Here is a 71,464-nt window from a genome sequence, read left to right on the forward strand (position 1 = left end):
TTCACTTCTATAGTCGGCGATGTGCTCAAAAATTTCTAACAACCAGCTCTTTGGGGGATGAGGAATGCCCTGATTTGTAGCATTTGCCGGTTTTTGTGGTATAAATTTTCCTATTACGACAAATTTCAAGCTACCAGCAAGAAGTTACCAAACATGGAGCTGGGAAGAAATATGTACAATCAGCTGCAATTCAGTACAGCTCCAGCAGGCCACTAGCTGTGGCCCAACATCCTAAAACACTTCAAATGTCCCAGGAGCATTTCCCACCCTTTGCTCTTGATAACGATCACCTGGGGCTGGTAAAACTTAACCAGGCTAAAACCTAGAAAATCCTCTCCGCTGGGCATTCTGATTAAGAGGATCCGGGATGGCAACAGAGAATTTATATTTTTAAACTAATATACTAAGTGCTTCTTGCATCAATGTAGTCCTGTCCACATCCATCTTCCAACTCGGGTTAGTCCCTCCAAACCTGAAGAACAGCCTTGGACTATGGGAGATGGAGAAACCAGCCTATTATCCAAACGAAGGTAGACAGACTCAGGTGGGAAAACCCCGAGATCGTTCAGCACACCTGTTTTTCCCTCTCTTCCCGGAGGACTTGGAGATGGGGGCCCACTGCAGACATGGTTTGAACCTGGCCTCACAATGGTCCCACTTCTCTAATCCAACAAATATAAAATCCCACTGAAACAGCAAGATACATAGAAGGCTATGTTTCAAGAATGATGTTGAAATTTGCCTGGGTTGGGGCACCTGGGTGGCTCAGTCGTTAAGCATCTGCCTTCGGCTCAGGTCATGGTCCCAGGGTCCTGGGATCGAGCCCCGCATCGGGCGCCCAGCTCCGCGGGAAGCCTGCCTCTCCCTCTCCCGCTCCCGCTGCTTGTGTTCCTGCTCTCGCTGTGTCTCTGTCAAATAAATAAATAAAATCTTAAAAAAAAAAAAATAGCCAAGACATGGAGACAACCTAAGTATCTGTCAATAAATGAATGGATAAAGAAAATGTATGTGTGTGTGTGTATATATATATATACACACACACATATATACACGGAATATTTTTCAACCATAAAAAAGAAGGAAATCTTGCCATGGAGAACATGGATGAAACTTGAGGACATCGAGCTAAGTGAAATAAGTCAGAGAAGGACAAATACTATAGAAACTCATTTATATACGGAATCTAAAAAAGCCGAACTCACAGGAACAGTAGAATTGTGGTTGCCAGGGGTTGGGAGATGGAGGAAATAGGGAGATGTAAATCAAAGGGTACAAACTTTCATTTATAAAATGACTAAGTTCTGGTGATCAAATGTACAGGATGGTGACCATAGTTAACAATGTTTTTTATACATGAAAGTTGCTCAGAGAGTAAATCTGAAATATTCTCACCACACACACACACACACACACAAAAGGTAACTATATGAGGTAATGTATGTGTTAACTAACCTTATTGTGGCAATCAGTTCACAATATATATGTATATTGAGTCATCATATTGTAGACCTTAAATTTACACAATGTTATATGTCAGTTACATCTTAACAATGCTTGGAGGGGAAGAAGTCAGAATGTAGTTCCTCTTGGGAGCAAATAGTAGCTAGAAGGAAACTCACAAGAGGGACTTTTGAGGAGCTAGTAATGCTGGTTTCTGATCACGTTCTGCATACACAGATGTGTGGAGTTTGTGAAAGCTCATCATGGCGAACGTTTACAATACATGCACTTTCCTGTCAGTATATTATACTTCCAGAAAAAGTTAAGTTAAAGAATATATAGTGCTCTTTTATCTTTGTAAATTGTAAAATACCTCTCTCACTCTTCTCTATTTCCTGTGCTCTTCTCTTTCATCATTGAATTTTTAACTCATGGTCTTAAGTCTGTATCTCGTGACAGTGGGTCACCAGCCTCATTTAAATTGATGTTCCCATGTCAGCTGATCTGAGTGGCTGGAAATGACCAGCTGTAGTTACTGACTGGGTCGCACACTAATGCCTAGACTGGGCTGGTGATGTCACGTGGCCCTATCATCGCGATCTCTGGCATGTACACCTGACACAGAATGCCAGGTGTAGGTTAATGAAAAACATGGAAAAGAAGGGGAAAGCTTAATACTGTCAAGGCTCTGTTAGTGAGAAAACATAATTATATGCTTTATATTTTCAGCAAAGAATTCATGGGGGTCAGCCTACACATTGTTATGAATAACATTCCTGCCAAATCAGACAATTCATAAAATGTTGACTTAAGATGTTATTTTTATGAATTGTTGTCAGCATTGAACTGGGGAAAGGAAAGCACTGGTTAACAACTGTAAATTTTCCTTATTCACCTGGCACATAATAGAGGCTCAATATAGTTTCCTGAATTATACCGTTAGTCAAAAGTCCTGAGTCTGTCCCCCTGAGTAGCTAATAGTTCATAGATTCATAGCAAAATATAACCAGAAAGGTCATGTGGAAACTATTCTGTTGTATAATGAATGGCACCTTAGAAGCTTGCAAATATCCTTGTGCATCAAAAAGATCTGACTGCATTTACTTGCTGTAGGTGATAGTTTATTAATCTGGAAGCTCCTATAAATAAAGTGACTTGGTTTCAAAAGCCCAGAGCAGTCTCAACATGCCAAAAGAAAATACTGTAGTGCCCAAGCAAGAAAACCATGTCAGTTAATTCATCTGAAGCCAGAAAGGGATTTTAGTAACATGTGATTTCAATCACTCTGCCTGGGAAGCTTGGAAATGGGCTAGGCTTTGCCATTCCCAGCAACATCTAAAATCAACTATTGCCTCAAAGTCACACTGATTTATATAGACAATAGCACCTCTTGTTATGCCGCAACACCAGGAACAATATAACTGTAGCTTACAATACATTTTCTTTCAGAAATTTTTTTATAAAACAACTTATTCAAAGAATTCATAAATAGTCTATAATGTTATTGTACATACGTATCAAGTTACATTTATTCATTTTTAGTGTAAAATATAACCTGGAAGGAAAAAAATCTATTATCAGGAACTCACTTGGTAAATTTAAAGTGTTCAAAAAGTTACATAACTTTAAAATATATATATATTTCTGGGCTTAATAATCTTAAGACTCAAAAGAATCATCTTAATATTGAATCTGCTACTTAAATTTCTCCCTCCTTATTACCAATGAGGAGACCTTTAGATTTTTCCAAGCAAATTAAAATAAAAGAACTAGGGGCGCCTGGGTGGCTCAGTCGGTTGAGCATCTGATTCTTGGTTTTGGCTCAGGTCATGATCTTGGGGACATGGGTTCAAACCCTGTGTCAGGCTCCAAGCTCAGCAGGGAGTTTGCTTCAGATTCTTTCTCTCCCTCTCCCTCTGCCCCCACCTGTCTCTCTCTCTTTTTCTCCTCTCTCTTTCAAATAATTAAATAAATCTTTAAAAATTTTTAAAAAATAAAAGAACTGACTTTCTTAAAAATTAGATCCAGTGGTTTCTCAAAGTCTAGTCTTGTTTAAGCTTTAGAAGACACTTCAGAAGTAATTTAGTTGAACCTAAAAATATTCAAAACGACAACACAGGCTTCTTAACTATTGGCAAAAGCTCTTAATTAAGCAAACATTTATTGAGCACCTATAATTATACAAAGGGGAATTCAATTTACAGATGCTGGATGCTCCCCACTGCACTATCTTTCCAGAATCCTATCTGATTGGATTTAAGTTCCTGCTCCATATCTTGTAGGAGATTTCATATGAATAATTTGACCTCTATACTTCCTCATCTGCAAAATGAAAGTAATAATTTACCTCATAAAATTGCTTCAAATGAATTAAATTAGATAATGTATGCAAAAAACAGGTGTAAATGTGACTTTTAAAATAATAATAATAATAGTTTATAAGACATTATTATTAAACTTTGCATGGTGTTGCATTCAGGAAGTTCCCTTGTTGGGATGCCTTGGTGGTGCAATCGGTTAAGCATCTGATTCTTGGTTTCAGCTCAGGTCGTGATCTCAGGGCCCTGATCTCAGGGTCTCGAAATGGAGCCCCAAACTGGGCTCCGTGCTCAGTGCAGAGTCTGCTTCAGACTCTCTCTCCCTCTGCCTCTCCCCGCTGCTTTCTCTGTCTCTTTCTCTCTCTCTCTCAAATAAATACACCTTTAAAGAAGAAGGAGGAGGAGGAGGAGAAGAGGAGGAGGAAGTTCCATTATTGCAAGTTTACAAAGATTTCCTAAGAGAAGTGACCAGAGCTTGAATTTTGGTCTATCACCTTAGGCCACATGCTGCTTTGCAACTGTGAGGAGAATTAGGAAATTCTTTCTCTCAATATTTTCAACTACTGAACACTCTTCTACACTCCCTAAGATTCAAGTTGAATTTAAATTCGCCTCTCATGTAGGAAGTGGCAACTATGTTTGACTGATTGACATAACTCCAATGGGGAGGAATTCTGTCAATAACAGTAATAAATATATGTGAACAGGCGAACAGAAGATCTAGTGATGAAACCATAGCTGTTGGCTCGCCTCTCTGCTCATAGTCACCTCTTGTGAACCAGGAAGCATTCAAGTCACATGTTCTCCTCAAGGAGAAATGCCTCATAAACAGGTATTAGAGGAGGAAAGCATTTCACCAAAGCCAGGTAGTCTTTACATAAAAGCAATACCAGGAAACTCTAAGCAGCTTTTTAATCTGTGGACAAGATAATTACTGAGACTGAGATGGTAATCATTATTCCCATTAAGAGAGTGATAAGCACAAAAATCAACTCAAAATGCTTTATTTTTTTTATTTTTTATTTTTTTTAAAGATTTTATTTATTTATTTGACAGAGAGAGAGAGAGCGAGAGCAGGAACACAAGCAGGAGGTGTGGGAGAGGGAGAAGCAGGCCCCCCGCCGAGCAGGGAGCCCGATGCAGGACCCGATCCCAGGACCCTGGGATCATGACCTGAGCCGAAGGCAGATGCTTAACGACTGAGCCACCCAGGCGCCCCTCAAAATGCTTTAAAGACTTAAAACATAAGACCACAAACTATAAACCACTTAGAAGAAAACATAGGTTCCAACAACCTACAACATTCTATCTTTTATCATTGGAAAAAATTCCATTAGTAAGTATATTTAGAAAGAAAAATGATCTTTAATGATATTTGTTTTCTGTAATTGGATTATTTATTTTAGAGCGAGAGAGAGCATGAGTTGTGGGGGGAGAGGGAGAAGGAGGCTCCCTGCAGAGCAAGGAGCCCAACACGGGGCTGGATCCCAAGACCCCAGGATTATGACCTGATCCGAAGGCAGATGCCCAACCGACTGAGCCACCCAGGTGCCCCTGTAATTGGATTTTTATACATAGTTTATTTGTGGAAGAAAAATATTGACTAAAACTTACCCTGGTACTCTCTATCATACCTAATACTTACAGGGAAATTCATGTGGAGTATACACAGAGATATCCTCCAAATAAGTGTTAATAGCCTTTCCAGTAGTCAAGTCATTACACAAGAATCTTTTAATCCTCCATTAACTCTCCCAGTTTCCTTCACCTCATCCTACACAGGGACTTTGACCAAAGAGACACCATTCTGGCAGGGGAATTATGACAAACAATGTTGATACTATGGATGACAGCAATAAGACAGCCTTCTATTATTCTTTTCTTTCTCCTCTTCCTCTCCTCCTGCTTTAAAAAAAAATTTTTTTTTTTCAGAGTAATTTTACCCACATTATAAACCAGGTAATTTTTACAATAATCATTTGAGGCAGGCAGTACAGGTATTAGCTGTCCATATTTTGCAACTGAGAAAACTAAACCAGGCAAAGAGAGATTGTACAAGGAACTGGCCTATAACACAGTTTCTTTGGCTGCAAGCACAAAATTTTCTCCAATTGAGAAGGAAAACTGGGGATACATGTAGACAGGAAAACCAGAGAGCCTCAGAGAGCCTCAGGAGCCACGCTGGAGATTCACTAGGCAAAGTGCCACTGTGAGCAGGAGGGAATATTTAGAGATGAAGTCATCTAGTCCATCACAGCCATTTTACTAAAGAGGAAACCTGCTTGCCCTCAGCAGCTAGAAAGTGTGAAAGAGTCGAGGGTCTACAGGCAGGAGACCTGGGTTCTGGCCTCATTGTGCCACTAACCTTAGCACCAACCTACCAAGCCATCAACCTGCAGACATTTGACTTGGATATCCTACAAGAATTTCAAAACATGTCCAAAATCTTTCTCTCTGCATGCCCTCCCCTGTCAACCCCAACTCCTGTGGTGATCATCTCAATAAATGGCCTGGGACAGGATCTTAGCAATCATCCCTCTCCTCTCCTTCATCTCCCATGTCCTCTCAGTTACCAAATTCTACTACAAATCTTTCAGGTCCATCTCTTCTTCCCCATTTCTTCTGCCACTGTCTCGGTTCAGGCCCTCACTATCCTTGGCCTGGGTTAGGTTACCACAGCTGTCCAACAGGTTTCCTGGCTCCCACTCTTGCCCTGTTTCAATCCAACTGCCACCCCGCCTGCCACCACAGAGAGCTTTCTAAACCAAAAATTGTCACTGCTCTAATTATTATTAATCTGTTTTCCACCAACAATTGGATGAAGCCTAAAGTCCCAAGCAGGATGTCCTAATCTGTTTGTCATTTGGCCTCTGCCCTCTTCTCTCACTTCATCTTTCCCCACTCATAACTTCAGCCAAGCCCAAGTTTTGCAGTTCCTCCAAGGTCACCTTTGGCTTTGCCACTAATGGTTCACTCTTCCTGGAAGCCTCCCCTTCCCCTGCCCATTGCCTGGCTAAAATTAACTCACCCTTCTAGACTCAGCTTAAGTTGGAATTTTTCCTGGCCACCCCTTTTATATGTTCCTTTGATACTCCCGTGGCATCTTGTGCAAACGAAAGAGTCACTATTCATCCTGAACTATGTTTGCTCACACATCTGTGTGCCTTGCTAATAAACTCAGCTGTGGGATGGCAGGGACAGCATCCTTTTCAGTGTTTAGAATTAAATATTCATCCAACAAATATTTGAGAACCTACTTTATGCCAGATATTGTAGATATGAGGGATATGGCAGTGAGCAAAGCAAAGACACTCCTCGCTCTTAAGTGGGAGGCGACATCGCTGATAAATGAACACATAAATAAGCAAGAGAATAGGAGAGTGAAAAGTGCTTTACAGAGAATTAAAATAAGCCACGTGCTAATGAAAGCGACTGGATGGTTCCCTTGGATGGGTATGTCAGTGAGTTCCCTCTGGGGAAGTGACACTTAAGCTGATGAGGGAATGCCAATGAACCGGTATTGAGAAAAACATTCCAGGAGGGAGGACTACCAGTACAAAAGAACCAAAGGTGGCCATGTGGATGTGAAGCGTGGGAAAGTCGTGAAGATGGGGTCAGAGAAGAAGACAGGGACCATACTCTGTGAACTTTGTAGGCCAGAGTGGAGTTTCGATTTTGTGCTAAGTGCGATGGGGAGTGAAATGATCTGATTTATAGCTAGGGCTGGTATGTGGATAGTGGGTCTCCCGGAGTCTTAAACAGATCAGTTTGGAGGAGAGAAACATCTGGATACAGAGGTCGCAGCAGTTTGGGACCCAGTGGACGTATTTGGGATTACGTGCGAGTGACCGGGACCTGCCGGTGGGCAGATGAATTAAGGCGCAGCGCACGCAGAGTTTGGGCCCGGACGCCCGGGTTGGTACTGGAATACAGAGCAGGCGCACGGTGACTCCTAGAAGGAAGAGGGTACGGAAAAAGTTGCTTTGGGCGCCCGTCCCCCACCGCCCCGGACTCTGGGGAGAGCTCGGGTCAGGCAGCTGGACAGAAAAAGAGACACGCCCAGACCCACACTCGTCGACCTGCCAACGCCGGGCCCGAGAGCGCCGAGAAACAGCCCGACCGGCGGCGCGCGCGGACCCGGACTCCACGTGCCGCGCGCGGGGGTTTCCGCGTCCTCTGGGCGGAGCCGGAAGAGGAAGTCGGCGCTGCCGCGGCGGCCCCAACAGCAGCGGCGGCCCGTTCCTACCCCCGCCGTCCGCGCCCGTCCGGCCCGGCCACGGAGGCAGCGACGCGGCGGGAGCCGGAGCCGGAGCCTGTGCCCGCCGAGAAGCGCCGCGCCGCCGGGCGCCCAGCAGTCCGATGGGGCCGCAGCGGCCGCTGCGTACGGCCGCGACCGCCCTGCTCTGGGGCTTCCTGCTCCCGCTGGTAAGGGGGACGGCCGGGAGCTCGGGCCTCCCCGGGGCGGGGCCGGGGCTCCCTGCCCCTTCTCCTCCCCACCCCCGGGCGACTCCTTTGCCCGCGCCTTGACGGCCTGCCCCCTTCCCGTTTCTCCGTTTCCTTCCAGCCTCCCCTTCGCCCCCTTTCCTCCCGTCTTCCCACCCCCCCCATTCCTGTCCTTTGAAGTCCTCGAAGTACCCACCCCCGAGCAAGCTCTTCCGCGGAGCCCTTCTGGCTACTTTGACCTTGAGGATTCTCTATAGTTTTTCACGGTTCCGGGCATTTTAAGTTGACCTGAGTTTTATCGTCTACCCTTTCTTACAGCATCTTGATCTCTTTCACTCTCCAGAAGAAGAAAAAAATTATACGTGTCCCCGGGGTGTTTAGCGGTTCAAAGACTGCGCTTTATTGCTCGAATACAGATTTTTTTTTTTTTTTTTTTTTTGGCTTCCTCCTCGTTCCTGCTTCCCTGTAGGGCTCGTTCGATTTCTTTGTGTGTGTGGTGGGGGAGGGTGTGGGTAATAGTAATAACTTAAGATAATTTTTTAAAAGACACATCAAAGTGTAATATCTTTGTGGTTTTCAGTTCTCCGTCTAGTTTAATGGGGAGGGGAGTCGGTTAAGTAACAAATAATGTGTTCATAGATGTGTTTTCATAATTAGGAAAAATAATAATGTTTTAAAATTCAACGTCAATGGGGCACCTGGGTGGCTCAGTCGGTTGAGTGTCTGCCTTCAGCTCAGTCTTGATCCCAGGGTCCTGGGATGGGCTCCCTGCTCAGCGGGGAGTCTGCTTCTCCCTCCCTCAGCCTCTTCCCTTGCTTGTGCTCCCTCTCGCTCTTTCTCTTGCTCACTCTCAAGTAAATAAAATCTTTTTAAAAAATTCAGCATCAAGCAAACGGAGCTTCAGCGAATGGTCAGGACCTCGGTGTTCGGTGTTTCAGTTTTTATTTCTTGGAAATTTGACTTAGGGAGTTTGAGGTCAGAAACTTTTGTGAGCTCTGTCTACACGGAATTGATATGGTGTATGTATGCCTCTCTGGTTCTTTCCATTAGATGTGTAACTTCTCTGAAAGAGTGTATTTTGCATTCTCTATTTAAAGGTTTACTGTTAATGAGTATATTTAAAAGTGTCTTTAACATTTATTAAGAAATCAAAATCTAAAATGGTTAAGTGCCTTTGGTGTACTCCTAACTTTGTTAGGCAGCATTAGGAGCATGAATGAGATAGTGCATCTAAAAATTGCTTTTGTGGGGTGGAGGGGAAGTACAATATAAAGAGAACAACAAAGGCACAGTGTTAGTCTTATTCTTTGAACTGTAGTTTACCACTACAATATGTCTAAAGGATAACAATTGAGGTGGTATGTAAATACACCTGAAACTATAACCTAGATAGATATATAGATTTATAGATATATGAATATATCCTATATATCACATTCCCACTAATCTTTTGCCAACACAGTAATTAATTTAATAATACATCAACTGCTGATAACTCACGTTGAAATTATAATCAAAAGCTCTGAACTGCCTTGCTAAAAAATGTGAGCAGAGTGGGATTTCAAGGGCTTCACAAATCTAAAGGTCGTCCCTGTTCTAAATTGTAGCTAGCCTACATCTCCCACAGTGTAGATTTTATTCTTTTTATATTGCACGTTTATATTTTGTTGTATCTCACTGTACTGATTTTTGGGAGGATCTTCTCAGGGCTGTTTTGGGACTCAGTAACATTTTTTTCCTCTGCAGATATTTAGTGTGCATCTATTATATGCTACACACTGTGCCAATGAGCGTGAATAAAGTGACAAGATCTTTTTGAGTTGTAAAGATCATTTTCAGTGCCAACCACTATTACTGATTTTCTGTTGTTGATTTCTTGTGGGTTTGTTTTCTTGACCCTTCCTGAAATGATCTCTTTCCTTTTCTGAGGACCTCAAATCTGGTGTACCTTTCCTCTGCAGGAGCACTCTCTCTCCTTTCTGCTTATTGGATACCTACTTCCTTTCCTCCAGCACTGTCTGAAGTCTTTTGGATTTTTTTTGTCTTTTTACCATTTTTCTCCCTGAAGCCCTTGCTTATTCTTCTTCCTTAATCTTACAGCTCTAGGTGGTCTGTATTCATTTGAATGAATGATGGCAGTTTAATCATTTCCTTTCTCCTTCTTGGGCTCTTGAAGCTGGCCCTGCTACCAGCTTTCCCTTTAGTTATGTAAGGACAAGGCCTGTATCCTCATCTAGAAGCAGCAAATAGTCTCCAGAAACCACTACCACATCTTTGTAGAACAGGAAGAGGATTGAGTATTGGAAAGGCCCTTCAGCATCACATAGCTTACCCTCTTCATCTTGTCCCCCTCACATCAGCGTGACCTATTAAACTCAAGCTACAGTACATCTGGCTGTCTTGATGATTTCTAAGCCCATTAAACGTTTAAGTCTAGAAATAAGAGTGTGTGCCAGGTGGTTAGTTCTCTCTTGGCCCTGCCATGATTCCATCTCACAGTCCTCCTTCCCCGGTCCAGCCCCCATCCCTAGCCACGACCGTTAGGCCTTTATTTCATAGTAGTGTTTGGACCCAGTCACAGAGTTATGTTTCAAAGAAAATGAGTAAGTTTAGCCTGGATCGGTTTTCTAAAATTGCTTCAAAGTTCTCTGGAGAATCCTGAATCTTTCCCATAATGTTTTTACCAAAGTTCTGTTCATGTTTTCTTTACTTCAAAGAATTTGACGTGTTACATAGCCACATCTTGAACTTATTACAGTGAAGTGATAATCAGGATCCCCAGCAGAGAAATCTCTTGCTGAAATCTGCATTCCTTTGGTATACTACACCAACTCGAAGAATCTTCTTTAATTCTTTCTCTTTTGCGCTCCTCTCTCATCCTCTTGGGGAAAGAAGGTATGTTTTGCTACCCAAGCTATCGGGGACATGCTGAGCTGCTGTGTTGTAGACTGAATTGTGTCTCCCCAAAATCATATGTTGAAGCCCTGACCCCCAGTGTGATAGTGTTTGGAAAGAGGGCCTCTAGGAGATAAGTAGGTTTAGAGAGATCAGAGGATAGATCACTTGTGATGGATTGGTGCCTTGTAAGAAAAGACACCAAAGAGCTTGTTCTCTCTCCCCTAAGACCCACGCCATGTGATGACACAGTGAGAAAGTGTCCATCTACAAGCCAAAAAGAAAACTCTTACCAGAAACCAACCATGCTGGCACCTTTATCTTGGATTTCTAGTTTCTAGAACTGTGAGAAAATAAATTTCTGTTTAAGCTAACCACTGTTTGGTATTTTGTTGTGGCAGCCCAAGCTGACTAAGGCAGATTTGGGTACTAGGAGTGCGGTGCTGCAATAGCTAATACCTAAACATGTGGTAGCAGCTTTGTAACTGGGTAGAGGCCAGAAGAAGCTTGAGGTGCATGCCAGAAATATGGACATTAAGGACAATTCTGGTGAAGTCTCAGAAATGAGGAACATGTTATTAGAAACTGAAGGAAGGGCAGTCCTAATTATAAAATGGCAAAGAACGTGGCTGGACTGTGATGTAGTGCTTTGTAGCAGGAAGAATTGTGAGCAATGCGTTTAGATATTTAGCTGAGGAGATTTCTAAGCAAAGTGTTGGTGGAGCAGCGTAAATCCTCCTGACTGCTTATACTAAAGTGTAAATGGAGAGAGAAGAATTAAAGATAGAATTGTTAAGGAAAAAAGAACTAGAATTTGAAGATTTGGAAAATTCTTAGCCTCTCCAAATTGCAAAAAATGAGGAAGCTTGTTCTGAAAAGAACATTAAGTGTGTGGCTGGAAAACAATCTGATAAAGAGTTTACAGGATTTTCGAGCAGAAATACTGCCAGTTTGAACTGAAGGGGACAGAGATGTGGCAAAATGAAGAAAGGCTGTTGGACTTCTTGGATTTGACAGGTGGGATGATGGAGCGGTGTGGCTGTGAACATGGATTATGCTTCAAGAAGGAGGAGAAATGACCCCAAAGGCAAATCAGAGATCATCAGGCCACTGCCTCAGTTTCAGCAGGCCTTATGCCTCTGCTGGGAGCCTTGGGGGGCTCAGTGGGCTTGACTTCCAGTGGGCCTAGAAGATGGGACATTGAACCAAAAAGGATTATTCTTGATCCTTAAGACCTGATGGAATTTGTTTTGCTAGGTTTAAGACTTGCTTGGGTCCTGGGGCGCCTGGGTGGCTCAGTTGGTTAAGCGACTGCCTTCGGCTCAGGTCATGATCCTGGGGTCCTGGGATTGAGCCCCGCATCAGGCTCCCTGCTCAGCCGGAAGCCTGCTTCTCCCTCTCCCACTCCCCCTACTTTTGTTCCCCCTCACGCTGTCTCTCTCTCTCAAATAAATAAATAAATAAAATCTTAAAAAAATAGACTTGCTTGGATCCTGTCACCACTTACTTCCTTCTGATTCCACCCCCTTTTTTTAAGGGGGGGGGCGGAGGACAGAAGAGGGGGAGAGAGAGAGAGAGAGAGACAATCTTAAGCCGGCTCCATGCCCAGCACAGAGTCCAACTCGGGGCTTGATCGTCAGTCTCAGGACCCTGAGATCGTGACCTGAGTGGAAATCAAGAGTCGGATGCTTAACCGACTGAGCCACCCAGGCACCTCTCTCTTTTGGAATGCAAATGTATACCCAGTGCTGTCCTATCATTATATTTTGGAAGCATATAGCTTAATCTAGTTCCTCAGGTTCATAGCTGGAGAGGAATTTTGCCTCAGAACGAACTGTATCTTGAGTTTCACCCATATTTGACTTAGATGATATTGGGTGAAACTTGGACTTTAGAATTGATGCTGGGGGGCGCCTGGGTGGCTCAGTCATTAAGCATCTGCCTTTGGCTCAGGTCATGGTCCCAGAGTCCTGAGATCGGGCCCCACATTGGGCTCCCTGCTCGGCGGGAAGCCTGCTTCTCCCTCTCCCACTCCCCCTGCTTGTGTGCCCCCTCTCACTGTCTCTCTCTGTCAAATAAATAAAATCCTAAAAAAAAAAAAAAAAAAGAATTGATGCTGGAATAAGTTAATAAGCCTTTGGGGGCTGTTGGGATGAAATGAGTGTATTTTGTGTGTGAGGAGGAAATGAATTTGGGGGCCCAGGGACAAAATGCTGTGGACTGAATTGTGTGCCCTCAGATTCTTAGGTTGAAGCCCTAACCCCCAGTGTGATGGTATTTGGAGATTGGCTTTTGGGAGATAATTAGATTTAGATGAGGTCACCAGCGTGGGGCTCTTATGATGGGATTGTTGCCTTGTTCTCTTTCCCAACCCTGTGAATACAGTGAGAAAGCAGCCATCTACAAGCTAGGAAAAGATCCCTTACCAGAAATCAGTAAGGACAAGTATGCTGGCACCTTGATCTTGAACTTCTATGTTCCAGACTATGAGAAAAAAATTTCCTGTTGTTTAAGCCACCCAGTCTGTGGTATATTGTTACAACAGCCCGATAATAGACATGCTGGTTTTGTCACATTCCTTCCTTAACTTTTAGATTCTTCACAACCTTCTCTAGCCTACCTCTGAGGATTCTGCATCCATTGTCTGCTTTATCAGTCACTGACGGCTGTGCTTTCTCCTTCCCAAAATGTAACCTACATCTCCTCTCAAAATAATCCTGAGAAGGTTCAGGAAGATTATGACTTGTCCTAGATCATACAGAAAGGCATGAAAAAGGACTAGAACCCAGGGTTTCTAGACATTCCTTGATATTTTTCCACTATGTTGTGCAATAATTTTTCTTGTGAATTGAGAATACGTCAGAAGACTAATTGGATAAATTTGTAAATTTATTTATTCATAAGAAAAGGGTTTAAAGATAGAAGTCATGTATGTTATATATTTGATAACTTTTTGGTTAAAAATCACCTGAAATTGGGTCTGTTTACAACACTCTAGACCATAAAAGTCTCCAGGTATAGATCCTTACTCCAAGATGCTAAAATTTTGTTAAAAATTTCATTGTTTTTAGGTCAGAATTTGCCAAACATCGCTATGCACTGTGATCTTATATCAACTTTTTATGCATTTATATTGCCTGGCCTTGTAGTCATTTGAATTTGTGAATTCTAGTGTAAATCATAAATTCTGTAACAGTTGAGAGATTACTTAGGGAAAACCAAGAAGAAGGATAGATCTAGGTAACTAGTAAAATAGGAGCCCCATGAAGGGGAAACTCTACCAGACTCATTCTCTGCTGTCTCCCCTAGGGTCTCATAGACTGCAGAATACTGAATAAATGAATGTCTCCTCCCCACACCCTAATACCTCTTCGCCTGTACGATACATATCCCCAGATTCTCTAAGCACAAGGATAATGCTGGCTCGACTTTTCCCATGGCCCACAGACTCCTCTGATTCCCTGTAAATACCTGTTTGATGCCTTAGCACCCGCTGGGCCACTAATTAAGTAGTTAAGATTACACTTAATCTTTATGGGTCTGGGTCTAGTCACTTTCAGTGCATCATTTCTATAAACCTGATTCCTGGAGGTAGGAGTAGAAACAATGCAGGTTGTTGATTATATAACTTATTAGGGAGGAAACAGGCGTAGAAAATATATAATAGTGAATGATCAGAAAGTTACTGACGCCTAACTTTGGAATGTCATTCACGACACACAACCTCAACTCTGTCTTTGCTGTAGAGGCCCCTTCCTACTCTTACTGTATTGCTATTAACTGTGTAGTTGTGTAAAGAGAAAGATGTTTATAAAGACAGGGATACCTCCTACATTGCTGTGATGTAAGGGAGCTGGGGTAGGTGGCTATTGCTGCATTGTACTTATCATTCAGGGATTACATTGAAACTTTGTATCTTCCGGTTTAGGAATATAGTGTCTTTTTAATTGCTGGTTTTCATTATGGATAAATTCTGTTTATTAACAGAATTTACCCCTAAGCCCCAGCTCTTGTATTTGGTGTCTAAAAACACAGAAATAATTTAATCTGTAGATTTTATGAAGAAAGATTGCCAGGGTGTTAATTGGAGAGAGAATCACAGTCACATTCATACATTGCCCCTTGAAACTGAAGGATGTTGTATATCTAATGGATAACAACACAAATAACATGAACCTGGTTTAATTAACAGACTGTGGAGGGGGTGGGGGAAGCTGGGACCCAGGGATGCATATACTGAAGAGTTTGAAGGAACTCCTGGGTGAATGGAACTACTGGCCAAAAATATGAATATTGGCTATACCAGCAGACTGCAGGTACAGTGTGACTCACCTCTTGAGAAAATTCCTAGGAGGACCCCGATAATGTCTAGAAGACTTGTGAGTTTCACCACTATTCATAATGAAGTCTATAACCATGTACTCTGTGGACCAGTATCAGAGCATCACCTGGAAGCCTGTTTGAAATGCATGATCATAAGCTCCACCTAAGAGCTGCTGGATCAGAATCTGCATTTTAACAAGAACGTTAAAGTTCAAGAAGCACTGATCTATAATAAGTAAGAAATTGCTGTACAGAGTATTGAGCATAATCTCCAGGAAAAAAGAAGAACCATGCTTGACGAATCTGTTGAGGCTGTTGAAGGGAATTAAATATACACATGGGAAAAGGTTAACATTGCGTTGTTCAGAGTTCTTCTTGATCAGGTGAAGATGGGCCAAGATACAGAGTTCTGGCAGACCCAAAGGGTGGCATGGATACAGGGTAGGGGATAGTATATAGATGCATTTTTAGCTAGAGAATTGTTCTTTTCAAAAGGAATATGTGAAGACTCAAATTTGGAAAAGAGATCTGCTAGAAGATACCATTTGAAGAAGAAAGAAGGGTAGACAAACCAAATCTGTGAACCAGGGTGAAAGAAGAATCCTTGAACTGTGCTATTAGGTTGGACAGAAGTAGAGCAGGCCTGTTCTCACTAGGTTAACATTGGGCTGGTGAGTCAGCATCAGGAGGCTGTTGGAACAGAAGCCCGGAATTCAAATGCCCAGGAAGATGAGCGTGTCCAGCATGGATGGACTCCCAAGAGACAGGGACATGAAGGTCAGTGCAAGGCTGACTCCCTGTAAGTATACTGATAAAGTAAAGCTCCCGTCCATGTCCCTTTGTTTACGGTCTGACTGGTCTGAGAAAATGGGGAGATAGTATGTGTGCAGGGATGGGAGTATAATATACATCATTGCAGTTGTTCCTTTTTTAGACTTTTGGTAATCATTTGACACCTGTCATACCGAAAGCTGTTTAGGAGAAAAGTGAGCAAAGGAATAGGTAACTGTAACATTAAGGTAGACTTACACACCAATATTTTGGGTTTGAAAAGAAGACGATAGGGAATAAGATTGAAGTCAAGTGATCTAGATAAAGTAAATTGGGAACTGTGTGTGAGCAACAGACATCCCGTGAAGTTTTATGGAGGTAAATTTGAGGCAGAAAAGGAAGTGCTACTCCATACCATGGGCTAGTCAACTTGTTTATCTTGTGTGTGAGGATCAAGGATCAAGTAAGATGTGAATATGAAGGCACTGGTGTAAAACTGCTGATTTGATGGTCCTGGAGAAAGCTTGATACCACAGTCAGTACTTGCAGGACCTGGGGTGAAGAGGGAAGATGTGGGGTGAGCAGTAAGGAGAAGTTGTTCTAGGAAAAGAAATTCCATGAAGCTCTAGAGACCTAGAATTGGGGGTATTTAGAAGAGTATAAAGAAATGATGTGGGAGGAACTAAGTGGGTATTAGAGGAATTTGAGTGGTGGTAGGAGACCCACACCAGTATCACAGAAGAGGGAATGAACAGCTAATGCAGAGATGCATGCAACCAGTATAAAACTGGAGGGTGCTGGTTGGGCACTAAGAGTTGCTTGGGGATGAAACTGCAGGAAGGAATTTGAAATGATAGAATTGAAAGATGGCTGGTCTAGGTTTTGGAGAGCTCAGTTTTAATCTTGGCCCCTGAGACCACTTCATTTTGATCATTTTGGACCTGTTAGAGCTATGAAATGAAGGGCCTAGAGTATTATCCCTAAATCCCTTTAAGCCCTTGATACTAAGCTTTTTACTAAGAGAATATTTTCATTACTGACTGAAAATGCAAACATAATTTTTAAGGTTGACTAAAGTCATGGAAGACCAGACCACAGTTAACCAACTGTGAATTCAATTGTTTTGCGTATCTCTAACTTCGAAGACGTGAAGGAAGGTATCCTGCCCTTCCATCATAGGTTCTTTGTCAGATGATCTAACGCTGGCATGTGGGCAGACTACAAGCCTCATCTAATTTGATGTTTGTAATGCTTGAAGGGACACTGAGTTTCAAGCCTTTTTCTTTATGCTTCCCTACTAATTGACCCACAGTAATGCAGTTTCCACTACTCTGTTCTCTTAGAGCCTTGCTACTCAAGGTGTCGTCCATATACCAGCAGCAGCAGCATCACCTGGGAGCTAGTTAGAAATGCAGAATCTCACACTCCATCCAGACCTACTGAGTCAAAATCTGCATTTTAATATGATTGCTACGTGATTTGTATGCACAATAAATCTTGAGAAGCTCTGTTCCTGTCGCTGTGGTTCTCAAACTCTAACAAGTAACACAATCTCCAGAAGGGCTTGTAAAAATAAACTGCCTGGGAGTTTCTGATTCAGTAGATCTGGAATAGGGCCCAAGAATTTGCATTTCTAACTACCAAAGTTTTTATTAGAGACTCCTTGACTTTAATCACATTCTGTTTCTGATTATTTCATCTTCCTAGTAAGACTAATTTCTTGTGTAGTGTTTCTTTGGGGTAGGGCAGGTTTATTGAGATACAATTCACATAGTATGCAGTTTACCTATTTGAAGTGTACAATGCAGTGGCTTTTAGTGTATTCACAGATCTGTGCAACCATTAACACGTCCATTTTAAAACATGTCAGCTCAGAAAGAAGCAAATAGGTGGAACACAGAGGATATTTACAGCAGTGAAACTATCCCTTATTCCACAGGCTACTGTGATGGTGGATACATGTCAAAATGTATAGAATGTATAACACCAAGAGTGAATCCTAAACATAAACTATGGGCTGAGGGTAGTAATGATCAATGTATGTTCACTTATTGTAACAGATGTACCCTTCTGGTGCAGATGTTGATAATGGGGGAGGCTGTGCATGTGTGTGGCAGGGGGTATGTGGGTAAAGAAACCCACATCCTTTAACTATCACCTCATATCCCCATATCCCACCAAACCCTAAGCAACCAATTATCGTCTCATATTTCTTGTGCATGACACAAGTACTTGGCAGGTTGCTAGATGTCTTATTAATAATTAATGATAATAGTTACCATTTACTAAGAGCTCAATACATGCAGGTAATTGCATTACCTAACTTAATCTTCATGACAACTCTGTCAAAGCTGGGGATGTTGAAGCTTAAAACAGGTTAAATGACTTGGAACATGGGCAGTAAATGGTGAAACCGCCATTCTGTCCCAGGTCTCTAACTCCAAAGCTCATGATAGCTATTGTTAATAAACTAAATTTTTGAAGCTATACAATCTCCATAAGAAATTTACTAAGATATTTTAAAATGTAGTGGAAATGCTGAAATTGTTTAGGTATGGTAGTTTGCTCATGAAATTTGTGGCATGTTTCACATTGAATACTAACTATTCTACAATTGTGTATGGTTCTACTTTTTTATACTAATCTTCCATTAAAATTTGTGTTTTGCCTTAGTAATTCCAGTATCAATGAGTTTTGCTTTTATCAGTGCTGAATTTTCTTCAATTGTAGGGAAGATTTTAATCCCTTTATAGCAATAACTCTTCCCTTTTTGAGTATCTTTGTACTTCCTTGAACATTTAAGCTTTTTAAAAATCTCTTAGTTTTTGTAATTTTAAAAGTAACACTGAATATTATATATTGTGTAAAAGAAGGTATTGTATATGTGTCCATATGGAAAATCTAATATGTAAATTTAGAAATGTATAGAAAAGCTACAGAGCAGTATAGTTTGACCTCATGTATAAAACTATACATATTTGAGATATGTATCCATGTATTCATGTGTGTATATATATATATATTCATATATATTAAATATATGTGGATAGTGTCTGGAAAGATATGACAGAAACTCCTAAGTAAGAGTGTGATTGAGAGCCAGGATAAGAGGAGAGGGACTTTATACCTTTCTGTTTTGTTTGAATGTTTTTCCTTTTTAGTTTCTCCAATCTTTTCACACTATCACCTTTGCCTTTGTTTCTCTTTCTTTCTCTTTTTTTTAAAGATTTTATTTATTTATTTGACAGAGAGAGACACAGTGAGAGAGGGAACACAAGCAGGGGGAGTGGGAGAGGGAGAAGCAGGCTTCCCGCGGAGCAGGAGCCCGACGTGGGGCTCGATCCCAGGACCCTGGGACCATGACCTGAGCCGAAGGCAGATGCTTAATGATTGAGCCACCCAGGCTCCCCATCTTTCTCTCTTTTTTAAAATAGCCTGGTGTGTCTCTCTTCACATCTTCAAACTCACATAAATGTACAGATACACATAGGGAACTTTGAGGGGGGGGGGTGGTCACTTTTTTTTTTTAATAAAAATCGGGTTACATTGGGGTGCCTGAGTCAGTGGAGCATGTGACTTTTGGTCTCTGGGTGCTGAGTTCAGGCCCCACATTGGCAATGGAGCTTACCTAAAACAAAAAATAGGGTTACCCTATAAATATCTCTCTGGAACTTGCTTTTCCCACTGTGGACATCTGTTCCTACAGATGGATCTAGTTCTTTCTTTTTAATAGCTATGTACTATGCATATCATAATGTAATGGGCTCCTTATTAGTGAAAGTTGTTGACTTTATTTTTTCTGTAACATGATATTATGACTATCCTTATACATTTTTCTTTGTGCATTTCTTTTTTTAATTGAAGTGTCATTAACATACAATGTTATATTAGTTTCAGGTATATAATATAATTATTCAACATTTCTCTACATTGCTCAGTGCTCATCAAAATAAGTGTACTCTTACTCCCCTTTATTTCACCCATCCCCCTATCCTTGACAACCACCAGTTTTCTGTATTTAGTCTTTTTTTGGGGCGGGGGGGGGGGGGCGCCTGGGTGGCTCAGTCATTAAGCATCTGTCTTTGGCTCAGGTCATGATCGCAGGGTCCTGGGATCGAGTCCCACATTGGGCTCCCTGCTCGGCCGGAAGGCTGCTTCTCCCTCTCTCACTCCCCCTGCTTTGTGTTCCTGCTCTCACTAGCTCTCTCTCTGTCAAATAAATAAAATCTTTAAAAAAAAAAAAAAAGTCTTTGTTTTGTTTTTCTTTTTTTTTTTTAAATTTTGTTCATTTGGGAGTGCCTGGGTGGCTCAGTCGTTAAGCGTCTGCCTTCGGCTCAGGTCATGATCCCAGGGTCCTGGGATCGAGCCCCGCATTGGGCTCCCTGCTCAGCAGGAAGCCTGCTTCTCCCTCTCCCTCTGCCTGCCACTCCCCCTGTTTGTGTTCCCTCTCTCACTGTGTCTCTTTCTGTCAAATAAATAAATAAAATCTTAAAAAAAAAAATGTTCATTTGTTTTGTTTCTTAAATTTTTACATATGAGCGTAATCATATGGTATTTGTCTTTTTCTGATTGACTTATTTTGCTTAGCATAATCCGTCTAGCTCCATCCACATCATTGAAATGGCAAGATTTCATTATTTTTGATGGCTGAGTAATATTCCTGACTATACTGTATATAGTCCTCATCTTCTTTATCCATTCAGCAGTCGATGGACATTAGGGCTCTTTCTGTAATTTGGCTATTGTTGATAATGCTGCTATAGACATTAAATTCTGATTGCTGAGACTAGGACTTAAGGTACAATTTTAAATAACAATGTGAGTGTTATTGTTAAATAACAATGTGAGAGTGGACGAGTTGAGGGATTTCAAGTGCATTTTCTTTTATGCTACATAAACAATGAAGTAATAACTCATAAGAGATTGGGAAGGAAAGTTTCAGGTGTGAAGGGAGTATTAAAGTTATCGCATAGCAACAGTCTTCTGTGGGATATGGCCCTTATAACAAGGGCCACAATTGTGTCCCCATAAGAAAGTGACTTATTTTCCTTAAAAGAATGTGTTCTGGGTGAATGTGTATAGTTTCAATATTTCCTCAAACAAGAAGAAATAAATTCATTGGAAGACCTTCCCTCTTAAGGAGGTGTGGCCAAACCTATTTATAAGTAGCATTATTAAAATCCTTAGTTATTGGCAAACGAAATGATTACCAGTGTGAAAATTATTATTCATGTCCTAGACAGCTGCTCAGGAAGCAATCCTGCACGCGTCTGCAAGTGGCAAACCTCTACCATCTAAGGACTACTGTATGCTATATAACCCTCACTGGACAGCCCTTCCAAATACCCTAGAAAATGCAGTAAGTAAACCACAGTTACTATTTATTTATAAACATAAAATTATTGAAAGGTGAGAATGAGTGATTATTATGTTTTAGTGTGTGAACTAGTTGTAATATATAATGATCAATAAACAATAACTTTTATTGTTTTGGCTTAAGTATTTTTCTCTCTGTGGGAAAAACAAGTTAGGGAATTTTAAAATACTTACCTGAAAGGCTGGTTGTCATAAACCATTTCTAATTTAAAAGAACCTGGTATTAAACCAATATTGATACTTTGTCACTGAGTGCATTTTTGTGAATTACAATGTTTATTATGTTAAAGACATTTTTTCTTTCCAGACCTCCATCAGTTTGATGAATCTGACTACCACACCACTATGCAATCTTTCTGATATTCCACCTGATGGAATAAAGAGCAAAGCAGTTATAGTACAGTGGGGAACCTGCCATATTCTTGAAAAAGCCAGAATTGCACAAACAGGAGGTGCTGAAGCATTGTTGGTTGCCAATAACAGTGTCCTAGTAAGTTTTAAAACTTAGTACTAACTTTTGAGCTCATGATATATATCACGTTTCACAAGTATTGAACTACCTTTTTGGTGTGTAGTTTAGGGGCTGAGCTTTGAATAATCTGATGGTAGGGTTCTTTCAAAATAAACATTCTGGGGGTGCCTGGGTGGCTCAGTCAGTTAAGCATCTGACTCTTGATCTCAGCTCAGGTCTTGATGTCAGCATTGTGAATTCAAGCTGCACGTTGGGCTCCATGCTGGGCGTGGAGCCTACTTAAAAAAATAATAGTAATAAAAACTTAAAAATAAACATTCTCGCTGTGATAAGCATTTAATTGGAAAACTTTGTAATTTCTTTTCTGTTCCTAAAGTGAATAAGACTTTGTTAGGAACGTGTGTGTGTGTGTGTAAGTTTAATTAAACTTCAGTGTAATACGCATACACACACACACACACATATGTATACCTGTATGTAAGTCAGTTTAAGTTTATGCTAAAAGGATTCCAGTTTGAGAACTCTTACCATAATATCAAGAAAGAACATAGGAAACTTTGTTTTATAATTTTAAAAAAGTTATATTTAAAGGAATAATTTGTATTTTATTCTGTAAATATATTAGTAGCTCATAAGTTGTCATAATGTCTTTTTTTTCTTTTAGTTTCCTCCCTCAGGGAACAAATCTGAATTTCATGATGTGAAAATACTGATTGCATTTATAAGCCGCAAAGATTTTATAGATATGAAGCAGGTAAAATAGTAATTATATACTATACAAAGTTTATATGTAGTACAATTCTTTACTTTTAACCACTGATACTTAATTTAAATTATATATGCTCCATTTGCTATAAAGCTCTAAGAAGCTATAAAGTCCTATCAAGTCTTTGTTTGAGAAGAGTTCCCCTCTCAGTGGGGCACAAGGTGTTTCCAAGCCCTGACTTTAGAAAGGATATTTATTTGGGGCGCCTGGGTGGCTCAGTTGGTTAAGCGACTGCCTTCGGCTCAGGTCATGATCCTGAAGTCCCTGGATCGAGTCCCTGGATCGAGTCCCGCATCGGGCTCCCTGCTCGGCAGGGAGCCTGCTTCTGCCTCTGACCCTCCCCCCTCTCATGTGCTCTCTCTCTCATTCTCTCTGTCTCAAATAAATAAATAAATAAAATCTTTAAAAAAAAAAAAAAAGAAAGGATATTTATTTGTTTTGACTTCTTTAACAGTCTCTGTGTTATATCATTTATCTTACCCTTAAATCCCTGAACAGGTTGTGACTATGTGAAACACCGAACTTTTAAGATTTAATAAACCAAAGCATAGCCTCATAATTCTGACAAGAGAATATATCATGTTGCCAACAATGATTCTAGTGTTCTTGCCTCTATAGTTTCCGTTTCAGAGTGAAATTGGAATATTGCTACCATCCACTGGAAGAGAAAGAAAACTAATTCTGGTTTTTGTTATTTTGTCTTTCAGACTCTTGGAGATAACATTACTGTGAAAATGTATTCTCCATCATGGCCTAACTTTGACTATACTATGGTGGTTATTTTTGTAATTGCTGTGTTCACTGTGGCATTAGGAGGATACTGGAGTGGACTAATTGAATTGTAAGTTTAATTAAACTTCAGTGTTTTTGTGATAAATGGCTAAAAATTATTGTTTGATACTCAGTTTAATCATGTAACAACATTTAAAATTTACCTGACCTCAGAATATAGTGCTATTAAGATCAGATTGCAGGGCGCCTGGGTGGCTCAGTTGGTTAAGCGACTGCCTTCGGCTCGGGTCATGATCCTGGAGTCCCTGGATCGAGTCCCACATCGGGCTCCCTGCTCGGCGGGGAGTCTGCTTCTCCCTCTGACCCTCCTCCCTCTCATGCTCTCTGTCTCTCATTCTCTGTCTCTCATATAAATAAATAAAATCTTTAAAAAATAAAAAAAAAAAAAAAAAAAAAAAAGATCAGATTGCAGGTTTGTCCTCCTGTAGGTCATTTAACTTTTCACTGAGAAGGAAGTTACAGCTTCCTCTAACTCTCCTGCTGGTAGGCGAACATTGAAATTACATCAAAGACTTTTTAAATTGTTTAATTATCTCTCCCAGAAAAGATGAAGATACTTGGTGTCCTTGTGGGCCTATTTATTTGGATTGGAAGAAAATAAGCAAGAAAAGGTGGGGCAGGGGATTTCAGCTCCTCCTGAGAGCAGTCATTACAATGTGACCTCATCATTGTGTTTAATGCTTTAGGAATTCTGAGGCTATGAAGCATGTTCATATTTTAATTTAAATATAGGAATTCCAAATTACATAAAATTCAGATTTCCTGTTTAGTAACAACCTAAAGCGGGTCTTCTTACAGTTATGTACCTTTGGCTCTGGATGAAAGCAGGCAACATTGTTTGAAAGGATCAGTTCATATTTATAACTCTGAATTTAAAAATGTGTGCAGAGCATATTTGATGCATAAAGGACAATATATTCATTTTATGAATCGATCTGTAGGTTTCATTAAAAAGGGCTAATTTGCAACTAAATGAAGTTAAGCTAAATTGTAATTTCTTAAAATAAAATTTGATTGACTCATGTCAAGAGAAAAATCTTAGGATTTAACAAGTGTAGGTTTCTAGAGTATTGAGCTTTAAATATTTTCCATAAATGGAAAATATGTATCAACATATATATCTGTCACATATTTTCATGTAAGAATTGTTTTCATTATTAATCTTTATAAAGCATAGCATGTAAGATCTCCAAGGTCATTTTCTAATTATTTGGTGAAACTTTATAAATAATTTCCCCAGAGCTACTGATTCATTGAAAATGTTTTCCCATTTAATATAGATTCTCACTGTACTTCTGCATATATTATAAATTATTTGTGTAAATTGTTTCTTCTCTAGAGTAGTGCTTTTCAAACTGTAATGTGCATACAAAATGTCTTGAGATCTCATTAAAATAAAAATTTAGATTTAGTAGGCTTGGGATGGGGCCAAGATTCCATGTTTTAAAGAAGCTCCCAAGTGCTTTTGCTGGCCCACAGACCACACTTTGAGTGAGCAAGGCAAGCTTTGTATACATGTCAGGGCAAGCTCCTCCTCAAGAAAATTGGAGATGAGAGAGGAGTACGTATAAACTTTCTTATTCATAAAACATGATGATGGACAAAAACAGAGATTTGTTACCTTCATAGCCAGGTTGGGAGAGAGGGAATGTTTTACCTGCAGGATTATGGCATTTAAAAAATTTTTATTTTAGGGGTGCTTGGGTGGCTCAGTTGGTTAAGCGGCTGCCTTCGGCTCAGGTCATGGTCCCAGGTGGTCCTGGGATCGAGCCCCGCATCGGGCTCCTTGCTCCGCGGGAGGCCTGCTTCTCTCTCTCCCACTCCCCCTGTTTGTGTTCCTTCTCTTGCTGTGTCTCTCTCTGTCAAATAAATAAATAAAATCTTAAAAAAAAAAAAAAGTACATTTATCTCAATGAGCACTAAGTAATGCATTGAATTGTATTGTACACCTAAAACCAATATAACACTATATGTTAACTATATGAGAATTAAAATAAAAAAAATTTTTTTTAAGATTTTATTTATTTATTTGACAGAGAGAGACACAGCGAGAGAGGGAACACAAGCAGGGGGAGTGGGAGAGGGAGAAGCAGGCTTCCCGCTAAGCAGGGAGCCCAATGTGGGGCTCCATCCCAGGACCCTGGGACCATGACCTGAGCCGAAGGCAGACACTTAACGACTGAGCCACCCAGGCACCCCAAGATAAATGTACTCTCAGTCACCTTTATTTTGCCCATCCCTGCAGCTTCCTCCCCTCTGGCAACCACCAATTTGCTCTCTATATTTACAAGCCTGTTCTTTTGTTTTTCTTTTTTTTTTTTTTACTTTGTTCATTTGTTTCTTAAAATTTTATGTAGGTGTGAAATTATATGGTATTTGTCTTTCTCTGACTTATTTCATTTAACATTATACTCTCTAGGTCCATCCATATTGTTGCAAATGGCAATATGTCATTCATTTTTAGGGCTAAGTAATATCCTATCCTATTGTATATATATACACCACTTCTTTATCCATTCATCTATGGATGGAAACTGGGGTTGATTGCTTCCATATCTGGCTAGTGTGAATAATGCTGTAATAGACACTTTTTTTTTTTAAAGATTTTATTTATTTATTTGACAGAGACACAGCGAGAGAGGGAACACAAGCAGGGGGAGTGGGGGAGGGAGAAGCAGGCTACCCACTGAGCAGGGAGCTGGATGCGGGGCTCGATCCCAAGACCCTGAGATCATGACCTGAGCCGAAGGCAGAGGTTTAATGACTGAACCACCCAGGCGCTCCTGTAACAGACACTTAAAATAAGTGTTTTCATTTTCTTTGGGTAAATACCCAGTGGTGGAATTTCTGGATCATATGGTAATTCTATTTTTAATTTTCTTTAAAGATTTTATTTATTTATTTGAGAGCGAGCACAAGAGAGGGAGAGCGCGAGCATGAGCAGGGGTGGGGGGTGGGGTAGGTGCCCTGTGTCAATCCCAGGACACTGAGATCATGACTTGAGCCAAAGGCAGATGCTTAACTAACGGAGCCACCCAGGTGCCACTCTATTTTTGAATTTTTTAAGGAACCTCCATATTATTTTCCCAGTGGTTGCAACAATTTGCATTTCCACCAACACTGCGCAAGTGTTCCTTTTTCTCCACATCCTCTCCAAACTTGATATTTCTTGTCTTTTGATCTAATCCTTCTGTTAGATGTCAGGTAACATTTTGAGTTTATTTTTGTGTATGGTGTGAGAAAATGGCCCAGTTTCATTCTTTTGCACGGAGCTGTTCAGTTTTTCTAGAACCATTTGTTGAGGAGACTTTTTCTCATTGCATATTCTTGTCTCCTTTGTCGAAGATTAATTGACCATATAATTGTGGGTTTATTTCTGGGCTCTCTCTGTGTCCTCTTTTGTGCCAGTACCGTAATGTTTTGATTACTACAGTTTTACAGCATTTCTTCAAATCTAGGATTATGATATCTTCGGTTTTGTTCTTCTTTTTCAAGATTGCTTTGTCTATTCAGGGTCTTTTGTGATTCCATACAAATTTTAGGATTGTTTATTCTAGTTCTGTGGAAAACGTTGGTGCTATTTTGATAGGAATTGCACTAAATCTGTAAATTGCTTTGGGTGGTATGGACATTTTAACAATATTTGTCCTTCCAATCCATGAGCATGGAATATCTTTCCATTTGTTTGTGTTGTCCTCAATTTCTTTTATCGGTGTTTTATAAAGTGTTCAGAGTACAGGTCTTTGACCTTTTCGATTAAGTGCATTCCCAGGTATTTTATTGTTTTTGGTATAATTGTAAGTAGAATTATTTTCTTAATTTCTCTTTCTGCTACTTCATTTTTTTTGAAGATTTAATTTATTGATTTGAGAGACAGAAGATTGCATGGGGAGAAACAGAGAGGGAGAGAGAGGGACAAGCAGACTCCACACTGAGCATAAAGCCTGACGGGAGGCCCAATCTCAGGACCCTGAGATCATGCCTGAGCCAAAACCAAGTGTTGGATGCCTTACTGACTGAGCCATCCAGGCGCCCTTCTGCTACTTCATTATTAGTGTATAGAAATGCAACAGATTTCTGTAAATCGATTTTGTATCCTGTGACCTTACTGAATTCATTTATCAGTTCTAGTAGTTTTTGGTCTTTAAGGTTTTTTATATATAGTATCATGTCTTCTGCAAACAGTGAAAGTTTTACTTCTTCCTTACCAATTTGGATACCTTTTACTACTTTTTCTTGTCTGATTGCTGTGGCTAGGACTTCCAGTACTATGTTGAATAAAAATAGTGAGAGTGGACATCCTTGTCTTGTTCCTGGCCTTAGGGGAAAAGCTCTCAGTTTTTCACCATCGAGTATGGTTATGGCCTTTATTATGTTGAGGTATGTTCCCTCTAAACTTACCTTGCTGAGAGTTTTTATCACGAATCGATGTTGTACTTTGTCAAGTGCTTTTTCTGTGTCTATTGAAATGATCATATGGTTCTTATCCTTTCTCTTATTAATGTGATGTATCATGTTGATTGATTTGCAAATATTAAACCACCCTTGTGTCCTGGAAATAAATCCCACTTGACTGTGGTGAATGATTTTTTAAAATTTATTGTTGGATTTGGTTTGCTAATATTTTGTTGAGGATTTTTGCATCTATGTTCATCAGAGATACTGGCCTATAGTTCTCTTTTTATAGTGTCTTTATCTGGTTTTGGTATCAGGGTTATGTTGGCCTCATAGAGTGAATTTGGAAGCTTTCCTTCCTCTTATGTTTTTTGGAATAGTTTGAGAAGAATAGGTAATAACTCCTCTTTAAGTGTTTGGTAGAATTCGGGGCGCCTGGGTGGCTCAGTCATTGGGTGTCTGCCTTCAGCTCAGGTTGTGATCCCAGGGTCCTGGGATCGAGCCCTGTGTTAGGCTCCCTGCTCAGCAGGAAGCCTGCTTCTCCCTCTCCTACTCCCCCTGATTGTGTTCCCTCTCTCCCTGTCTCTCTCTCTCTGTCAAATAAATAAATAAAATCTTAAAAAAAAAAAATGGTAGAATTCACCTGTGAAGCCTTCTGGTCCTGGACTTTTGTTTGTTGAGAGTTTTTTGATTACTGATTCAATTTCATTGCTGGTAATCAGTCTTCAAATTTTCTATTCCTGATTCAGTTTTGGGAGGTTATATGTTTCTAGGAATTTATCCATTTCTTCTCAGTTGTCCAATTTGTTGCCATATAATTTTTTATAATATTCTCTTACAATCCTTTGTATTTCTGTGGTGTTGGTTGTTATTTCTACTCTTTCATTTGTGATTTTGTTTGAGTTCTCTCTCTCTTTTTTTTATGAGTCTGACTAAAGGTTTACCAATTTTGTTGGTCTTTCCAAAGAACCAGCCCCTGGTTTCTTTGATCTGGTCTATTGTTTTTTTAGTTTCTATTTCCTTTCTTTCTGTTCTCATCTTTATTATTTCCTTCCTTCTGCTGGTTTTTGGTTTGTTTCTTTTCCTAGCTTCTTTAGGTGTAAGATTGTTTATTTGACATCTTTCCTGCTTCTTGAGGTAGGCCTGTATTGCTATAAACTGCCCTCATAGAACAACTTTTGATGCATCCCTAAGATTTTGGACCATTTTATTTTCATTTTCATTTGTTTCCATGTAATTTTTTATTTCTTCTTTGATTTCTTAAATGACCCACTCATTGTTTAGTAGCATGTTCTTTAATCTCTATGTTATTTGTGGTATTTCCAGATTTTTTCTTGTGGTTGATTTCCAGTTTCATAGCATTGTGTTCAGAAAAGATGCATGGTATGACTTCGATCTTTTTGAATTTATTGAGACTTGTGGCCTAATATGTGATCTGTTCTGGAGAATGTTCCATGTGCACTTGAAAAGAATGTGTATTCTGCTGTTTTAGGATGGAATGTTCAGAATATATCTGTTAAATCCATCTGGTTCAGTGCATCATTCAAAGCGACCGTTTCCTTGTTGATTTCCTGTTTGGATGATCTGTCCTATGATGTAAGTGGTGTGTTAAAGTCCCCTGCTCTTATTGTATTACTATCACTTATTTATGTTTCTTATTAACTATTTTATGTATTTGGGTGCTTCCATGTTGGGTGCATAAATATGTACAATTGTTACAGCTTATTGTTGGATTATCCCCTTTATTATTATATACTGTCCTTCTTTGTCTCTTGTTACAGTCTTTATTTTAAAGGCTAATTTGTCCAGTATAAGTATTGCTACCCTGGCTTTCTTTTCATACCCCTTTGCATGATAAATGCTTTTTCTTCCCTTCGCTTTCAATTGTATGTGTCTTTAGGTCTGAGATGAGTCTCTTGTTAGGCAGCATATAGATGGATCTTGTTTTTTTAATCCATTCTCTCACCCTATGTCTTTTGATTGGAGCATTTCATCCATTTACATTCAAAGTAATTATCGATGGATATGTACTTAATGTCGTTTTGTTACTTGTTTTATTTTTGTTGTTTTTGTAGTTCTTCTGTGTTTCTTCTCTTGCTCTCTTCCCTCACAATTAGTTGGATTTCTTTAGTGATATACTTGGATTCCTTTTTATATTTTTCATTTGTTTTACTGGTTTTTTTTTTTAAGATTTTATTTATTTATTTGAGAGAGAGAGAATGAGAGATAGAGAGCACGAGAGGGAGGAGGGTCAGAAGGAGAAGCAGACTCCCTGCTGAGCAGGGAGCCTGATGTGGGACTTGATTCCGGGACTCCAGGATCGTGACCTGAGCTGAAGGCAGTTGCTTAACCAACTGAGCCACCCAGATGCCCTGTTTTACTGGTTTTTGACTTGTGGTTACCATTACGTTTGTATATAACATCTGCATATAGCAGTCTATATTGAGTTGATGGTTGCTTAAGTTTGAACTCATTCTTTACTCTCCCCACTTCCCATGTTTTAGGTATGTGGTGTCATACTTTACATCTTTTTATTTTGTGAGTCTCTTGACTGATATTTATATATATACTTATTTTTACTGCTTTTGTGCTTCCTACTTTTCTTACTCCTACTTATGGTCTTTCCTTTCACTCAAAGAGTCCCCTTTAACATTTCTTGTAGAGCAGGTTTAGTGGTGATGAATTCCTTTAACTTTTGCTTGTCTGGGAACTTCTTTCTCTCTCCTTCTATTCTGAATGATGGCCTTGCTGGACAGAATATTCTTGGCTGCAGAGTTTTTCCTCTCAGTACTCTGAATATATCATGCCACCTTTTCTGGCCTGCAAAGTTTCTGTTGAAAAATCAGCTGATAACCTTATGGGGTTTTCCTTGTATATAACTGTTTTCTCTTGCTGTTTTTAAAATTCTCTCTTTCAAGATTATGGATGTTGAAATTGCGGTGGCTGATTCTAAAAGTAGGATAAAGATAGAATGAAGTGTATGTGTGGGGATGGTTGGGGAGGAGTGTATATACAATACAAGAAAGAGAATATGAATCAGTGACAAAAAGGAAAAATTCTCTAAGAAGAAGAATGATTAAGAACATAAGCAGGATTTGCAACAGAATGAATGGACTTTGAAGGCACTGTGCTAAATAAAATAAGTCAGACAGAGAAAGACAAATACTGTATAATGTCACTGATATGTAGAAACAAACAAACAGAAAAGGAACTCAAAGATACAGAGAGTCAGATTGGTAGTTGCGAGAGGCAGGGATTAAGGGTGGGTGAAATGAGTGAAGATTGTCAAAAGGTACAAACTTCTGGTTATAAAACAAGTAACTCGGGGCACCTGGGTGGCTCAGTTTGCTAGGTGTCTGCCTTCGACTCAGGTCGTGGTCCCAGGGTCCTGGGATTGAGCCCCACATTGGGCTCCCTGCTCTGTGGGAAGCCTGCTTCTCCCTCTCCCACCCCCCCTGCTTGTGTTCTCTCTCTGGCTGTCTCTCTCTGTCAAATAAAATCTTAAAAAAAAAAAAAAAGTAACTCTTGGGATATAATGTACAGCATGGTGACTATAGTTGATAAGACTGTGTTGTGTATTTGCAATTTGCTAAGAGAGTAGATCTTTACAGTTCTCATTACAAGAAAAAAAACGTTTAACTGTGGTGATGGATGTTAACTATACTGATTATGACCATTTTGTTATATATACAAATACTGAATCACTATGTTGTATACCTGAAACTAATGTTACATGTCAATTAGATCTTAATTTTAAAAAACAAACATAAGTACTATCATTTAGCAAGTAGAGAGAGTTAAAAGAACGGGGAAAGAGAGGAGAACCTGGGTAGTTCATTTGGTTGAGCATCCAACTCTTGGTTTTGGCTCAGGTCACGATCTCAGGATCCTGAGATCTCTCACTCTCTCTCTCTCTAATAAATAAAACCTTTAAGAAAGAGAAGGGGAAAGAGAATAAGGCTTAGGAAGGGAAAATTTGCCAGAACCAGAACTCATAACTTAGAATTACCCTGCCAGATGAAAGATGTACCTTATGCAAAAGGGAAAGATGCCTTGGTTCCATAGAAAACTTTTTAGTTGAGAGTTAAAGTCTTATTGTAATGAAATCATTGGTCCTCAAGCTTCATAAACTCAAGATAGCATGAAAGAAAGCTCAGCTTTCATTATATGTGGCTCTTGAGCTGATTAGGAGTACAATGTTTTAAAAAGATGAATTGTAGTATTTTATGTGATACAAATCTAATATGTTTCCTTTCCAAAAATTGCCTATGCTTTTCCCTTTGCCAGATTTATCTTTTCCTTTATTTATTTTTTTTTAAGATTTTATTTATTTATACGAGAGAGTGCAAGAGAGTACAAGCAGGGGGAGCAGCAGAGGGAGAGGGAGAAGCAGGCTCCCCACTGAGCAGGGAGCCCAATGCGGGGCTCGATCCCAGGACCCTGGGATCATGACCTGAGCCGAAGGCAGATGCATAACCAGCTGAGCCACCCCAGGCACCCTTATCTCTTCCTTTAAAACATTCTACCTGGAGAACTGGTATACTAAATAAGAATATATAAATCTTTCATTATGACATATGTGAATATATAAATTTTTCACTATAATAAAAATAGCTTTAAATGTGTCTGTTTGCAATGACAGATACCAAAAGTTGGCACCTTTTCCCACTCAGATATTACTTTCATTGACACTTCTGTTTAATACTCTGTCATCCAGCTCTGCAGTTGCTGGAATGTGCTAGTGGACTGTCCCCAAACCCTTTCCGTGCTCTTTTCCCAGGCAGCCTCCCTGGAGTCACAGTTGCTTAATATAGTGACCATCCCAATTAACAATTTTCTAATAAGAAAGTGGTATGTTGAATAAGCAGTCTGGCAAATGTACAATTTGATAGAGATAAACTTTTTTTTAACCTAGAGTTTATATTAAGCCTAGACCTGATGAGAAAGGTGAGGATGTATGCCAAGGGAATGAGAGTTTAATAAGTCAGAGTTGAAGGGACTGAAGGTGGAAGAGTATGTAGTAGGTTCCATATAGCTGGGAAGAGACAATAAGATGACAGAACAGAGACTGCTCAACAAAGGACACGACTGACTCTGTCCTCTTCAACTTTTATCCCTGCCTTTTATTAGCTGTGTGACTTAGCAAGGGTTGTTGAGAGAATTAAAAACAATATTTTGTTATCTTAACTCAAGGTAGGACAAAGCTATGTCTTGAACTTCTTTTGAATCCTTCATAATATACTGATGAGCACAGAACAGGCATCCAGTAAGTACTGAGTTGATTAAAAGAAGAATTTTGTGTTTACATTTAAGAGAAGCTAATTTTAGAAGTACTTTGCTATCTGTAAGTTGGTAATAAGGGTGAAAAGAACCTGATTATCATCTGAAATTTGTTACATCAATGTAGTTTTATAATTAGATAATATAAGCATCCCCAGACATCAGTTTATTTATATGATAAAATACCATTTGCTTCAACAGTTTTGCTTCCAGAAGAATTGCTGTTTCAGAAGTTAGTGGTTAATAACAGATCATCTCTGGAGGGTAGAATTATAGGGACCTTTTACTTTCTAGGTTAAGTTATTTTCTGTTTGGTGTGCTGTTTTTTTAAAGTATATTACTTTGTAATCAGAAACAAATTTAAGTTGGTATTGGAGATAGATTTTAAAAATAACTGTACTTGGCAGAGATTTGCTGAAGTTCCTGTGTATGTTTATACAGGGAGAGCATGAAGGCAGTGACAAACACTGAAGACAGAGAAATGAGGAGAAAGAAGGAAGAATATTTAACTTTTAGTCCTCTAACAGTTGTAATATTTGTGGTCGTGTGCTGTGTTATGATGGTCTTACTTTATTTCTTCTACAAATGGTTGGGTAAGAAGTCATATTTTATATTTGCTTCAGCCTACAAGTTTTTTATTTACTTCACTAGATTTAGGTATTATGCCCAGAAAACTTAAGCAAATAATTAAAAAGTGATGATAACTTTTAAACTGTCAGGAGTGTTGGATCCCCATCACTCTGGGATAAAAAATACTCAGATTAAAAGTATCCTGTGTCTTTGAGATAAGAACAGTTCTTCATGGATGACTTGAAAGAACTGCTGTGGCCCCTAAGTTTCCATCTCTGCAGATAAAGCTGGAGAGCCCAGTATCTAAGCAGCAGACTAAGGACTTCTTGGTGACTATATTTAGTTACACGAAATAGAAGATTATTCACATTACTAATTTATCGCCTCTGCTTACTCCCAAAGTATGCTTTATTGCTCAGATTTTGTTGGACTTGTGTAAACAGTCAAGATCATACTACATCTAAAGACACACAAGTACTTGCCTGTGGTCTAAATAATAACGGGTACTTTTCCTTTAAGGAGGTAGGGGTAGGAACTGTAAGGGCTTGCCCATCCCTTGGGTGTTAGTGGTCTGAAAGAATGGAAATTTGCTATCTCTGGCCAATGCACAGCACAGAGAGGAGGGAAAAGGGAAGTGTGCCTGGTAGGGAACTAGCAAAAACCCTTTGTAAAAACCACCACAGGCTACAGTGCTTCTTTGGAGAACATTAGCATGATTTTCTGGACTAGAAAACTGAGGCACTTGGGTTAGTTTCAGCTTATTGTCCCAATTTCTCTTGTCCTGTGGCAGCATTAAAAACTAGACCTATGACCTGTATTTCCAATTAGAAAAAAGAATTATTTGAATGCCGCTCATTTCAATCTGTTGCTGGGAGAGTAGATACTAGGATAGTTATTTGTATTACATTGTCATTGTGCAGATAATTTTTCTAATTTAATACTTAGCCTTCAGTTGTTCGTGTCTGACCCTCAGTCAATTAATTAGTGATCTTTGATAGAAAAAAGAGATTCCTTTACCTTACCCTAAAGCATATTTTCATTTTTGGTGAGAAATTTCCTTAAACTTACCGGTATTTGAAAAGTTGACCTTGCTTATAAATGTAATTTTTTGTGTAGAAAGAAATCATTAAACCTCACGGTTATCCTGGGACATGGGAGTTAGTTATGACTCTTACAAAATCTATGTGATATTGCAAGATTTAATGTACCTCAAATGGTTCCTAATGGCCAAAGTTGCTGCCATTTTTAATATACGAAATATATCAAATTGCTAAGGTTCCCCCTACCATTTCATGTTAAGTCATGCTCAAGAAAGTAACTAAAGATGGTTATATTAACCAGACGCTTTCTCATGCCTAATTATTTTCCTAGTTTACTATGACATTGAATGAAATACCCAAAACTCTGTTAGGGTCTCAAGAACATGCTTTCTACCTAACTTTTAAAACCTGGGTTGGTGACCTTTGGTGGATGACTTACCAAACATAACTTGGCAGTCTTTATCTTTCTTTTACTGCTCACATTACCATATATAACTAGTAATAACAAATAACAAATAATAACAAGGGACTAAAAAAGTAATTTGTCCAAGTTCACCAGTTAGAAAGCGGTCAACAGTTAAAAACAAGGATATCAGAAAATTTGGGGATGGTATCTGTGTTTCTGAAAAAGGAACAGTTCTGCAGACTCATGAATAAGATCTAAGTTGTCCAGCTGCGGAAATAACAAGATGCCGGATGATTTTTCAGACTTTTCTATGACATTTTAAAGGTGCAATAAAAGCTGTATTGATTTAAAAAAGAAGAAGAAAGAAAATGGCTATCCCTGATTTACTATATCTAGAGTACTCTCTTTAACCTACAGAACAGTTACAATTTTCTGAAATTTAGTAGAATTTGAAGAAGTCAGGTAAAATTTGTATTTCCATTGGGAAATTTTGAGAAAGTTAAAATGAATATTTTATTTTAGAGTACAATAATTTCTCCCCCTTTTTAAGAATAAGGAGATCAGATGTAATTTTAAATAATTTTCAAAATACAGCTAATATAGACAAATATTTGTGAATTTAACTACCTTAGTTTCATATCATAACAGTGGTTTGTTTAAATGGATTTGGTTTTACTACAGTCAAATAATTAGAGATAAATTCCACCAGAGGAAAATACAGATAGCATAGTTAATGTCTAAGGTAGATGTCAGTTCTCATCCCTAAGCTGCATTTTTAAAAGCGTTTCTACTCCTTCCTTAATTTGCCTGTTCCTTACATTTAAGTACTTATAAGTGCCTGCAACTCACTTCATAGACATCTCTAACAGACATGTTAGTTTGAATCATTAAATGATAGAAAATGTAGAGCCAGCTTCAGCCCTTGAGCAATCCTACCAATGTGTAATGGAACTAAAACAACACATAAAATACCCACTTTTCAATAAAACTCAAGATCTAAATATTTTCAGCTTAGTACAATTCAGATCATTATACGGTCACTGCATTGAAAGTATCACGATGCAGTAAGAAAGCTAGATAATATGCTTGTATAAATATTTTCTGATCACATTTCCTTCTGTTCTCATATAATTTAGTGTCTTGTTTTTTTCTAGTTTATGTTATGATAGCAATTTTCTGCATAGCATCAGCAATGAGTCTGTACAACTGTCTTGCTGCACTCATTCATAAGATACCATGTGGACGATGCACGTATGTATCTCTTACAAGTAATCTTGTAACATTGGTATTTGTAATTTAAAACAATACAGGGAAAAGTAGAAGTGGTATTTTAAACCTGTGTAAGCCAGTACACATGTGGCTATTAAAATTTAAATTAGTTAAAATTAAATCAATTTAAAAATTCAGTTCCTCAGTCTCATTAGCTGCATTTCAAATGCTAAATAACCACATGTAGCTAGTGGCTACTGTACTGGGCAGCACAGATACAGAATATTTTCATCATAGACAGTTCTATTGAACTGATAAATATTTCTGGATGTATTATTTGTTTTACTTAAATTAGGACTTTTAAGTTGATATTTTAGTAGCCTTCTTGTGACTGTGGTTGACATTTGTCATGTCCCATGTTTAAGTGAACATTATATTTCACCTACAGAGTAAACTGACCTATTTCAATCTATTTTTTAGGATTATGTTTCGTGGCAAAAGCATTGAAGTGAGGCTTATTTTTCTCTCTGGACTATGCATAGCAGTAGCTGTTGTTTGGGCCGTATTTAGAAATGAAGATAGGTATGAGTACTCAGTGTATTTGCTTTTAGATTAAGAATGCATGGTTTTCTGTCTTACTTGGTAATTACGCATTATGATTATTATGGATTTCTTTTTGCTTTTATTCCAGAACACCATAGTCTGGAAATAAGCTAAATAAGTACTTAAATAAACAGATCTTGTGCTAATGGATTTAAGGGCATATAGACAAGAAAATATGTATTATGATTTAAACATCTAAGCTGAAATAGGCTTCAAAAATATACTTAATTACATCCACATGATGAAGTACAATGTGGCCATAAAGGGTGAAGAAGATCTCTGTGAATTGATATGCAGTGATTTCTAGGATGTATTTTTAAGTGAAAAAAGATTATATAGAGTATGCTACCTTTTACGTAAGAAAGGAAATATAAGGAAATATACAGGTATCTGTCCATTTGCAGGAAGGATAACCAGAAAAAAATGTTTAACTTCTTAATGGTTAATTAATAAAATTATTAAAGGCCAAAACCACTTGTAGCCTAAAATTTGGAAGCAAAGTTTAATACAATTTTAGGCAGCTTCAGTTGATAATTATGCATATCAGTTCCTGGTAGATTATGTTACATAGCTCTCATTTCCTTTAGATTCCAACTATCTGGACATACGTTAACACCAATATTCTTTGTTATGAGCTACCTTTCGAAAAGAAACATGTATAAGTTCAAAGATTAAAGATAAGTATGTACTATATCCGATGTATGTTCTGAGGTAGCCTTTCAACTTTTCCTTAGTATAGTAGTGTTCATTATTCTACTAGGACAGCAAATTAATAAATATGGAGTATATGAGAGGTTTTTTGTCATTATACTTGCTGCTTAATAATCAAATAGTCAAATCATAACAATTGAAGATACTACATTAGTGATCAATTTCTTTTGAGAAGTCCCATCTAAGAATAACTACATAAACCAATAGAGTAACTTCTTTTGATTTTAGGTGGGCTTGGATTTTACAGGATATCTTGGGGATTGCTTTCTGTCTGAATTTAATTAAAACACTGAAGTTACCCAACTTTAAGGTAAAGTATACTGCTTTGCTAACTAAAATAATTTTTTCTTTTTAAAACAACTTTATTTGAGTATAATTTACATGTAGCAAAATGCACCCATCTTAAGTTTATGGTTTATGAAGTTTTACAAATGAATAACTTTGTAGCCACCATCCCAATCAATTATAGATTTCTCATCTCTTCAAAAGCTCTGTCCTGCCCTTTAGCAGTCAGTCCTAATCACCAGCTGTAGCCAACCACTGATTTGCTAGCTAAAATATTTTTAATCATTTATATAATATGCCAAATTCATAAAATCCTTACAGACAAAATATCAACGAAGAACATTTCTTTGAGTTAGTGATTCCTTTTTTTTTTAAAGAATGGGATAAACAAGATAAAATTTCTAATGTGATTTGTAGAATAAAACTACAAATAGTGATAACCGTTAAATGCCTTTGAAAAAATAGTGTTCAAATGTAATTTAGTATATTTATTTGTACTTGCAAAACAGTATAATCTCTTAATTTACATGGAAGTTTGACCTTTGAATTTTTTCTTTTTTCAACAGTCATGTGTGATACTTCTAGGCCTTCTCCTCCTCTATGATGTGTTTTTTGTTTTCATAACACCATTCATCACAAAGGTATGATATTTTTGAAATCTGTGAGAGACATGCTAAAAGAAGAGAATCTTAAGCCTGCTCTTGGATAACTGATTTTGCAGATGTTTACCATTAAGTGGGTACTAATTCTCTTTTGAAAATTGTCATTGAAGTTAGCCTTTTAATAGAGGATTTTTTAAGCCTTTAAGTCATTCTGCTAAATGAAAAATGTCTCCTGGCTGATCATGAGAATATCTATAAATGTTCTTCCTATCCATTTTAAAGTAACTTTTCTTTTTTTTTTTTAAGATTTTATTTATTTATTTGACAGAGAGAGAAAAAGCGAGAGAGAGAACACAAGCAGGGGGAGTGGGAGAGGGAGAAGCAGGCTCCTCACTGAGCAGGGAGCCCAATGTGGGGCTCGATCCCAGGACCCTGGGATCATGACCCGAGCAGAAGACAGACGCTTAACGACTGAGCCACCCAGGCACCCTAACTTTTCTTATTATAAAACAACAAATTTTTGCTGTAGACAATATAAACAGCAAAAAGAATGAAAATGCATCCTTGCTACTTTCATTTCTGTACCCCTAGTTTAAGACTAAGAAAGAGCTCCACACTGAAAGTCTGAAGACCTGAACTGTAGCCCTGTAACCTTCTTATCCTGGCAAGTCACTCAGCACTTTGTGCTTCCGGTTCCTAATCCATTGTGTGAGGGAGTATTGCTAGCATTCCAGCCTCCCTCTTCCATCAGTAGATTTCTTCTGGTTGGAACCGACAGAATGCAGTCTAAACTTTCTATACCACAAAGGTCCCTTCTCTCCAGCCTGTGTATAGAGGCCAAGGTGGAGCTGGCCTCAGAAGAAACTAGATCCAGGGGCACATACTCTTCCTTTCCACTTCTGTCCATTGTATTCGTTGTCCCAGACTAGCTTTTTCTATGAGGTTAGAGTCATAGCAGCTGACAGCTCCTCATTCACCTATCCCCACCCCCACCACTAGCTCTTCCATAAAATAGCGATGCTATTCCCAGAATAAGGGAGAGGTGTTGGGTGAGTTTGGTAGTCCTTCATTATTTACCGTTTTTCTACTTGTCCCTATTTCTGTCTCACGAGTATTTTATTGCTCAGTTCTCCTGCATTCCCCATTTTATGTTGTCTTATTTTGATTCAGTATTTGATACTGTAATTACTGCATTTTTTCCCCATTAGTTCTTTATCTCTTCTTCAGCCCCTACCATGTGTGAAATCACTGTAAAACTGCACTTTTAATATTTGCTATAATGGCATAAACATGTGGCACAAAGATGTGCCCTATTGGGGAGCTAAAGTGCAAGTAGGTAGTTAATGTAGTTAACTGCCCCAAGTAACCAGTCCATTTTACTAGCATCTTTCTGTGCCTCAGTGATGAGCCATTTGAGTCATTGACTTCATTGAGCAAAAGTAACCTTTTTAAAGCATAAAATTAGTATTATGGATTATAGCCAAAAAAAGTCCGTTAACATCTAAAACTAATGATGTAATGTATGGGGATTAACATAAGAATAAAAAAAAAAAAGTCAGTTAATGAAAGCTTTCTATCTAAAGCCATCCCAGTTTGTGTCAATTTATTTGGTTCAAAAAAATATTTCCGTAAGTCCCTGCAAAGTGGTCTCATAGTGAAAGTAAAGTGTTCTCTGTACAAAACCATGCTCTTAAGTCAGCAGATGGTCATAGCATATGGCCCATATATTACACAGGGCACACAGATACGAACTGTAACTAAACCCTTTAACTTTTTTTCCATTCAGTTTTGTTTGTTTGTTGTTTTTTAGAGGGAGAGAGGTCGGGAGAGGGATAGAGGGAGAGGGAGAGCAAGAATCTTTTTTTTTTTTTTTTTTAAGATTTCATGTATTTATTTGTCAGAAAGAGAGAGAGAGCACAAACAGGGGGGAGTGGCAGGCAGAGGGAGAGAGAGAAACAGGCTTCCCGCTGAGCAAGGAGCACGATGTGGGACTCGGTCCCAGGACCCTGGGATCATGACCTGAGCCGAAGGCAAATGCCTGACTGACTAAACCACCCAGGTGTCCCAGAGGGAGAGCAAGAATCTTAAGCAGGCTCCATGCCCAGCGCAAGCTTGAGATCATGACCTGAGCCAAAATCGAGTTAGATGGTTAACAGACTGAACTACCCAGGCGCCCCTCCATTCGGTTTTAACACTAGTATCACTTTATAAATGTTAACTGTGTCTGCCAGCAAACTATTTGCATTCCTTAAACATAAAAAGTTTCAGAATTTTAAAGATACAGGATAATAATAAAGATGTCTTTGAGGCCTCTTTCTTTATTCTCTGCCTAGAGAATTTTTCATCTTCTTTTTTCCATATTTGTTCCCTGTGACTAGGAATGTGATTTCTAGTAATCTGATCTGGTAGAAAAGATTAGAAGTGCTCTTTGGAGTTCACTAGTGTAGATTTATTTTAACACCTTCTCAGTCTGGTTTGTTTGTTTTTATTAAGGCTATAGACCTTACTTGAGAAAGTAACTCAAAATGAAAATCATTGGACATTTTTTTTTTAAAGATTTTATTCATTGGCTAGAGAGAGAGAGAGAGTGAGAGTACAAGCAGGGGGAGTGGCAGGCAGAGGAAGTAGGCTCCCCGCTGAGTAAGGAGCCCGATGCGGGACTCAATCCCAGGACCCTGGGATCTGACCTGAGCCGAAGGCAGACGCTTAACCCACTGAGCCACCCAGGCGTCCCTCATTGGACATTTTAAACGTGTCTTTCAACTCTGGTGTTAGCAGAGTTTTAATGAGTAAGCAGAGGAGGTGGCCACAGGAGTATAGGCAATAAGAACCTGTCTTCAGGGCCGTCGGGATGGTTCAGTCAGTTAAGCCTCCAACTCTTGCTTTCTGGCTTGGGTCATGATCTCAGGGTCGTGAGATCGAACCCGTGTTGGGCTCCACACTGGGCATGGAGCCTGCCTGGGATTCTCTCTCCCTCTCTCTCTCTGCTCCCCCGCCCCCGTCTCCCTCTCTCTACAAAAAAACCCCTGAAAAACCTGTCTTCATTTTTTTTCCATCCACCCTTGTAACTTGGTAGAGTATATTACAAATAGTAGTTACTCAGATGTCTTTGAATGTAGGAGAGGATGTCAGTGATGGCCTTCACTTAAGTGTTTTAAATAACAATTAGAAAACCAAAATGAACTCTGCCTGGAAATTAAATCACATTATGGGAGTTTGCTGTAAGGGATTGTATTTAATATTAGTCTATTTTCCTAAACTCCTGTGATTTAACCCTTCTGTAACCCAAAGTATAACATGAGGGAAAGAGTTCTATAGCTAGAGATTATCTCCTTCTTTCTACTCAGCTCAGATGTCAGTGAAGTCCTCTTAAAAACACTAAAGTGATTTTTCCTATGCTCCCCACCCACATGGAAAATATTATAGTTACTTGATCAAATTCTCCTTAAATTCGGCATTTATTTATCTTCCCACTACCTGTTTGATGATATATTCGTCATAATGTAAAGCATAGATGGCTGCTCATGTAATCTTCATTTGCTACCTTAAAATGTTTCCCCTTCACAACAGACTTGGCTGTCAGGAAAGAAGTATTAAGGGGCTCCTCACACAGCCCACATAAAAAGACCTTAGCCAGACACAATGGATGAAATTCAGCTAAGGTTAATGTTTTGATTGGGACATAAAAAGCTGGCAGGGCTGAAACTGGACAGGAGACAGGCTACAGAAGCTTCTCAAGTTCTTTAGGGCTGGGTCTTTTCAAGTTTGGCTTCATTGTTATGGTGAGTAGCTAGGAGGTCAATTGTATTTTTATTCAAATAAAGTTACCAATATTTATTACAAATCTAAATACAAAAGATTTTAGTATTTGTGTCTCTATTCATTGTTACTGCTAAAAATGACTAAGGACACATAGTACATGACATAATGTAACTACAAGAACTTAAAATTTATCATCTATCAGACGAGATCGGGCGCGTTCAGGGTGGTATGGCCGTAGACAAAATTTATCATCTATCAAAAATGCCAGCTATATTGCACAAACAATGACTCATGGAACACTACATCAAAAACTAATGATGTAATGTGTAGTGACTAACATAACAATGAAAAAGTAAAAAAAAATTATAAGCCATAAAAAAGAAAATGCTAGCTATAGTTGTCAGTATAGATCAGTGCCCAGAGCTTCACTTGAATAATGTGTGTATGGTTTATCTGCTAGTTTGTGATCATTGTTGAGCTCTAATGAATGGAGCAATATGCTTGATGAATTTTGTTTTAGATGGCCCCAACTTTTGCTGGACTTTTTAAGGAAAACTGTCTACAGCCCATTTTTTAACCAGTTTACTGTAGGCCATTACCCAGGGGGTCAAATCATTCTTAAATACTGGTAGATTGTTCTCTTTAAATGATTGGGCAATTTCTTTCATCTTCTTCTTCAATTTTAGAATGGCGAGAGTATCATGGTTGAACTTGCAGCTGGACCTTTTGGAAATAATGAAAAGGTAGGGATGGCAATTAACTAGAGATGGCTACCAGTATATATATGTGTGTCCAGTTAATAATTTTGCCTTCCTGTGTAATTCATTGGTCATGTAGTGCATGTTAAGGTATTGTAAAACTTTATTTCTCACAAAATATAGCCCTTTTCTTAGTTATTCTAAATTATTAAATACCTATTGACTTGGGTTTCATCCTAGAATGATGGAAACTTGGTGGAAGCCACTGCTCAACCCTCAGCTCCCCATGAGAAAGTAAGGATTGTATTTCAGATATGTTCATTGGACTTTAAATCATACCCTCTGAGACAAGACTCTTCTTTGGGGGAAAAAAATCCAGATTTAAAAAAAAATCTCTTTCAAGGCCTAAGTCCTATTTTTGGTAAAAAGGAAAGAAAAAATAAATAAATAAAGGTTAGATGTGGGGATACTGGATTAATACTGTTAACCCTGATGTGTGTTGGGTTTCATTTTTCCGAAACTGTGTATCTATTTCTTTCAAGCTCTCTGTGCATTCAGAGTATATGTGTGTGTAGTTTATGTTCTCTGATTTCAGTTTCTTCTGTCTATTTAAAAATGTTAAAACAATTACTCTAATATCAATCCTTCCCTCTCTAAGAGATACGGGTAAAGATTTCTAAGAGGTTTATTAGTGCCCTTTTTTTTTTTTTTTTTCCATAATTACAGTTACCAGTAGTCATCAGGGTACCAAAGCTGGCCTATTTCTCAGTAATGAGTGTGTGCCTCATGCCAGTTTCAATACTGGGTTTTGGAGACATTATTGTACCAGGTAAGCAATTGTTTTTAACAATTCAGTAAAAATATACTGATGGTTTAAAATTGCCAAATGTTTAGTATCTATTAAAAGTTAACTTATTCTGTGTTAAGTACTTGTGGCTATTGCTAGAGCTGCGATCAGTGACCAAAATAGAAAAAAAGCATTTCGAGGGGTAGAAGATAAAGCCCAAATGGTAACAACCAAAGTATATCTCCCATGGCTCAGAAGGTGTCTTAGAGGAAGCACCTAGGATCAGTTTGACCTACTGCCCCAAGAAAGTATATAACAAAACTCTTTAAAAGTTGAATTTAACAATACCAAATGTATTGCAGTTTCTATGACTTCTATTTTAAAATAATAGTTATGTGTTATGAAAAGTGGTCTAGGAATACCAGGGAAGGTCATGATCAAGAGAAGAAACAGAACACCAGCTTCTGGGGCATTATAATACAAAAAATATAGCATATGGTGTATCTTCTCTGCATTATTCTCACTGGGCCACCTATAGAATAAACTTAATCCCAGCCCAGGAATAATATAACTTAGAAGTAATAACTAGTCTTTCTTAATCAGCTGAGAGTTTGTCCTTCACTTTTCTTACAGTCTGTCTGTACTAACTGCCTGCAGAGGGGTAAAAAGTATAGGCTGTTCTGCAAAAGCCCTTTCATTTACATAGTAAGGCCAGGTAGAGACAGAGAAGCCAACAGCTCTGCCTTGTGAGTTGGCATGGCAAAGTCCAGTGTAGCAACTCTCTTAGTTCATTTTCTAGGAAAGATCACGAGTTAGGCCACAGAGCAAATCTAAGCAAATTTAAGAAGATCGAAATTACATACCAAGTATATTTTTTGACCACAATGGTATGAAACTAGAAATCAATAACAGGAGGAAAACTGGAAAATTCACAAGTACATAGAAATCAAACAAAATAGTTTTGAACAACGAGTACATCAAAGAAAAAATTAAAATAGAAATTTAAAAATACCTTGAGAAGAATGAAAAGAGAAACAACATCCCAAAACTTATGGGATGCAACAAAAGCAGTTCTAAGAGGGACGTTTATAGTGATAACCACATACATCGAGAAAATAGAAAAGCAGATAAGCACCCTAACTTTATATATAGGGAACTGGAAAAAGAAAAACCAACTAAGCCCAAAGTTAGCAGAAAGAGGGAAATAATAGACTACAGCAGAAATAGAGAACAGGAAAACAGTAGAAAAGATGAATAAAACTAAGAGGTGGTTTTTTATTTTATTTTTAGATTTTTTTAAATGTATTTATTAGAGAGAGCGAGAGAGAGAACACGAGAGGGGGAAGAGCAGAGAGAGGGGGAGAAGCAGACTCCCTGCTGAGCAGGGAGCCCGACTCAGAGCTCGATCCTGGGACTCAGGGATCATGACCTGAGCCGAAGGCAGACGCTTAACCAACTGAGCCACCCAGGTGCCCAAGAGTTGGTTTTTTAAAAAGATAAAAATGACAAACCTTCGGGTGCCTGGGTGGCTCAGATGGTTAAGCCTCTGCCTTCGGCTCAGGTTATGACCCCAGGATCCTGGGATTGAGTCCCACATCCGACTCCCTGCTCAGCGGAGAGCCTGCTTCTCCCTCTCCCTCTGCACCTCCCCCTGCTCATGCTCTCTCTCTCTATCTCTCTGTCTCAAATGAATAAATAAATAAATAAAACCTTAGAAATGACAAACCTGCAACTAGACTAACCAAGAAAAAAAGAGAGAACCCAAATCAATAAAATCATAAATGAAAGAGGAGACATTATAACCACAAAAATATAAAAAAAATTTCTCTGTGTCGTGGAATATTAAGCAGCCAATAAAAACTCATGCTTTTAAAGACTGTTTAAGGGTTTGGGAAAATGTTTAAAAATGGCATTAAGTTAAAAAATCATATAGAATTTTGTCCAGAATATGAGGTACCTTAATGTTCTCACGATGCAATAATGAATGTTAAATACAATATAGCATGTAGTGTTGCCATAATTAATAGTTGAATTGTATTGCTGTTACTGTTTTAAGAAAATAATGTGTTTGGTGGTGTTTTGTTTTGTTTTGTTTTGTTTTGTTTTTTAGGCCTGTTGGTTGCATACTGTAGAAGATTTGATGTTCAGACTGGTTCTTCTTCTATATACTATGTTTCCTCCACAATTGGTAAATTTTTGTTTTGTTTTTCTATTCTGTTGAATTGTATTGTCTATAGGAAAAGGTCGAGGTCTAAAAATACGGAGTCCTGGATTCTAATTCTTCATCATTAATTAATAAGACAAGTTTTCCCATCAAAAAGGAATAATACTTTACTATCTATATCATAAGTTTTTGAGGTTTAAAAAATTATATGTGAAAGAAAATCATTAGATTTTATGTCTTAAATGCTTATTAGAGCATCTGGCACACAAGTAGACAATAAATTGTATAATATTAGATTTTCTTAAAATACTATATGAATGACAATGTATTTATATAAATGAATTTATGGCACAATAACATCTCACCTGCGACAGCAGAAGTAGTTGTCATTTATCCCTCTATTTCTCTTACTGAGAACAGACAAGAACAGGAAGCAAGCCAAAAAATACTTAACTTCTAAACATATCAAACAGGTATCTCGAAGTCCATACACCAGAGTTCTTTATTCCTAGGTAAGTGGCCTGCTTCAGAGCCATTTAGATACTGTTCTGGCAAGGTTTTCAATTCCACAGTGGAGTTAAATGCAGTAAATTAAAAGCGTATGCTAGCAGTAGAGAAGACTATTACTAGGAATGGATACCCGACAGCAAGAACAGCTAAGTGAGTGAAAAGATGATGAAAAGAAAAAAAAACTATAAAGAAATAAGAAAAGCAGTTCGAGGCTATTGAAAATGGTATTGTCTGAGGGCATAACTGTATTAAAGTCCAGCACCAGTCAGTGTGGTAGAATACAAGAACACTCAATGCAAAGGCAGGTAAGAAGGCTCTCCGTCCACTGTGCTGTGTAACTTCGGGCAGTTCACGTAACTTCCCTAGTCCTCCATTGCCTCGTCCATAAAGTCAGGAGGTAAACTGACCTGTCTATAAAGGCTCTCCTAGCTCCAGTATTCTAAGATCCTGTGTTCATGGTGAGACGCTGAATCATTAAGGAAAGCTCAGATGATGTTTGGTATGCACTTGTTGAAGAAGTCCAGGAAGTATCTAATCAAAATGAGGAAGATTTTCCAAAGCAAGTTTTAGTACCTACAGGTACATATTTTAGTTATCTAAAATGTGCAACAACTCAACATCCTTAACAGTGACAGATAATGGAGACTTCTTTGAATTATTAGCTTTGTCGATGATTAATGATGAGGGTAATTATAATTGAAATACTAACCAGTTTTCAAACTTTCACAAGCAGTGAGGTATGTATGTCTCTCCTAATGGCTGTCTAGGAAAATAAAATCAGGAAAAATGTGGGCAACCCCCTCGGGTCCCCTCCCTCCTTGGGAGCTTTGTATTATCACTTTGCTATCGCTCAATAAACCTTGCTTTGCTGCCCACCCCAAAAAAATCAGGGAAAAAGTAATAGGACAAAAATGTCCTCAGAAATATTTGAAAACCACCACTTCAGTAAAGGAGTCAAAATCCACTTTGGTAGCATGTAGAGATGACTGATAGTCGGTGTTCTTCTTACAGCCTATGCGGTTGGCATGATACTCACATTTGTTGTTCTGGTGCTGATGAAGAAGGGGCAGCCTGCTCTCCTCTATTTAGTTCCTTGCACGCTTGTTACTGCCTCAATTGTTGCTTGGAGACGTAAGGAAATGAAAAAGTTCTGGAAAGGTAGCGGCTATCAGGTATGTGCTTCTATCTCAGTTACCGAGTTATGACGTAATTTAGTGACTGACTTTGGCTGGGAACCGCCTTATATATATCAAAGCTTTTATGTGCCCCAAAGTTTCCTTGCATCTATTAGGATATTCCAGGTTTTTTCCACCATTACCACCTTACTGTCTACCTGCTGCTCAGTAGTTCTCATCCCTGCTACAGTTGGTTGCCAAAACCCTGGTGACTCAAGCTAAAACTACCAAGAATAGTGGGAGGGCAACAGGGAAAACCAAAACAGCATTTCAACATGAGTTTTCAAATCCACACAAAAGTAGACTTCGTGAAAAATAATACTATGTTAAGTACTGAGTTTTTGAGACTGATATTAGCTCTTTATAGTAAGAGTTCCTGAGGTTTTGCAGATATAAAATGTGTACTTTCTTCAGCACTTAAATGGGTCTACCTAAATTAAATAGGGTACCCATTTCAGATTTAAATGGATTAAGAATGACTTCCCTGGAACAGAGAAAATCATGATATCAGAATCTATTATGTTTGAGTTTTTTCTTCATTGAAGTTAAACCCCTTTCTTCTTTTCCTAAATGTTCTTGGTATTCCAGTAAAGCTTGTTTCCATTGAAATTAAAGAGGGTTAGGAAACTCTAGCCGATTAAAGGTCAGGGCCGTGGCACCGACCCCCAAAGCAGTTAGCTCTGCTTTGCCCTATTACAACAAACTCCCCTCCTCCATCTGCCCTCATACATGCGTGTTAGTGGTCACATGAACAAAAATAGAAGTACTTTGGGTGGATGCCTGCAATTCTGCTAGTAGATAAACAGTTCAAAGTTCATATCCACCTTGTGGTTGGTCTGTAGCATCATCTTTATTTAACAAGAGATGATTAACTTATTAAGTTAGACTACTATATTTGGAAGAAGCACTGGTCTAGAATTATTTTGGGTAAATCTTATAATTCCTTTGAAATTGGGTTAAGATGATAATACCTGCCTTGTCTACTTCACAATGCCATTGTCTCAACTTATATTTATGCACAAAGAATTATGGCCACAAGGCCCTTAACTAAACTAGTAAGATAGCTTGTAACTTTTACATGAAGAGGACACCCACGTAGAGATTTTTATTTTTATAGATTTGTCCTACAACATATACTGTTAGCCTTTGAAAGTCACAACCCAAAAAGTGCTCTTCATAATCATTTTCTTAAAACAGTTTCATATTTCTTCATTTAGTAAATGTTAATTGAGCAGCTCTATGAGCCAGGTGCTATTTTAGGTGCTGTTGATAAAAGATGAATAAGTTAGTAACAGGCCTACTCTCATGGCCTCTTGAAAGTTAGAGTCTAGTAGAGAATGCAGATAGTCACTAACAAAGTGTGATAACTGTATTTCTTAGTCATGGTAGGGTGCCATGAAAGCTAGCAGTCGGACACCCAGTGCTTGTCGTTTTGTGACAGTCAAAGGTGATTTAGGGAGGGCTTTTTTTTTTTTTTTTTTAACGATTTTTATTTATTTGAGAGAGAGAGAATAAGTGGGGGAGGGACAGAGGGAGAAGCAGAGGGAGACTCCGCACTGAGCAGGGAGCCCCATGTGGGGCTTGATCCCAGGGGGGAGCCCTGGGATCATGACCTGAGCTGAAGGCAGACACTGAACCGACTGAGCCACCCAGGCAGCCCTTAGGGAAGGCTTCTTAAAGAATGTTAAATTTATGTTGAAACTTTAAGACTGAGCCATGTGTTCCATATGGAGGGAACTATGTCTTGAAAGGCTCAGAGGGAAGAGAGCATGGCACATTCTAGGAACTGAATGAAGTTTAGGATGACTATAATATTGAGTAACAGCAGGAAATGAAAAATGGAGAAGGAAGCAAGGGTAAGAGCCTATAGGGTCTTGGAAGCTAAAGACCATTGAAGAGGTCTTTGAACTCTATCTTGAGAGCATTGGAGACCATTTAAGGGTTTTAAGGAATCTGCAAAATGGACTGAAGAAGGGAGCAAAACTTAAAGCACCTATTACAATGAGAAGCAATAGTAGCCAGAATTAATAAGGTAGTGAGATCAAAAGAGGACAAAGTCAAGAGAAATTTGGAGGCATAATTAATGGAACATGGTAATAGTGTCAGTATAGGGAGAGAAGGAAGTGGAGTCCAGGATTTCTGCCTTAGGTAACTGGGTGGGTAGGAAGTGATACCATTCACAAGTTTAAAGAAGAAGAAGATGAATTCGATGAAGTACATGTAGGACCAACAGGAAGAGAGAAATAAGCAGTTGAATAAATGTCTCCTTATGTCCAGAAAACAGACCTAGCTAGAGAAAGAAATTTGGAAGCATCATTAGCATACTCGATGAGTAAGAACATAGAGGGAGAAGAGAAAACTCAGGACAGAACTGTGAGCAAGAGGTTTTTACAATTAGATGCACTTATCTGATTCACCAATTATGAGGTAAATTAGGACAGGGAAGATGAGCAACATAGGGAAATTTTGTTTGGGGTCAGTATTAAATCGTTTTTCAGGTTAGCAGGACTGTCAGTGAGAGTACACATACTGTCTTACAGGATTAAGTATGTTTCTTGGTATTTTCATCACCAGCATTTTTACTTATAAAATTTTCCTTCCCCTTTAATACAGCTTATAAAGCATTTTATTTATTTTTTATTTTTTATTTTTTTTTGAGTAGGCCCATGACCAGCACAGAGCCCAATGTGGGGCTTGAACTCAGGACTCTGAGATCAAGACCTGAGCGAAGATCAAGAGTCAGAGGCTTAACCAACTGACCCTCCCAGGCACCCCAGCAATGTGTGCTTATTGAGGCGCCTGGGTAGCTCAGTTGGTTAGGCTTCGGACTGTTGATTTCTGTGCAGGTTGTGATCTCGGGGTCATGAGATCCAGCCCCCCTGTTGGGCTCCGTGCTGGGCGCAGAGCCTGCTTGAGATTTTTTCCTCTCCCTTTGCCCCTCTCCCACTGCACGCACATTCTCAAAGGAAAAAAAAAAAAGGGCACCTGGGTGGCTCAGTCGTTAAGCATCTGCCTTCAGCTCAGGTCATGATCCCAGGGTCCTGGGATCGAGCCCCGCATCGGGCTCCCTGCTCTGCGGGAGGCCTGCTTCTCCCTCTCCCACTCCCCCTGCTTGTGTTCCCTCTGTCTCTGTGTCTGTCTAATAAATAAATAAAATCTTTAAAAAAAGGAAAAAAAAAAAACGTTTACTACAGAAGATTTTGAAAATGTAGAAAAATAGAAGAAAATTAAGTCCACCTATAATTCCACCATCTAGAGGTAGCCACTCTTAGGATTTAATCACTTAAATCCCCTTCTGGGCCTTCCTAGGTAAATGATACCATACTCTATCTAAAGAGTTCTCTCTTTTGCTTTCTCACTGCATGTTTTGTGTTATTTCATTTTTAAATTTCTTGTAAAAAGTCATTTTAATGCCTGTGCAATATTCTCATACACATGTGCTGTATTTTACCATTTCCTTTGACCCAGTAATTTCTCTTCAGGGGATTGTCCAGAAAGTGATTAAAAATTTGGGCAAAATTGATGTGAAAAGATGTTCATTAAAGTACTTCTGATTATCTTTGATTTATTTTAATGTCTCATAGGTTAACATTTTTAGTGGCAGTTAATGAACTAAAACTTTTACATATGCCCTAACCCTGTTTTTACTTTATTTTCCTTTTTGTGTTTTAATTACAAAGTAATGCATATTTACATTCTTTAAACAATACACAAGTGCCTAAAGTAAACACAGAAAGTCCTTTGCAAACTATTTCACATGTCCCCACCTCCCTTTAGGGGCAACTACTTTTTTTTTTTTTAAGATTTTATTTATTTATTTGACAGAGAGAGACAGTGAGAGCAGGAACACAAGCAAGGGGAGTGGGAGAGGGAGAGGGAGAGGCAGGCCTTCCTCAGAGCAGGAAGCCTGATGCGGGGCTCGATTCCAGGACCCTGGGATCATGACCTGAGCCGAAGGCAGACGCTTAACCAACTGAGCCACCCAGGCACCCCAAAGGGCAACTACTTTGAACAGTTTGTGTGGAGATCTTTTTATGCCAATTCACACTATAAAAATATTTAAAGATGTTGTAGACGTAAATGTAGTAACATTGTGTTTCTTTGGAAATATCCAAAGCTCATTTTCTCTCTCGTTTATTATAGTACCTTTCCTCCTTTCTCTCTATGATGTTTATTGAGGAGAAAGAGGATGATATAACTAAGGAAGGAATTCAACTAAGGGATGCATTTATATTCCCTATGAACAAATGCTGCCCTGGACCATCCAAGTTTCGTTCTTAAAAATCATCATCTTGAGGGGCGCCTGAGTGGCTCAGTCAGTTGAGCATCGGACTCCTGGTTTCTGCTCATGTCATGATCTTACGTTGTGAGATTGAGCCCCGCATCGGGCTCCACACTTAGCACGGATTCTGCTTCAGATTCAGATTCTCTCTCTCTCTCTCTCTCTCTCTCTCTCTCTCCCTCCCGCTCCCCCTCCCCCTCTACCCCTCCTCCTGCACTCTACCTATAAAGGGGAGGATCATTGCAGCTGGGCACAAAGCAGTGGTAAATAGCCCCAGCAGGGCAGACTCCAGGGCCTTAACAACATGACATAGAAGCTAAATAAGGCAATTGATGGTAGGAAAATCTATTTTAAAATATCTGAAAAGTTAAGACAACTTTGGTTATACACTTCTCACTTTTGTAGTGTGGTCTCATAGTTTTATTAGGTAAAGACATTCAGAATATAAAATAGCACATAGTAATAAAAAGTGTGGAGTCTGGTGCCAGACTGCCTAAGTTTGATCTCTGGTTTTGTTAATTATTAGCCACATGACCTTAGGCAAGTTACTTAGCTTCTTGGTGCCTCAGTTTCCTTCAGTGTAAAAAGGAATAATAATCATCCTACTTCAGAGGGTTGTTGTAAAATATGCAAATTGCCTAAAATAGTGCCTGGCACATCATAAACACTGCATTTGCTATTATTATTTATAGGAATCGGGGTTTTTTGTTTTGGTTTCTTGGCTTGGTTGTTATTTTTCAGTTCATTAACTAGATTTCCATTTTCCCAGTTTGAATGTTAAAACTTCAGGTCTTTATTAAATCTGGTTCTTTTAACTTACTTGCAAAAAGATTTGATAGCAACACAAGCCTCAGAGGAAAAAAAAATGCAGCCATTTTCCCACTGTGCACTAGATTTTAAAATATGAAGAATAGACACATGCTGAAATTTTAGTCAAGCTAGTTGCAGAATATTATAAACTGTTGCCAGGAGAGATTTTTTTTTTTTTTTTTTTTAGAAAACTAACATTTTTGAAAGTTATAGAATGTAATGCCTTCACAGAATTACTCTCCTGTTACTGTGAAAAAGGAAATCTCATTGCTTTTGTGCAACCTTTAAAGTCAAAAATTTAACTTAGCTTGAATGTTGCTATTTGTGGGGGACAGTACATTAGAGGCTTTGGAATCCGTTCTGGCAAGTCACTTGGTCTGTGAAGACTCTGTCTCCTCATCCATAAAATGAGGTTGGATCTACAGGCAGGTAGGAGAATCTATAATTCATAGTGGTGGGTTACCCCAGGGCTTGGTAGGGCAGGTGGATGAGATCAGGTAAGGCTAGGCTGAGGCTTTGAAAAGTATAACTTGGAACCTCAAGAAGTGTAGTAAAGCAGAGGGAGACTAGGTATCAACCCAGTGTAAGGTCAGCCTGTGGGTCAGCCCTGAAGCCAGCCTTCAGGCCATTCCCCGCTCATCTCTCTGGCCAGCGGTGTCATAACCTTTTCCCTCCTCTCCCCTGCCTCCATTATGTTCATAGCATTGCCAGCCTGTTTCCAGAATGTGCCTTATATTATTCCCAACTCAAAATCTTCTTTCTCCGAGCTGATATCCAAGAGTTTTCCAGTTGAAATTAGGTTCACCTTTCCCCATATTTTTTGTGGACTTTGTACTTTAAATACTTAACATCTGCCTTGTAGGATAGACATTTACATATGCCTCCCTCATTAAGTTATTATCTTCTAGGTATTAGGAACCTGCAGTGCTGATAACAGTGTTTTATGTACTATAAATTCTCAGTTAATGTTATGGAAATCTTTCATGCAAAGCAACTGTAATGTTCGGTCCTTAATCCACTGACCTTTAGTCACTTTTGTGTCTATGTATATAAGCTTGTGTTTTAGCAGCCCTCATAGAATTACCAAAATTATATAAGGTTTGTAAAAGTGAGGCACTTTTTTTTTTTTTAAAGATTTTATTTATTTATTTGAGAGAGAGAGAATGAGAGACAGAGAGCATGAGAGGGAGGAAGGTCAGAGGGAGAAGCAGACTCCCTGCCGAGCAGGGAGCCCGATGCGGGACTCGATCCTGGGACTCCAGGATCATGACCTGAGCCGAAGGCAGTCGCTTAACCAACTGAGCCACCCAGGTGCCCAAGTGAGGCACTTTTAAAGCATCAAACTAGACTTGTGTCTCTACAGTTTTTATATATAATCATTATTTTTGCAAGTGCCAAAAGTTTTTGCTACTATTTGACATAATCAAATATAAAACAGGTAATATAAAATGAAGCTAGAATCTAAGGTGATGGCATACTAGTTTATGCTGCTAATCATTTGGTTCACTCCAATGCCTGGTAGTAGAGTGACTGCAAGAATAGTGGTGGTAAAAAGCAGGCCTTTGCACTAGACACCTTTTAAATGTCATGGTTAGCCCTGACAGCCTCTTTATGCTTTTTTCAAAGGGGAAATTATATCCCATTTGTTGCTGAAACTTAGAGACTTTGTGGAAGTACTTTAGTATTTTATTTAGAGTCTTTCAGCCCTTTCCATGAATTTCTCTGATCAAAAGAAATAACGTTTCTGTAGGATTTCACTAAAATAATACTAATTTGGAAATCTTTTTTTTTTTTTTTTTTTAAGATTTTATTTATTTGAGAGAGAGCACATGAGAGGGGGGAGGGTCAGAGGGAGAAGCAGACTCCCTGCTGAGCAGGGAGCCCGATGCGGGACTCGATCCAGGGACTCCAGGATCATGACCTGAGCTGAAGGCAGTCGCTTAACCAACTGAGCCACCCAGGCGCCCTAATTTGGAAATCTTAATTGTATAGTCTATAACTCAAACCTACTTACACTATTACTTGCTATCAACTTTTTTTCTTGAATGCTTCAAGAGCTTTTGTATTCAGTTCCATTTGATTCTACCCAAAGTCTTAAGTTCTGATACTGTAGAATAAATAAAGATGTTTCTTCTCCAGAGAGAAAAATCAAGCAGTGGCCTAATTACTTTGGCATAAAGAACAACTAAGAGACATCATCATTTTAGGGGATTTTTTTGTTTGTTTCTAATACTAAATCAGTGAAGTTAGATTTATGCAGCAACCTCCAATGGGCTGTTTTACTCAGGATAGGAAGTAAGTGTTCAGTTTGTTGATATCCAGTGGGTTTGTCTCTGTTAAATGTCACTAGTGCTTCTAATTATTTTTAGAAGTCACAAGTGTAACTGACAAGTCAGAATACAGAGATACTTAGAACAACGCTGCTTTAGTATCAACAACTCTCCAGTTACTCCCCTTTAATGGGAGTTTTAATAGAGTGTTTCTGGAGATTGGTTTAATTATAAATAAGCAGAACTATCAGTAAATGCCAGGCATGCCGACCCAATATCAGAGGACATCTTTCCAAACTGGCTTTCTTATTTACAAATATTACAAAAACCTATACCAATTTCGCCAGTTAATTTTATTATCTATATTAATTTTTATGTTTTTAAAAACCTATTTCAAGGTTGCTCTTCACGTTTCTATATTGCTTTTACTGAAAAGTTGGTAAAGAAAAGTAAATACAGAGTAGAGGTCTTTACTTCTTAATAAATTGATTTTGCAAGTTTTTGTTTTTTAAACAAATACATTTATATATATAGTTAGGGATTAGATTATAGTGCCAATGAAGTACCTGAGGATTAGGAAGGAAGAGGCATCTGATAACTTAGGGAATATAGGCTGTGAATTCAGTAGGGTACAGTTGCCAGGGGAAGCAGGTCTTGGGGAAGGAAGAGGCTTTCCCCACCATCCATTCTGCTGAGGCTGCCTCCGTTCTCTCTCCCCACAGCTCCAACTTCTCACCCCTAGGACTTCTAAATTGCCAGAAGAAAAGGGACCTAAATAGACCTTACATTCTTCCCCTTGCTCTCCCTCATTTAAATGGTGACTAAAATCAGCTCTTCAACAACGTCATCCTATGTTTCGTGTGGTGAAGTGTGTGATAAATGTGTTACCTGGCTCAGCTGGGCTTTTGTTTTCCCCCCTTGAAGTGCTACAAATACGTAACTCTCTTAATCTAGGGGATATCTTTGGCAAATACAGGACCTCAGAACTGATTTTGGGGAGACTTGAGATGACTCCTAGAGTACTGGCATGGTTGGGCTTTATAAGCTGTCTCCATTTCTTTTTCTTTTTCTTTTTTTAATTTATTATTTTTTTAATTTATTTATTTAACAGAGAGATAGCACAAGTAGGCAGAGTGGCAGGCAGAGGGAAAGGGAGAAGCAGGCTCTCTGCTGAGCAGGGAGCCCGATGCGGGGCTCGATTCCAGGACGCTGGGATCATGACCTGAGCTGAAGGCAGCCGCTTAACCGACTGAGCCACACAGGCGCCCCAACTGTCTCCATTTCTTGAGACAGTTGTCAGCTGAAAGCCTAGCTCATGTGGTGGTGGTCTTCTTGTCTGGCAGGGTCAGAGACCCCATTTGGGAGTGATCCTACTGTTCCCTTTTCCAAAACACACTAAAGCTTTTAGAATCACTTAACAAAAATAGTGACATTTATCTTGCTGGTCTTTCTTCTAATTCTTGATAAAGAAGGGAATATGTGCATCACAGTACTGAAAATCACTAATCTAAAAATCTTTGACAGTCTTCACAAAGACAGTGGGTGCTTTTTTCTATCTGTAAGTAATTTCATGTGAAGAACACAGTGAAAACATGTAAGCAGTTTCTTTTTCCTTCAGTCCCAAATAAAAAAATAGCGTTGGTGGTATAGTGGTGAGCATAGCTGCCTTCCAAATATGAAAAAAATACATAGGACTATGGATGAGCAGAGCTGAAGTGACCGATTGAGAAAAGTTTAACTGGTAATTCCTCTAGAGTGGTCTATAGCAAATGTATTCTTGATTTTATTTTCAGAGAGTCATTTGACCTTTAAGTACCTTCAGTTTATTTGGTTTTGGTAGAAATGTTTGTTATACGGTATTTCCAAAATTTCATGTATCATTCTTAGATTATTTTACAGTTAGCTCAAGGTGTCAACCAGGTTACACTGTCCCCAAAGTAGCAGGTATTCTCACAGTGACTTCTCATTTTTAGTTTTTTCACCTTTAGCAGTGAATGCTGCCTGGAATCGCATCCTGGAATAAGCATCAGGAATATCTTCCTTTGGTGGTAGAGTTTCCACTACCGTGAAGGCCAGTTCATATTGGGAAATGGATATAGTGGAAGATTCAGAGAAAGCATTTATCAGATTGGCCCTGAGTCAAACGATTAGGCTTCCCATGTCACTCTGACCATATCCTTAGGGGCCTGGATGTTGAACCAGTGCACTGCTCTAAAAGGAGTGGTCAGTTCCATGGAGTACTCCCTGTCTTGTTAAGATTTTTTATTTAGGGCGCCTGGGTGGCTCAGTTGGTTAAGCGACTGCCCTCGGCTCAGGTCATGATCCTGGAGTCCCTGGATCGAGTCCCGCATCGGGGCTCCCTGCTCGGCAGGGAGTCTGCTTCTCCCTCTGACCCTCCCTCCTCTCATGTACTCTCTCTCTCTCTCTCTCTGTCTCAAATAAATAAAATCTTTAAAAAAAAAAAAAAAAGATTATTTATTTATTTAAGAGAGAATGAGAGTGAGCATGAGCAGGAGAAGCAGATGCCCCGTTGAGCAGGGAGCCAGACGTGGGGCTCAATCCCAGGACCCCGGGATCATGACCTGAGCCAAAGGCAGACATTTAGCCCACTCAGCCACCCAGGCGCCCCCTCTCTGTCTTTTTGAAAAAGTGGGAATCCTTTGGCCAAAGTAGTGAATATTGAGGGCAAGTTGAAATTTTGCATTTCCTGACATTTTTTATTTTTGCCTAGGTGATGGACCATCTGGACTATGCAACCAATGAAGAAAACCCTGTGACTGCTGGTGAACAGATTGTCCAACAATAATATTGAGTGGACCTGCAATAATGTGTCAGTTGATTTTCTACAAATAGAGTTTGACTTTTTAAATTGGCTTTTGAATTGACAATCTTAACAAATCTTCAGTGATATGCTTGCAAATACATATTTTTAAGAGCTGGTACTGACAATTACATCAAATAATTGAAACACATTTGCTTTTAACTATGTTAAAGTTGTGCCTTCACATTAAATAAAGCATATGGTCTGTGTAATTTTGAAAATCTATTATATACAGTATATTTTTCTAAAGAACTGTCTTGACCCACCCCTGTGCTTTCTTACTGAAATGTTTCTTACAACTCCTAGTAATAGACAAAAGCATTTCTGTCAAAGTGAGTTTTTGAACAGCTTTTACTGTCAAGAATTATGCAAATTTTATGCTCTGTAGAAATAACTGCTTACGACCATGTTCGAAGGCAGTTCAACGATGAAATTTTGGACCTTTTCACTGCAGAGGTTAGAAAAATATAATTTGGGAATATATATAAATGCATATTTTTGTAGCATAAGTTTTTTTAAAAGCCCCAATCTTTTTTAAACTTGAAAATCTAAATTACTTTAGTCTGCATATGTATTATATTAAAATATTTTTTCAGATATAAAGGAACAATATATAGAACTAGCCATTAAAAGGACACAGCAACTGAAATCCACAGTTTTCAGTGGTCTGTTTTTCTTGAAGAGGTAGCTTAAATTTCTACACTCTAACATTCAGTTTCACCATTTCTTATCTCTGAAGTTTGGTTCTGTTGATGTTAAGGCTTGAAATTTTGTAAAAACTATTTTTTTTATCAACTTCTGTGTTAACACATGTGGCTCATTGTGTGAGTAGTACAGCATCCCTAACAGTCTATCACCTCCTCAACTGCCACCTTTTTTTTTCCCTAATTCCCGCTCCTTTCCCCATAGGAAACCAATGTTAATCTTTTAATATTTTGATGGAGGAGCGTTTAATATACAAAGTGTGCTTCAGAGGAAAGAATTGGAGACAAAACAGGAAACTGGGTTAGTCTTAATTTACTGACAGTACAAGAATTTGAGCAAATTATCTTAGCCCAAAACCCTTGTATCTCAATTTTCCTATCTGCAAAATGAATAAGTTAGACCAATTAATCACTCTGGTACTTTCCAACTTGAAAAATATCTTTTTCAAAAAAAGAAAGAAAAAATATCTTTTTCATTCTTTGCTGAATCTCAGTGTGGCCTTGAGCATTATCCTGGGAGTCAGAGGTCGAAGTATCTTTCTACTGTCTTTTATTTTAAGAAATTCCCAAATGATGAGTGATTGCAACAAAAGCAGGATTTTGCATTTCTCTCTAAGTAATGTACAAGATTGTGAACAAGTCTGTGATCTTTCATTCAAGGCCATTTCAACTGATTAAAAGATAAAGCTAATGCCTTTTAAAAATGGATCAGATCTTTGATGTTTGCAGTAAATTTAATATTTGAGGGAATTAGATGCTTTTGTTTAAATTTTGCTAACTAAATTGTAGATAGAGAAGCTCCCTGACAGTCAGCCCCTCTTTCCACTTAGTATACTTATGGGTCCTTTGGTTTATGGCAAAATGACTGGTAAGTATCTGTCAAGTTAAGAGTTAATTTTGCCTCCATAATATCAAGTTTGAATTTTTTCCAGAGAATCTAATTTATTTGGCAGACATTGATAGAACAGGTTAAGTGCCATTTTAAAGCTCCAACTATATTTTCATTTATAATATCAATAAAATGTTTGCCAAAATAGAGCTTTTTTAGTAAAATTATCTGTACTCATCCCAACTTTATGATATTTAAAAGCCTCAACCACATTTTATGAAGAACATTAAAGAAAATTTTACATCTAGAAATCTGAAATCTTAGTTCTTTGATACAAATTCTACTTTATCCAACCATAAGTTATGAGAGGTAAATCTTTGTTCTAGTTTGCTATTAAGATCTTATCGATTAAATGAAAATAAGAAACAAAAAGTGAAATTCCACAAATTTCTCCATTCTCAATCTCAACCGTATTTGTATTCAAAGAACACTTCTAGCAACCTAGTTGAAAATATTTTGAGAAATTACAGTAAAGTGCAGAAGTATCTTATTTTGGAAATCAAAATGAACGGAAGATGAGGGAGATGAAAGCTTGGCTTTAAAAGGCTGTGTCATTTCTTTCCCTGTCATCCTCCCACCACCTATAACTTGAAGGGGAAGAGAGTTGTTTTCTTCCTAAATATGTCTTTAAAACAGTGGGATATATAGTATTATTACTTATTGCAAAAATATAATAATTTATTACTTTTTAGAAAAGTGTGAACATTTTGTAGCTTATCAAACAAAGAACTAAATATCTCAAATTGTAATGTAGGTGATTTTTTACTTCGGTTTAGGTCAGCAAAGATAAATAAGAGGTTTGTGGTGAAAGACCTTTATATTCTAGTACACTATATTTTCTTCTAGCTTGTAGATTTTTAGATTAGCAATACCTTAGTAGACTTGGTGATTTACTTTTGAAGGGAGAGAATTTTAACCCATCCACTGTTGGCATTTACAGATTTTAGTTTCATGTCCATAGAGGTTTTGGTGAAATGGGACATTTAAAGTAAATACAAAGGAGATTTCCAGTGTTCCTTTGCTCTTTCAATTTCTTCCGTAGGTATAAGCAAACATTATTTCTACGTTTGACTAAAAAATATTTGAACTGAATTTATTTAAGCTTGGTTTCTAGAAGTTCAACCTGATGATCTCAGCCAATGAGATTTCAGAAACAGGAATTGCATTTCAGACCAGTGGAATGCACTAGTTTGAAAGGGTTTATGTTTTCCCATTAATAAGGAAAAAAGTTGAACGATGCCAAATAACCAATTCTGCAGTTTAAAATTTTTATTTTCAGTGCTCTTTTTACCTCAGAGGACAATTCTAAACGGGGGTGGGGGGGGTAATGTAAATAAAATCAAGATCCTGAATTTATATTCAGTATATTCACTTTTTGCTTCCTGGAAGAAAGATACTCTGTAAATTCAAGTGACCCAAATCAAATTACTCAACCGTTTGGAATTGGAAAGAAATTGTGTAGTACACATGGTTTGGGTTACTGAAATTTTAGAGTAAACAAAATGATTGATAGTTAAATATACAGGCCATATTATAGTGAACACCATATATGTAAATTTCCTTGTTTAATGTTGCCATATTTAAGGATAGCTTTGCATCTATGAAAATATTCATTGGCAGGAAAATCATTTTTAAATTACATTTTAGAACAGTCCTGTATTATTGGCAATTGAGGCAACTAAGAGAAAAAAGAATATTTAATGTCATTGTATGTTTCTTTGATTAGGCATAAAAAATATTGTAAACTTCTATTCCTTTGGAGTATGGATTTTTTTAATATCTAAAGTTTAGTTAGCCTGCAGAATTTCCCAGTAGGACAAATCAGTGTAAAGTTTTTGCCTATTTTATACCTATTGTATTTTGTTCAAATGAGAACCTTTTTAAAAATACATATGATTGAATTTTTACTTCTTAGAAAACAGTTTGAGTGTGGAATTCTTTTTTTTTTAACACTTTGATATGTGAGTTGGTATAAATTAATAGTTTTATAACACTACTAGGCTTTATTTTTTTATGGAACATGATTTGAAATTTAAAATTTTTTTGGTGTTAATTTAGCAGTGCTTTAAAACTTCATTATGTGCCAATACTGATAAGAAAAACAATTTTTTTAATGTATTGAATTCACTATGGTATTCAATAAATTATATTTTAAAATAAAATTTGTATTTGTTTTATTTTTAATGGTGAAAAATAACTGAAAATTTAAAGTATACTAGATTATGTTCACATAAAGTATAAATGGTAATAATCTTTAGGAAATTGTGTAGTTATTTAAGTCTGACAAATTATCCATAAAACCTAGATTCCATAAGTGTCATTTACTGGAAATTTATACTGATACATAATACCCCTTCGTAAGTATTTATTGAATTAATGTATGCATGGACTTTTTTTTTAAACCAAGAAATGTTACCTGTTACAATGAACATTCCTGGCATTTGCACCTTTGCTGATGTTCTCACAAATTACTAAGATCCCTGCTGCCATTGTACTGCCCTTTTAACAAGCTTTACAGCTCATTTTTCTCATGCTAAAATGTGAGACCCAGTGTATCAGACTCACCTGGAACCCTTGTTGAACTCCAGATTGCTGGCTCCAGTCCCAGATTTTCTAATTCAAGTCTGGAGTTGAATCCAACCAAAAATTTCCATTTCTAACAAGTTCCCAGGTGACATTGGTACTGCTGGCCTGGGGACCACACTTTGAGAACTACTGGTCTAGGGAAATAGAGTATAATAGTTGCCTCAAGGGCCCACCATGAGGTTTGTTATCTTAAATTTAAAATGACTATTCTCTGTGTGTGTGTGTATGTGTGTGTGTGTGTGTGTGTCCAGCCACGTTCGGTTTACACAGGTACAATACTGAATTGAATGAGGGCTGTGATTTAGCCAAGCAAGGTCAAGAAATTTAAAGAGGAACAAGGGAATTTAGGATGTATGTGAAGCAGTGAATACAACTTACTAACTATGAAATTTAAGCTGGACAAGAAGACATGAAGATTTGAGGGGGTGATGGAATGATAGTGAAAAGGGGTGGGGATAAATGCATTTTAGGTCCCTATATTGTTGAGTGATTGTTGGGTTTAGAATATCAGAAGTTGGATAGATGAGCAGTGGTGATCTGAGTGGAGTGTTAGAAATTGAAATTATGAGGAATTGCCATTACTGGTAATGACAAGGTCAGTGTAGGCTTCCCAGATAAAATACAGGATGCCCATTTAAATTTGAATTTCAGATAAATAATGGTCACTTTTTAGTGTAGGTGTATTCCAAGGCATACTTAGAACATACATTGTATTTTTCTTGATAGCTTATTCCCAGTATGGGTCTATTTTTCTCCGTTATACTGATCACTCAATGAGTCCTTTCTGTCTAGTAATCCTTCAATTATGGGAAATATTTTTAAATTATTTCACTCATTATTACCTCCCCTTCATTTTCTCTGTTATTTCTTTCTGGAAGCCCTGATATTTTGATGTTGCACCTCCTGTACTAATCCTCTATTTGTCTTATCTTTCCTCTCAAATATTCCACAACCTATCTTTTCACCCTGTTAATCTAGAAGATATCCTTAACATTATCTTCTAATCTTTTATTGGATTTTTTATTTCTGCTAACATGTTTTTAATTTCCAAGAGCTCTTTTTTGCTCTCTGACACTTTTTTTCTAGCATCCTATTGCTGTTTCATTGATGCCATATATTCTCTTAACTCTGAAAATATTAATGACAGGGCTTTTGTTAGCTTGTTTTTGAAACGTATCTGTATAGCCACTGCTTTCTTTCCAATTCCATTCTTGTATGTTATATCTTAGAAGCTTTCTTCAGAGGAAAGGAAATTTTCAGATTTCTGCTGATGTTCAAGAGTGAAAAACTAAAAACCCAATTGGATACTCTGAGCACATAAGTGGGGCTTAAAGAAACTTTTTATTTTTATTTATTTTATTTTTTTATTTTTTTAAAGATTTTATTTATTTATTTGAGAGAGAGAATGAGATAGCATGAGAGGGGGGAGGGTCAGAGAGAGAGGCAGACTCCCTGCTGAGCAGGGAGCCCGATGTGGGACTCGATCCCGGGACTCCAGGATCATGACCTGAGCTGAAGGCAGTCGCTTAACCAACTGAGCCACCCAGGCGCCCTATTTTTATTTATTTTTGAGAGAGAGAGAGCAAGTGAGCCGGGAGTCCAATGCAGGACTTAATCCCAGGACCCTGGGATCATGACCTGAGCCAAAAGCAGATGCTTAACCTACTGAGCCACCCAGGCACCCGTAAGTGGGGCTTACATGAAAGGTACATTGTAGGATGGTCTGGCTCTGCTGCTGGGAAAGGCTGATGTTGGTATTTTTAAGTGCCTTCTTGTGGGATGATCAGATTCCTTCAAAACAATCTCTTCCAATCTCCTGGAGTCATGTGGTTGGAGAAAGTGTTGACAGTCTTAGCGTTCTGTATGTAAACATTCACTCAAATACCATTTTCAGTGTGTTACCTATGCATGCCCTCAATTGTGACTGGATCCCGCAGGCCAGAGCCCCCCCCCCCCGTTTTATTCTCTCCAAGGATCAAAACTCCACTTTTCTGCCAATCAGGGAGGGACACTTGCCCACCTACATGAAGTAGGGGAGGAGATCTGTGGCTCTTCATGGATTTGAAAATAGCCATGTTATTTTCATCCCAAATGAAGTAATTGGTTTAACCAATGATCATCAGTGTATGAAACCATTAGGTAAAAGGAAGGTTTAAACTGTCAGCACCTGAAATCATTGATAAATCTTAATATTACTAAAAGTGGGACAACCAGACATTGCAGGCCTTTCAACATGATGTAGTGTGAAGCACAAAGCACCATGAAATGTTCTTGCAAAAAAGATAACCTGGAATCTAATCAAATTAGAGCATGAACTTCCAACTATGGGAAATATGGAGGATGAAGAAACAAAGAACACTCAAGGGAGGGATGCCTGGGTGGCTCAGTCAGTTAAGCGGCTGCCTTCGGCCCGGGTCATGATCCCAGAGTCCTGGGATCAAGTCCCACATCGGGCTCCTTGCTCAGCAGGGAGCCTGCTTCTCCCTCCCTCTCCCTCTGCTTGTGCTCTCTCTGTGAAATAAATAAAATCTAAAAAAAAAAAAAAGAACACTCACGGGAGCAAACTTACAGATAAAGAATATTCAACATTCTAAAGGACCACTGAATTGGTTCTTGTAATAAATCAATAGCATGGGGGAAAAGTGAGGAAAGAAGGTTTGCTCTAAATTAAAAGAAACTTCTGTGACCTGACACCCAAATCCCTTGTGTAGACCTTGTTTGGATCCCGATTCAAAAACCAACTAAACAAGACATTGGTGAACCACCTAGGAAAACTTGGTTATGAACCAGATAAAAGACAATACCAAATAGTTACTACTTATTTTTTTAGATGTGATAACGGCATGATGTCCACTTTTTTAAACAGATGTATGTCAAAATAAAGAGCAAAATGATATGATGTCTATGATTTGCTTTAAATTGAATCAGCTTCAGCTAAGAAAATAAGAAAAAGAAAAAAAACAGATAAAGCAAATGCAGTAAAATCTTGATAATCATTGAAGCTCGGTGATGGGTGTTTGTTTTTACTCTTGTGTATGCATGAAATCCCCCCCCACCTGCATGAATTTATTAAAATTTTTCATTTGAGAACTGTTGCTTCATGTAATGTTGCAATGGAGCAAACTTAGGTGTGTGTTCAATTTCCTTTCATGTGTATCTCTCCTTACATTTTTACTCTTGAGCTGTACATTTATAATCACTGGCATCTATATTGTATTTAAATCTTTTTCAAAGCACAGAGCCAATTAATCCAATTAATAGCTGGTTTCTTGGTTATTTTATGTTTTTACATATTTTAGCTTTATTTAAGGTGTTATGTATACTGTAATTGCCTTGTATGATCTTGAAGTATATTAAGTTAACTACCTGCATGTTATCCCTTTGAGATTTTCATGAAACAAGATGAAAATCTAAGAATAGTGAGGCAGGTATATACACATACACATACACACGTAAACGGACATATATACTTATAGTAATTCCATTTTAATGCCATTTAACTTCCATTGTTATCCTTAGATAACCTTATAATGTTAAAATCTTAATAAGTTGCTATTAAGTTAGGAGATATGTGTTAGCAATGTTGATATATAAGAGAAATAAAGATATCCAGTATCAGGGGCACCTGGGTGGCTCAGATGGTTAAGCGTCTGCCTTCGGCTTGGGTCATGATCTCAGGGTCCTGGGATGGAGCCCCGCATCGGGCTCCCTGCTCCTTGGGAGCCTGCTTCTCCCTCTGCCTCTCTCTCTCTCTCTGTCTCTCATGAATAAATAAATAAAATCTTAAAAAAAAAAAAAAGATATCCAGTATCAGAAAATCAGATCTTTTTTTGAGATCCCTTGTTTTCAATTTTTAAAAAATATTTGCTTGTTTGTTTAGTTTTGAGAGACAGAGAAAACATGCAAGCCCGGGGTGGAGGTGGGGGGGATTGGGAGGAGGGGCAGAAGGAGAGGGAGAGAGAATTCCAAGCCGGCTCCACGCTCAGCACAGAGCCCAACATGGGGCTCAATCTCACGACCCTGAGATTATGACCTGAGTTAAAATCAAGAGTCGGAGGGCGCCTGGGTGGCTCAGTTGGTTAAGCGACTGCCTTCGGCTCAGGTCATGATCCTGGAGTCCCGGGATCGAGCCCCGCATCGAGCCCCGCATCGGGCTCCCTGCTCGGCGGGGAGCCTGCTTCTCCCTCTGACCCTCCCCCCTCTCATGTGCTCTCTGTCTCTCTCATTCTCTCTCTCTCAAATAAATAAATAAAATCTTAAAAAAAAAAAAAAAAAGAGTCGGACACCACCGAATGAGTCACCCATGCGCCCCTCCTTGTTTTCAATTTTTACCGATATCCTATGTAAAGAAAACCTTTTTTAGCAAACAAGATGATCAAAGCAAACAGCTGCTTCAAACTAGATAATCAAGTTTAGACTTATTATATATCTGACTACTTGGGTTTGCTCAAAAACATTGATATGTCTATGCAAATTAATAACAATTCACAATTAGAACCACCAATTAATAATTTAAAAATTGGCCATGAAAATTAAAATCTGCAGCACAGTCTCATGATCTCTAAAATCCCAAATCACTAACATGTACAACCTGATTATCCATCCCTCAGTTTTATGTGATTAAGTCTCTGCCTGAGACTGAAATTCAGAGATTAGGTTTTTACATAAACTTCACAAGTTTTGTTTGTTTATTTTTACTTTCTCAGGAAGTAGTTGAATCAAATGATTTAGGAATAGCTACAACATCAAAATTAGTTTTAGGAAATTATCACTGTTCATCATAGTTGGATATATTTAGTCTCAGACCCCTCTAAACTCTGCCCAGCCAAAGTCATCCATTCATTGTAGACTCACATACACTTCTTTCTGCAGTCCCAGCAATAACATTCTTCATTAACACAAAGGCTTTGCTCAAGTCAAAGGGGAATTTCTCTACATGGCTACTAGTATTTGGTTCTAGCTTCTGCCCAAATACAGTCACTTGGGGCAGAGTTTTAAAACTTCAGGAAGAGATTTATTTTTTTCCTTTAAAAATAAACTAGGGCCAGGGTGCCTGGGTGGCTCAGTTGTTAAGTATCTGCCTTCGGCTCAGGTCATGATCCCAGGGTCCTGGGATCAAGCCCCGCATCGGGCTCCCTGCTTGGTGGGAAGCCTGCTTCACCCTCTCCCACTCCCCCTGCTTGTGTTCCCTCTCTCGCTGTCTCTCTCTCTGTCAAATAAATAAATAAAATCTTAAAAAAAAAAAAAAAAAAAAAAAAAAAAACACCTAGGACCAAAGAAGAGTTACAAAAAATGTTTATTTTTGTCTATTATGTAACTAATTGGCATTCTTGCATGTACTAAAGCTGAAGAAGCCCAATTTTCATCCTCTCAATAATTCAAGAACTATTTATTGAATACCAATGATATGCCAGGCACTGTACTAAACTATTGGGGTTAGAGATTAATATTTGAAATATTCCAGGTATTTTTGGTTGCCATTTTATAAGCTTTCCCCTTGCAAACCAGGTTAATTCTTTTGAAAGAATGCCTCAGGAAGAAAATCCGTTAATCCTCTATCCAAAGTACAGCAAAATTTGTTGGAACTGGTTTAATCACTCTTTGCTTATATAAACAAAGGATTTTCCAGACATTTATAAGTGTCTAATTTAGGTGACAGGGAAATTTTATATAAAATAGGCATTGCATATATTGACTTTCTTTTTAGTTGTTTTGATGCTTTCATCGATTTTAATTATTTTCATGTTGCCAGCGTTCTAAGTTGCTCCTCTTCGGTTATGAGATACAGCGTCTCTTTCTCAGTTGCCTGGGGACTTAGAGCAATGGCAAATCCATTCAGGGAGAAGTCAAAGCATGACTGACACGGAAACAATCATATAAACCAGCTGGTAAAGAAAACAAAGATCCTGAATTAGCTGATTAAATAGTTTGAGGAAAAGATTTTGTGAAAGACTGAATCATATGCAATCTGTTGTTCTCTATTATTAGTGACTGATGTCTCCTTTTTTTTTTTTTTTTTTTTTTTTACTATCACAAGGGGGTAATACAGCATAAGGGTTAAGGGGATTAGAGTCTGGAATTAGACTGTCATAGTTGTAACCCTGGCTCTGCCCCATGCCTCAGTTTCCTCCTCTGTACAACAAGGATGATAATAGTATTTAGCTGATGGAGTTGAAAGGACTTAATACATGTTGAGTAGAACAACACCAGGCAGATAGAAACCATTCAACAAATGCTAGCTAGCTATTAATGTGAGGAGGTAAGGACACTGATGCTTTCAAATTGTTGAACTGTAAATGTGCTTTACTCATCTGAATGTAAACCTCTATATTTGTGTGGATGTCAAGATTTGTGAAACATGTATTAAAGAATTGTAGGAAGTCATAAAACCTGCTAGTGTTACAGATAGTAATCATTCATAAATTGTACTACTTCTAGTCACTTCATTTTTTTAGATTTTATTTTAAAATAAAATATTTATTTTAAATATTTAAAATACTTTTACCTTATAAAAATATTTCATTTTTAAGGGGGAGGGACAGAGGGAGAGAAGCAGGCTCCCTGCTAGCAGGGAACCCAAGGCAGGGCTCTATCCCACGACCCTGGGATCATGACCTGAGCTGAAATCAAGAGTCAGATGCTTAACCGACTGAGCCACCCAGGCGCCCCTGGTCACTTCAGATATAATACAACTTACAATAAACTCAGAATATTCTAAAAATATTTTTTCTAAGTTAAAATTAAGCCTCTTTATTATTAAATACCCCAAGGCCTCAGAAAATCTACTAATATTTAAAATGGTTGTTTTGCAAATATCCCTATTACAGCTGTTTGAGTTTAGATCAGTGAAATGTGCTTCTGAAAGTTTCGAAAGGTAATGCAACACCAAGTATTGTATATATATATTTGTTAACAAATTTAAATTACAAAAACAAAGAAGAAATTGTCTTTATTACTGTCGCTTCCTAGTAAGTCTTGAAGTGGGGTAGTATTAATGTCAGCCTTCAAGTTTGTTCTTCTCCTTTAATATTATGTTGGTGATTATCAGTATTTTCCCTCTCCATATAAATTTTAGAATCAGTTTGTTGGTATCCATAAAATCACTTGCTAAGATTTTTATTGAAATTGTGTTGAATTTATAGATCAAGTTGAGAAGAACTGATATCTAGACAATATTGAGTCTTCCTATCCGTGTAGATGGAGCATCTCTCCATTTATTTAGAGCTTCTTCAATTTCTTTCCTCAGAGTTTTGTTTCCTCATATGAATCTTGTATATATTTTGTTAGATTTATACCTAAGTGTTTCATTTTCTTGGTGCTAATGTAAACGGTATTGTGTTTTAATTTCAAATTTCAATTATTCATTTCTCATACAATTTTCTCAGGATAAAAATTTTTTTGCTTGAAAATCTTTTGTTGACCACACAATTGTAATTCTCTACAACAAAATTGGATGGAAGACGGGTACTATTAGGATTCTGCAGAGAATGCTTCCCCATAACTGATTGTCATATATATAAATAGATATATAAAATTGGCTCATGCAATTACGGAGTTTGAGAAATCCCACTATTTGCTGTCTGCAGGACAGGAAAGCCAGTGGTATAGTTCTGAGAACCAGAGGGCTGATGGTGTATTTGCAGGCAAGAACAGGAGACGACTGATGTCCCAGCTCATCTGCCAGGCAGAGAACAAATTCCCCCCTTCCTCTGCCTTTTTGTTCTATTTGGGTCCTCAATAGATCGAAGAAGCCCCATCCACACTGGGGAGAAAAATCTGCTTTACTCAGTATCCCAATTCAAATGCCAACCTCATGCAGAAACACCCTCACAGACACCCCCAGAAATCATGTTCAATCTCCATGTCCATGTCAAGTTGGCAATTAAAATTAACCATCATGGGGTAATCAGAATTAGTGATCCTCACACTGAGATATAGATACATGCCCATGGTGATAAATGAAGACATTCCAAGGGATATGGATAATATTAACTGGTTTCATAAGAGTGATTTTATTTCATATTTCTCTTACTTCCATCTTCTTTTTGTCTTTCTTATTTCCACCTTCTTAGAGGATATCTCATAGTTGTTTCTACATACCATGTGCACTGGGGAATTGGACACTTAGAAACCAAGGCCAGTATAGTCAATCAGTTTTAGAACAAAACATTTAAAGAAAGAGGTACAAACAGTAGCACAAGGTCTGAGCCATGTCAGGAAGTGACCTAGCTCACACTGTGTGCTCCACAGGAGATGTTCAACAAATACAATGAGTAAATGGATGACTGATTAATTAAACATTCTACTATGAGAACACAGACTTCCATATTCTGCTCCACTTCCTCTAAGTATGTAGTAACAGCACTTTGTCTTAATCTGACAAAACTCTGCATGCCTGAACCAAAGATCAGAGTTACATCTTTAGAATCTGGGCTATCAGAGAATTAGGTTTTTTTCTTCAACAAATATTATTGAATGATTCTTACGTATGTGTCATCAAGGTAGGATACCGGTGAATAAGGTAGGTAAGGTTAGGATCCTTGGATGTTTAGTGGCAGGAGGTGAGGGGATTGTAAGTAAGTAAGTAGGTAAGTAAGTAAATAAGTAAGCTGGTAAGCTGGTAAGCTGGTAAGGTGGTAATTAGAGTGAGAGAAATGCTGTAATAGGGAATATACAGTATACAATGGGAGCATATAGAAGCAACACCTAAACCAGATTGGCTGTGCTAGGTGGAGGAAATAAAAGAATTCTTGAGGGCGCCTGGGTGGCTCAGTTGGTTGGGCAACTGCCTTCAGCTCAGGTCATGATCCTGGAGTCCCGGGATCGAGTCCCACGTCGGGCTCCCTGCTCGGTGGGGGGTCTGCTTCTCCCTCTGCCCTCTTCCCTCTCGTGCTCTCTGTCTCTCATTCTCTCTGTCTCAAATAAATAAATAAAATCTTAAAAAAAAAAAAAAGAATTCTTGAAAGAAGGAATTTACAAGTTGAGGCCTGATAATGGACGTTTGAAGAGGACAGGAAGTAGACTAGAAGTAACTAGAGATAAAACTGGAAAAATAAGATGAGATTAGATACTAAAGTATTTGGACCTGTTATGAGAGCATTAAGAGCCGCTGAAGGGTTTGAAGTATAGAAAAGAGCTAAGGATCGTTCTTACTAAAGTAATTTTAAGGAAGTGACTGTTTAGCTTTATTACTGGAGTCCCAGCATCTTATCATTTTAAGAGAGTTGATATGACATGGTTATACCTCTCTGCCTTTGTTTGAGTATTCTCTTGATCTACAACACCTTACTAAACTTCTATATATATACC

At 38.4% G+C, this 71,464-nt stretch overlaps 1 protein-coding gene across 1 annotated transcript; it reads left to right on the top strand.

Moving 5' to 3' along the window:
• The first annotated feature begins 7,949 nt into the window (after positions 1–7,949).
• Positions 7,950–60,633, top strand: SPPL2A (signal peptide peptidase like 2A). Its single transcript, XM_045900082.3, has 15 exons — positions 7,950–8,183; positions 21,430–21,549; positions 21,874–22,056; positions 22,703–22,792; positions 23,512–23,645; positions 33,713–33,864; positions 36,442–36,538; positions 36,977–37,078; positions 38,039–38,120; positions 38,662–38,736; positions 43,146–43,202; positions 43,884–43,986; positions 46,055–46,132; positions 47,630–47,790; positions 57,887–60,633. Exons 1-15 carry the CDS (start codon positions 8,118–8,120, stop codon positions 57,959–57,961), a joined length of 1,575 nt encoding a protein of 524 aa, XP_045756038.1. The 5' UTR covers positions 7,950–8,117; the 3' UTR covers positions 57,962–60,633.
• The last annotated feature ends 10,831 nt before the right edge of the window (positions 60,634–71,464 follow it).

Source organism: Mirounga angustirostris, unplaced genomic scaffold (genome assembly GCF_029215605.1).
Source record: "Mirounga angustirostris isolate CCGP_5_RB_7025 unplaced genomic scaffold, mMirAng1.0.hap1 SCAF_9, whole genome shotgun sequence".
NCBI lineage: Eukaryota > Metazoa > Chordata > Mammalia > Carnivora > Phocidae > Mirounga > Mirounga angustirostris.

Bases quoted from the DNA above. Each gene is read 5' to 3' on its own strand.
- SPPL2A (XM_045900082.3), top strand. From the start codon at position 8,118: ATGGGGCCGCAGCGGCCGCTGCGTACGGCCGCGACCGCCCTGCTCTGG. The intron at 37,079-38,038 runs GTATGAGTACTC...TTTTGATTTTAG, and splicing joins GTATTTAGAAATGAAGATAG to GTGGGCTTGGATTTTACAGG. The intron at 47,791-57,886 runs GTATGTGCTTCT...ATTTTTGCCTAG, and splicing joins GGAAAGGTAGCGGCTATCAG to GTGATGGACCATCTGGACTA.